Raw genomic sequence first — 72,089 nt, forward strand, 5'->3', positions numbered from 1 at the left:
TGCCGTTTTGTGCGATCCGCGCTGGCCTGTTTCTGCAACTGTCTGCTTATGTTCTGCAATTCATTATGCACATATATCCCACTGCTTCAATTGATACTAACAAAGTTAGATGCTGTGTTTGCAGATAATGGTTAAACAACGAGGGGGAAGAGGATGAAAACAACCCGGGAGAGGTGAATCCTCCTGGGGAGGAAAGCAGAAGATGATAAAACTCACTCCCCAAGTTCGGGAGAGTACAAAAGGTTGAGAAAAGCAATAAAAGCAGCTGACAGAGCTGCTGATAAATCGGGGAGTGAGTACGAGCCTTCACAGGATGTTTCCTCAGATTCCATTCCCACTCATATCCCTGACTGGCCCGGGAGATTTAGACTGACTGATGACATTCCTCCACCATCACCCACTATCCGCAGGCCAGTCAATGTCGTTTCTGAGTCGTCTGAGGACTCAGCAGCTGGTAGTGGGGACGACTCCACCTCCCCCACAGCTTCATTATCTGGGGAGAGTGCAGACAGAGATGAGGAGGAGGTGCAGAGAGCTGGGGGTGGTGAGCCTCAGTTGGGAGGCATTGCCCGAACTAGGAAGCTCGATGAATGGGAGGACAGATTTGTGAGCCAAGTGGCATATCATAAGTTTAGGGAGTGGTGGCCGATGAGGCTTTCTATACCGGAGAGGAGTTTTATTGACAAAGACTTACTACCCCACAACCCTGACGTGCAAAGGCAATTTAGAACTAGACCGGGCTGGGAAATATTTATGGAGAAATGTATAGATGCAAATGAACATATGGTCAAGGAATTTTATTGTAATGTGGCCCACATCGTCAAGGGTTCCAAAGTGACCAAGGTTCGAGACAAAAAGGTGTTGTTCGACGGGCAATCTCTGAATGATTATTTGGGGTTCAATGAAGAGGACGAGACTCTATATCTGGCAAAGTTGGAGATGGGCGAGGGGGTCCGTCCATGGTTAGCTCAGTACCTGGCAATCCCAGGTACCGTTCCTGAGTGGTTGACTGCGGGGGTAAAAATACTGAGGACCCTAAACTTTGAGGCTAGGGGTTGGTTGACTTTTGTGTGTAGTCGGTTGGACCCTACTACCCATGAGCAGACCATTTCTCTCCACCGGGCTATATTGGTTGCTTCCATCATGGCGGGATACCCCATCAATGTGGGGAATGTGATGACTCGCATTATCTCCTTAGTGGGTGCAGATCACGGCCGGAACTACCCTTACCCCAACACCCTCTCTATGTATTTCCGGGACTTGGAGGTGGAAAAGAAGTCCTATGATGTCAAGGCCAAACTAGTAGTTCCACTTTCATGGTATAGTTTGAAGGGGCCAGACAACCCCAAGGACAAGAACTACAAGGCCCCTGCTTTCGCCCCAACTGGTCAGTCTGAAGAGCCAGTTGTGGTAGAGGCCTCCACTGAGCATGCCTCCACGGTTGCTGATATGCCTCCCAGACCTTCCACTACTACTGACTTGCCTCCAGGTCCTTCTACCTCAACTGGCCCGGAGATTCCATCTTTCCGGGCCCATCCTATCACTGCCCACCGGTTGAGCCAGACACTTCAGAGCATGAACAACTGGATGTATACTTCTTCATCCAAGTTATCTACCTTGACCTCTACCATTGAGGCTCAGTCGGCACCACAGCCAGCACAGGTCCCACAGTCCATTGAGGATGCATTGAAGAAGATTCTAGAAAACCTGGAGAAGATCCTTAGTACCCAGGCTGCCTTGGCTATGGCAGTGGATTCACATGGCAAGGCTCTAAAGGAGCTTGCCAAGGAGCACAAGAAGCTGCGCAAGACACGGGCCTCCAGGGAGTCCGTGAAGGAGTTGAGGGCGGATGTGGATAGACTGAAGGCAGACCAGCTGCCTTTAGACTTATTATTTGAGGACCCAGCTCCAGCAGCAGTTCCAGTAGCAGCCACAAACCTAGAGCAGATACAGAGGCCTCCAAAGAAGAGGAGGAAGATCCCTAGTGCAGATGATGCCATCATCCAGTTGGCGGACCCACCGATGGCTTCCTCCAGTCAGCCACAGGATGTATCAGTACCAGAGCCAGTACAGGTCCAGGCCCAGGTCCCAGAAGCTGAGCAGCAAAATACTGGGAACCAGTCTGAGGTTCCCGAGCATACCGAGGACCCAGGGACCACTCATGATCCTATGCAGACGGACGAGGCTTAGGGAGTCTTCATATCCTTTACTTATATGTGTTGGTGCTTATTTTGTTAGTTGGCATTAGGGACAATGCCAGCTTTTATTTGAGGGGGTGCGCCCTGTATATTTTGTTTGGATGACTGGATATATGGATCACTTTTATGATTTCTTGATTTTTCATTTGGTCTGTATATAATCTTACATTTAGTTACTTTTATCGTACTTTTTATCTTTCCTTTGGTTTGTATATAAAGTTACATCATTGTATATTTTCATTCGCCGTTGTATATTTACTCCCCTATTGTACATATTCATTCTATTTTCTATTTTTGCAAAAATATTTCATTTTTAGCTTCTTATATAGGCTCGTAGCCTTTGTTTTGTTTTGGATGTTTTAATAAGGCTTTGGTTTTCTTAATGCCACGGTTCTTTCCAAAGGTGGAGTATTGTGTAAACTGGGTGGCTCTTCCCAATGATAGATGGCGTGACAACCTTCTTAAGGGTTTGAGTCCATTTTTGTTTTTGTTTTTGGTAGTTTATAGTTAAGGGTACCTCAAGCAAAGTTTCACTTGGGCGTAGCACATTTGCCTTTGATCCCATGGTCAAAGACAAAATGTTGTGTTTAGGATGGTGAAAGTTGTGGCCTTGAGACTCTTGCGTTGGCCGATAATCATCAAGTGGTTTTTCGGGACCATTGTGTGCTCAAATCGTATCTAAGGTCGTTGTGGGCCCCCGACTCTATGTCTTTAGCAATCCTTTAGCTTGTGTGGTGAGAAATCGAATTGCGAGTCCTAGTCCCGAGCCATTAGTCTAGAACTTGCCCTGAATGTTTGTTGAGGCGAAATCTTAAGTGAAATTTGACTTGAGAAGTGATTATAGGCTCTCCTTGATCCAAATGATAATTGAATAAATTCCATAGCCTACCAATGATATGATCCCTAGTTAACCCCTTTGAGCCTTAGACCTTCTTCTTTCAAGAACCATGTTACAAGCCTATACCCGTTCTGAAAGATACCCTCTCTTGGCACCCGATCTTTCCTTGAGCATATGGCAAAAGTATAAGTTTGGGGGGAGAGACGAGGATGACAACAAAGTGGTATAAGGCACAAAAATAAAGAAAAGGAAAGACAATGAAAAAGGAAGAAAAGCAAAAAGACAAAAAAAATGCTCAATGTGAGAAAGAATAAAAAAGGGATTTAAGAAAAGTAAAAGAAAGAAAGGTGTGGAAAGTTGAAAAAGGAGAAAAGAATTGAAATGCATAAGAAAGAGTGACAATGTGTCTCTCTAACCTCTTAGAAAGAGGTGAAATGACTCAAAGAGTCAAGTGAATTGTGCCAAATGAATCAAAAGAAGTGCTTAAGGGAAGATTGAACCCACTTGAACAAAAACATGACCTACCCTAACCCAAAGGCCTTCACAATGACTCCACAAAAGCCCTATATGATCTTGAGTTGAATGAAGCTTACATTAGTGGATACTTACATAAGGGGCAAGCATATGGTGCCTAGAGCCGGACTTGTGACCTTTTCTTGAGAGAGATGAGTGAATTCCCATTAACCTCGATTTGTATGTCAATATTCTAAAAGGTGAGGTTTGCTTAAGGAAAGTTGAGGATGTGTGAGTCTGAGTTCCACAATGACTAACGTAATTGAAAGAGTTCTTTGATGTGTTGAGTCAACTCTTGATGCTCTTGTGTTACACTTGATCCATAGTTTTTCAAAGGTTAAATGTTGTTAATGATGCATTCGTATTGAGGGCAATTGTTAGTCCTAATTGATGCTTGTTAAGGTTACTTTAGGATAGCTGAAAATTCTTGGATTTTCCCTTAAGGGGTGGGTCTTATTTTGTTTGCTTGAGGACAAGCAAAAGCTTAAGTTTGGGGGAGTTGATAACTAGGGATTTTGACGTGTTTTATGCCCCTCTTGCTTACGCTTTGATTATAAATTGTTACAAAATAGTCCCAAAAGGCTCATAAGTTGTGCTTGATTGCAGGTTTGATCGACAAAGTGACGAAATGTCAAAGAACGGCTCAAAAGGAGTGAAACATGCACAAGTATAAAAGACAAGGCAAAACTCAGGAGAACAAGCCTAGTGCGGCCGCACTACACTTTCTGCGGTCCGCACTAGGGAGATTCAGAGAAAAGATAGTAAGGCATAAAACCTAGTGCGGCCGCAGTCCATTTTGTGCGGTCCGCACTAGGTAGATTTAGAGAATGGCAAAACCAAGCTTCAAGCAACGCGGTCGTAGTACACATTGTGCGATCCACGGTGAAAGCAGTGCGGTCCGCGGAAGAGAACTTCAGAGAGTTGAAATTGCCAAGGTTCAAAGCCATGCGGTCCGCGGTCATGTTTGTGCGGACCGCGCTAGCTGCCTCCGCGGCCACGGTCCACTCTGCGCGGTCCGCGAAGCCCAAGTTCAGAGAGCCAGGATTTGAAGTCTAAGAGCCTAGTGCGGCCGCAGTCAGGGGCATTTTTGTCTAGTTTTTCCAGCTTAGTATAAATAGAACCTTTTCCATTTTTAGGGTATCAATTATTTTATTTGAGCAGCTGCGCTCGTGAGAACATCATCTGTAGCCATTTTTGGCACCTTAGCTTACTTTTAACGATAGATTCTTGTATTTTACGTTAGTGTTTAATTAATATGTCTTCTTTTTCATCTAGTTCTCTATTTTCTTGTTCAAGCATGAGTAGCTAAACCCATTAACTAGGATTGTGGCTCAACCCTAGTGTGGGTAATTGATGGGTGTTGTGATTTAAGGTCAAATTAACTATGGGTGTTTGTATTTTGGTCAATTTTATGGTTTAATTTATGAATTGGTGGTTGCAAACACTGGTTTGTGCTAAGTTGACTTGGCTCTTCTTGAGAGAGAGAGCCTAAGTCTCCAAAATTGACCCCACAAGGAATAGGGATGGACTCAAGAGAATTGATAGTCCCAATTAAAGGGTTAAATCTCGAGAGAGTAATTACCCGACTTGAACCCTAGTTGCTTGAGCTAATTTGCCTACCCATTTGGTCTCGAGAGAGTCAATTGGGCAAAATCACTCTCTCTACCGAGAGGTGTGAGAGTGGTTAAAATTGTGCAACGGTGATACATATTTCCCCAATCATGTAAATCAAGCCTTAGAAGCAATTACCCGTCAATTAGCCACCTAGGTGAAAGTCACTACCCTAGTGCCCCTTAATCCATTAGATACAACTCTTAGCAATTATCTCTTAGCGTAATCTAGTTTCAATTCTAATTAGTAGTTTTATAATAGTAGTTTATAAAAGAGAACCCAAAAATGTTGGAAGTGACATTTGGAACAATTACACGATTCTAGACTAAATAGATACATCAACTCCCTTTCTAGCTCCCTGAGGAATTCGATCCCGACCCTCATATCGGGTAAAAGCTATTGCGACCCTCTCTTCCTACTTTGTTTTAGTGTGGAGTTGGTAGCGATCAGGGGTCCTGCTCAGCATCACACAAAGTGGCCTCCGTGACGGGTTGGGATGAAGCCTTAATAAGAAAATTATAAAGTTATTTATGGCGAATCAATGAGAGAAAAACAAATTAAAATTTAATAGTAATACAAACTTACCTCCGCCTGTGAAAGATCCACAGCACCCATCGACGATGAGCCAAAACTCAGCCGGCGCCCACCATCCACATCTCGGGTCGGCTGATCCTCAGCAATGGTCGATGGGCCTGAAAAGAACCGTTCCCAATCTCCGATAATGCTCGTGCCCGTGATCAACAATGGATCTGACGGGGTCACCTGCGATGCTACTGAAGTCAGCGCCAGCTGAAGGCTGTACGACGTCATGCTGCTGGGATGCTCGTCTGGCTGAAACAGGTAACCCGGCAGATCAGCTCCAACATCCTCATCAGGTGCCTCAATAGGTGTTTCAACTCCCCCTTGTTGGGGACCACCTCCTCGCCGGCCCCCATGACCCCATGGGGCACCCCTACCTTGTGGGACAGCTCTGCCACGTCGTCCCCTTGCGCGTGGGACATGCCTACCCTATGGTAGTGCTCTGGCACCATATAAGCAGGGACTTGATCTAAGCGCTCGTCCTCTCTGGCTTAATGCAGTGTCCGGGCAGCCAGCTCTGTAACCTACCAGCCGTACTCCTGCAAAGCGACCGTAGGATCGCCGGCATGCTGGTGCATCTGCAGTCCCAACTGGTGGACTAAATGTAGACCAATAGCCTGCACAACATGTAAAATATAAATTACAGAATAGTATATCACAGTTATAAGTAAGAATACCAAATAACATACCAGTGCCTCGTGCCTCCCGGCGTATGGAACGTACCGACCGCTAGCTCGATGATTGGGGTTCCCGATGAAAAGTCGGGTAACGCCGCAGTTCCAGGGCATATAATCATGCTCAGTATCCTGCCGACTCGGTGAAGGGGGGGCGGAATCAGCTCCAATCGCTGGTTCCAAGTAAATATTTGATCTTGTAGCCATGCCAAATATTGGTGGTCCACCCTGGTACGATCATCCCGCTGGTAATGTGTGGTCTCCCAGGTGGGCGGTGTCAGTATGAGCTGCGGCCTACCAAACTGGCGAAGTACCCGCTTGATGGCATGATGCTCCACAATATCAAGGCAGAACAACGAGACGAAAGAGCCCCACATAAGTCAGCCGGCCGAGCGATAATCGGGCAAGCCAGCTATCAGCACGTTGCTGTATGGCATCAAGATGAACTATTAAGGAAGAACAGAAAACGTCAGTATACGCAACTTGTGTTTGACGCAATGACAAGTAAACTTAGATATACATTTACCTGTGCGCCATCCAGCAAATCCAATATATCCCTGCACAAGGAGAGATTATGCCGAGCCTCGTACTCGCGCGTATGTCCCCGTCGGAGTGCCCACCTCCTAGATAGAGGGAATAACTCCGATGGTACATCCGGATTGTGGCTGCAACTGCAGAAACTACTCCCAGGCCCAAACCTAACATAAAAAGTTGACGTCAAATTTAAGATATATTTTTACTAGGTATGTTAAAATGAATAGAGTATTCGAATATGTTGTCACCTGTAGTAGAGGCAAGAATCCAGCAACCTCATGCTGGCTGCCCATGCTCGCCCGTCACATGCATCTGTACAAGTAGGCGAGAACAGCAGAGCCCCAGCTGTACTGGGGTAAATCATCTAGCCGCTCAAGATGATGAAGAAATCTCAAGCTGACTAGGTTCCCCGAAGTGTTCGGGAACAAGACCTTTCCAAACAACAAGAGTAGCAGTAACCTCGTATACCGGTTAACATGATAATCCGGTGTATCGCCATCGATCTGAGGATGCAATACCTCCAACCACAGTCGAATAGTCATCAACGAAAAATGATTGGTCCCATTCAGCACAGTCTCATCCTCTGGCCGGAAAGCATTGAGCCGCTGTAGTATGTCCAGGTGCTGCACACGTGTCATCTCTCTCATGCCAGGCGGTAGTGAAATGGGCAATCTATCAACGGGCAGCCCATATAAAACATCCACGTCCTGCAGTGTGACGGTGGCCTCGCCAATGGGAAGGTGGAATGTATGCGTCTCCGGTCTCCACCGCTCTATCAGGGTCGTGATTAAAGACCAATCGAGCTGCAGCCGCCCGATCTTAATCATCCTGTAGAAACCCGTGTCCCGCAGGCGCGCGACTACACGGGCATGGAGAACTCTGTCATGCAGAAAGTCCCACATGTCGTCCACTCTCCTGGCGTGGAGAGTCTGGGTCAGTAACTCACCCTCCCATATGTGGGCGGACCTATGATCGCCCTGTAATGAGAGTAGCTCTTCGTTGGAAGGTCCGGGATGCATAGGCGGCACCTCCATGTCGTCTACTGTAAATTAAACAACATTAATTACATGTTATTTTCATAATTTTGTATGTTTTTTTGTTAATTAAATAATTAAATTTTTATAAATAAATATTCACATATGGGTTGCAGGCTCGATATTTGGAGCCCAGTAGCATCAATTTTTGCTGAATTCTTCTATGTGTTAGTTTTATAATTTTATATGTTGGTTTGTAAATTAAATACTAAATTTTTATAAATAAATATACACATATGGTTTCCAGATTCGATATTTGGAGCCCAGTGGCACCAATTTATTCTAATTTCTTCTATGTGTTAGTTTTATTATTTTACATGTTAGTTTGTAAATTAAATAATTATTTTTTATAAATAAATATTCACATATGGGTTCCAGGCTCCATATTTGGAGCCCAGTAGCACCAATTTATCCTGAGTTCTTCTATTTGTTAGTTTTATTATAATTTTATATGTTAGTTTGTAAATTACAAAATTAATTTTTATAATTAAATATTCACAAATGGGTTCCAGGCTCGATATTTGGAGCCTAGTAGCACCAATTTATCCTAAATTCTTCTATTTGTTAGTTTTATTATTTACATGTTAGTTTTATAATTTTATATGTTTGTTTGAAAATTAAATAATTGATTTACTTAGTAAATATTCATATATGGGTTCCGGGCTCGATATTTGCGGCCTAGTAGCACCTAATATATGTTCACTATAATTGGACAGAGTTTGTGTTTGATCTATCATTTATTTTGACGTATTTTTGAGTATACGAGATACTTAAACTACAGGGAAACTACGCTAAAAGATACTACATTTTTATATATATACAATATTTAATTATGATGTATTCACATAAGGGTTCCAGGCTCGATATTTGAGGCATAGTAGCACCAAGATATCCTAAATTCTTCTATGTGTTAGTTTTATGATAATTTTATATGTTAGTTTGTAAATTAAATAATTAATTTTTATAAATAAACATTCACATATGGTTCTAGGCTCGATATTTGGAGCCTAGCAGCACCAATTTATCCTGAATTCTTCTATGTGTTAGTTTTATTATTTTACATGTTAGCTTATTGTATATGTTTGTTTGTAAATTAAATAATTAATTTACTTATTAAATATTTATATATGGGTTCCAAGCTCGATATTTGCGGCCTAGTAGCACCAAATATATGTTCACAATAAGTGGACAGATTTTGTGTTTGATCTATCAGTTATTTTGACGTATTTTTGAGTATAAGAGATACTTAAACTACAGGGAAACTACGCTAAAAGGCACTACATTTTACTACGCTAAAAGGCACTACATTATACGAGTTTGGACATAAACTAAATCGGAATACCTCAAAATTATATTTTTCGAAAAGTTGAAGATTTAAAAAATTGACTCCGAAACAAGCAACCCACTACAATAGAAGGCTTGGCTAGGATGTGGGACCAACTTTGATTAGTTTTTGTGAAACGGGTAGGGTCCACTCGAGTTTTTTATCGAGTTAATGGGGGAGGGGAGGGGGGCGTTGTCGTTTTTTTAATAAAACTGGAGGTTCTATCCAGAAGTGGGGGAAAGGGAAGGGGAACATCTACTTATATAGGCAAAGCGCGGTTTATAACCGCGTTTTATATAAAACGCTTTAATGAACCGCGCTTTATTAAAACGCGGTACATTACAACGTTTTATATAAAATGCGGTCACGAACCGCGCTTTACCTTAACGTCCCAAACGGCCATTAAGATAAAACGCGATTCATAATTGCGTTTTATATATAATGGTAACTTTTTTTTTTACACTCAAAAAAGTATTTTGAGTCCAAAAGAATCACATTTCGGTTCTGGACTCGTCTGAACAGAAGATGATTTATGACTCAAATGTATATCAGACAACATTGACATGGTGATTCTAGAATAAAAAGAAGTGAACTCATAACATGAATTAGACCGTCCCATCAATATATGGTCATAGGACTTTGATCGAAAAAATCAACTTAAACATTTTATTAGAAATTATTACCTTGATAAGTTGCATATATCCTGCTTCTGGTTTCACGTGCACTCAATGAAAAAAAATATACTAGGGTGAGTTGTTGATGTTCAGTTGCATTTGCTCGCTATTGAACAAGCACGTAGCATTATGAAAAGATTAAACACATCCAGAAGCTACTTACTTGTTCTATCTCCAAGTTGAATGAAAATGTACATCCTACCATCTAACAAGGCATCTGAAAATAACACGCGAAACAAGGCAAATGAATGATGGATCCCTTTTTATGAATATAACAAATCGACTAATAAAAAGTAACTATAATATTTATGTAGTGTAGTAAGTTGTTGATAGTTTATTTTTTTTTATCTCAGGTTCCTCTTTGGGTAGTTACTGGACAATAAGCTGAAAGGTAAAAAAAAATACATGACAAAACATTAGTGCATTACTGACCTTTCCGAATTTTGTTCATAGAGCCTTTCTCTATTTTCATTGTGTTCTTAATACCATTGACTGCTAAGGAATTGAGTAATATAGTTAATAAATATATGCATATGTAAAATTAGTCCACAATACCTTTCAGTAAATTTAATTTTTTTTTTACTGTGGGGATCAACTAAGATAGAGGACGACGGAGAAGAGGGCAAAATCCCCAAAGAACACCCTAGTACAGCCTCTCAAATCTCCAAAAAGTTACCACCTGTCAGAGATTGTACTTTGAGGTTATTTGGACAGAGCAAGAAATTTGACACAAAATATTAAAAAGACAACATGTGTTGAATAATTAAGTTAAGAAACGAACCGAAGGCATAGATAATTCTACAACATCAGAAAATTCTGTACCTTCTAGAGTCTGAGATGCTGGGGCGGATCAATATAGAGGATGAAATTTTTTGTGTGTTTATATATATCACGGGCCCAATAGCTGTATAATGTGATGCGAGATTATTTTGGTAAAGTTTCACAATATATCCATCTGTAAGATTTACTTTTATGATATATCCAAGTTCTAAAATTACAATAAATATCCCAAAAGCATTACACGCTATACCTCCAAATCTTTCCATTTAACACATGCCATTACAACTTTCATAATCTTTTTGTATTCATTATTAATCTAGAAAAATGAAATATTCATATTTAATACTCCACTCATTTGGCATTCTTTTATTATAGATCGTCTAAAAATACTAACATCTTGTTATAGCATTAAAAAAAATTGCTTTTCTTTTTACACTTCTAAGTATCTATATTCATAAATTTGGTAACAGGGAGAAGTGTACCATTAGCTACTTTTAAGACTGTCCTTGAAAATTAGTATAGATGTAATCACTTCCTAATTTAAAGCAAAGGTCCACTTAATTTGCATATTTTTGGGAGGGTTTTAAACCTCAAATTCTAAAGATGATATGATGACTTCCTCCTTCAGGTAGACTGAAGCTTAATTAACACGGATTGGAGTAGTGAAATTATAGATAGAGTATGTGTAATGGGTATTATTAGGGATATAGCATATGCCAAGACTCTTCACTTGTGCACTAACAACATAGCTCAAACATAAGCTGCACTTTTAGATATTGAGTAGATTGCTTTCAATAGAATCCACAATATAATTTTAAAAATAGACTCTTTATTACCTAACTAAATTTTGAAAACTGATTAGAAAATAATCTATCAAGCTAGAACATTTTCTTGCTTAGTAGCAAAAATACCCTAATAATCATAAAAAATCAGAAAGCTTAATACATAACATGGGTAGCAGCTATGAGTTAGAGTTATAATTGAGGAATGGACACATGATTTACAGCTGTAAAATATAAGTAGTAAATAAAAATTAGTTTAAATATTAGTAAGATATTTTGTATGGTTATTTTTTCTATTCAAAATCCTCTGTCCTAAAAACAAAAAAATAGAAAAGAAAATTCCTCTGTTGTTGTCCCGGCCCAATTTCTCCTATAGGCCGTGATGGCGCCTAACGTCGCTGCTAGGCAAGCCAACAATGAATTAGTCATGTATCTATTCTTTTTAATAATTTCAAAGTAGTTGGTTTTTATTTTATTAAGTAAATGAGAAGTGAAAAATTTAGTAAAGTAAAGCAAAAACTAATGAAAGAGCAAAAACAGTAAAATAAATGTTCAAAAGCCATAAAGAGTCCACTAGCATGTTTCCAAGACCTGGTGTCACAAGTGTATGAGCAACTAGTAGAATATACAAAACACTAAGCTACTGTTTGAAATAGGGTAGACAAAAAGTAAATACAAAAGAGAGACTGCGGGTGCTGCAGAACGACCTCAGAGAGCAGCTCACCACTAAGCCTCGGGGAAATGGGGATGCGCGCCTGACTGACTGCTGGATGCGCCTGCCTCAAATCATGCACGATTAGTGAGAAGTGTAACGTGAGTACATAAACAACATGTACCCAGTAAGTATCCAGTCTAACATCGAAGAACTAGTGACGAGGGGTCGATATCGACACTTACTACGAGCCAATAATAAAAATACAGAAATTCTAGATAAGCATGGGATACATGAGCAGTAATAATAACACAATGACCAACAAAGAATCAATGGTTCTTTAACTGATAGTCAACTTAAAAGCCTCCCATTTGATACATATTAAATTCAACTATTTCAGGCCATTAAATAAACTACAACCTCTCAAGTCATGGAAATAATATCAAGTGTATTTGTCAAGCATTATCACGCACGATTTATGTCGAGGTTGTACGGTCCGATCCAGAATAATGTGTACACTGCCGATGGTCAAGCGGCACGAACCATATATGCATCTATTATACTGTCGAGGCGTTTGTACCGATCCACAAGAAGAGAGAATACTCTATGAATATCCGATTTAAGAGCCACCAAAATACTAATACACAAGGAAGCACAATTTCTATTAACGGTCAAGTAATCCACCAAAACTCAGAGTAAATAAAGTTCGGTCTTTACGTATTCTTTATCAAATTTTAATATAATTTAGGCTCTTAAATTAACAAGTATAGTGCAAACAATACAAGTATTTAAATTACCTATGGGGTAAATTCCCGCTTACAAGGTTAGGCAAGAGCCTTACCTCATCTCTAAGCTCACTTTTCGGCCCACAAATTTATCCTAAAGCCTCAACTTTGTGCCGAACAACCCGAAACTAGCCAAATATTATATAAATTAATCAATATACACTCACAAGTTCATAATTTAGCCATTAGAGAAATTATTTAACCCGAATTGAAAGATTCCTAAAATTCACCTCCGGGTCCACATGCCCGGATTCCAGAAATTTTTGAAGACAAATGTTACCCACAACCCCACAAACTCAAATATACAATTTTTACCCAATTTTATAATCATTATCGTGGTCAAATCTCATTTTTATCAAAACCTAGGTTTTCAACTAAACTCATAATTTCCAAATTTTTATATGTTAAGATCTACCCACAATCTATGTATTAAAGTTACATTGGGTAGGAATTACTTGCTTTCAATAGCTAGGTGAAAATCCCTCTTCAAGGAGCTCAAAAATCGCCCAAGAGATGAAAGAAATGAACCCAAATAGCCTTAGTCCCGACATTAAATGAGCCTCATTGCCCCAACAATTTTCGCTTCTTTAGGTCCTGGGGCGCACCTGTGACGCTACACCTGCGGAATATCCATCGCAGATGCGGTCCTAGCCCAGGCTGCCTCCTATCGCTTCGGCGGAAGATCTGTCACACCTGCGACCCAGGCTTGGCCGGCCTCCATTTCACATATGCGGCCCTATCATCGCATAAGTGAGGCTGCTTCTGCGGAACTCCCTTCGCTTCTACGGACCACTGACCGCCTAAACCCAGGCCGCATAAGCGATCAAAAGCTCGCACCTGCGGCCAAAATCACGCAGGTGCGGACGCACCAGAACTGGCGCACCAGTAGTTCCTCATGCAATTTTTGAGTCCAATTCCAATCCATTTCTTATCCGAGGCCCTCGGGACCCCATCCAATAACACTCACACATCCAACAACACAGTACGGACCTGCTCGCGCAATCGAACCATCAAAATAACATCTAGAATATGAATCAGTCCCCCAAACACATGAATCGAATTATGAAACTCAAAAACTTCTAGAAACACTTTCGGGCGTCCGATTCCTACCAAATCAACTTGGAATGACGCCAAATTTTGCGTGCAAGTCACAAATCACTACACAGAGCTATTCCCAGGCTCGAAATCCCAAACAGACCCTGATAACACCAAAACCTACTCCATACCAAACTTAAAGAACTTGAAAAACCTTCAATGCGCCAACTTTCAATATTAAGCGTCAAAACGCTCTCGGGGTCATCCGAAACCTGATTCGCACATACTCTCAAGTCCAAAATCATCATACGAACCTATTGGGACCACCAAAATCTCGGTTCCGAGGTCGTTTACTCAAAATGTTAACTCAAGTCAGACTTAACCATTTTAAGTCAATATTCCGATTTCAACCTGAACCCTTCCAAACCCGAGCTAACCATTCCCACAAGTCATAAAACACTAGAAACACATACGGGGAGTCTCAATTGAGGAAACGGGGATCTAGAAAGCAAAACAACCGGTCGGGTCGTTACAGTTGTCTTGTAAATATCCTTTGTTACAGAAGCGCTTGTAGTTTTGGAGGGCCAAAGTCCGTTGTATCTTGCACTTTTAGTTAGCCCAGCTATATAAATGTTTTCTGGGTTTTTTATTTGCTAAATGCCATTGGTGGATATACCCCTACTGTTAATAAAGTTTCAACTTTTGCTCCTAATCCTAATAAAAACTCCCTTTCCCCAAGTCAATATCTTATTTATTTTCTATATTTTTCATAATATAAAAGAAATAAGCAAACCCATTAAGTTGAAGTCTTTTATTGAAAATTTAGAAAAAAAAACGAAAGGCTACATAAACTTAAGATTTATTACACTATCCCTTTTTTTTTCTAATTTTAAAAAATTCAATAATCTTTAGGAAAAATACTTTATTTATGCAAAAATGCCTAATTCGTAAATAGAAAATGCTTCTTAACAGCTACATTATGTGTCTAACATGACACCAATACTTTTCATACTATACCAAGCTCCAAAGTATGAGCTTCTTCCTAGACCAATGAGAGGAGAAGTTTGGAAGGAATTCTTATCGTTCCACATCTTGCTCTTCTCTTCCTACAGGCAGCAAGGACTGTTATTTTGGAAAATATGTAGTGACTGATGATGATATAATCAAAGAGTGATTTTGTCTAGACACACAAAAATATATGCATGAGCTATAGTAAGATGCCTTTTTAATCAATCACTATGTTGTGAACGCAATAAGTGACTCGGTGAAGGACATATTTAGAGATTTGGAAAATTATGTGTGGGACCCATTTTGAGTGTAGGCAGGTGCTCACTGCGTGAAGTGCAACCTGGGAAAATGAGTTATAAATACAATAAAAAGCGTAGTCCATTTTAGGCTGAAATTGTCAAGTGTTAAGCTCTCTCATCTCTGTTCTCCTTCTATACTTCTCATTTCTGTTGCTGTATCAGTCTAATACTCATCACCTTTCTTCTTAGGTTTCTGCTGTCCTATCCTTACTTTCGTTAGCATATCTCTTGTAATCACAATTAGTGTTGAGCTAATATAGTCAGTTGGTTTGGTGTGATATCCAGTTTGTTACATTGGTGCTTTCATCGATTCGGACTCCACTCACAATGGTGATACTGGATAAATTCGGTAATGGAAACCCAGAGGGATGGGTTTATCGGGCAGAGCGTTACTTCAAATTCCTTGGTTTTTCCAAGGAAGACTGGTTACCTCTTCCATATTTTTACCTTGAAGGTGACGCTCTCGCTTGGTTTGATTGGCTATTTCGCAACAATCAATTATGTGATTGGAGTCATTTCAAGGAGAAGTTTTTTCTGCATTTTCAAAATCCGACAATTGCTGATTTGCAATGTATTTCGACTTTCTATTGGCTTGAATCTGCTTTCGGACCAGCCAACAAGACGAAACAAACATTCGATACACTGTCTATTGAAGTTTTCCCTGATGAAAAGGTTAGTAGTTCTTTGGTTCCAGCAGCAAATTCCAAAATTCATCCTCCTCGCTCCTTAGGTTCATTCACAAACCTTCAAGTACCTGATATACATGATCCCCGCTCTGGTTTAACTGGTGGAGAGAAGTGCACACCAGTTGAAGACAAGGTGTTCGACGAAATTTCCCAGAGTGACGAACCTAATCTGCATTGCCATTTTACATGCGATGAAGCACTCCTCGTTCCTCTTGTTGAACGAGATCCGCTTGTGCCCTGTGCGATTGCTCAATTTCCTTTTACTAAGATTTTATGTGTTAAATCTAAGAAGCTTTTGGCTGCACCAACCCTTCCATCTGAGATGCAACCAGATTTAGAGGATAGCGAATCTGAGGAGGTCCAGGTGTTCGATGAAATGTTAAATAGCTGCTGCCCAATAGTATTTCCGAAGGCACAATCAGCTGCCTCAATTGAAATGATCGTTGAAGAAGCTACATGTGCTGAAAGCAGCAAAGCCCAATTGTTTGCTAAAAGTCCCCGAAGAGATATGCTAGTGAGGTATGTTACTGCACCTGCCTTTGGTCACGGCCAACGAAAAATTGAGTTTGAAACTTTTGAAGTCATGTATCTTACTAAATTTCGCCTGGAGCCTGCGAATATTGAGAACCTACGTCTTGAGAAATTTTTTATGGAGAATGAGGACGACATTCCAAGAAGTGACATGTTTTTGGATGAACTGTTGTCTGATGATGAGCATGGGGAATCTACTGGGAGATTCCATGATCACCATATTTTGAATCGATTTCCATTTGATCCTGGTGCTAATTTCTTATGTGTCACCATAACCTTAAGTGCAGCGAATCTTTGTGTATGGGATCTAGAACTTAATTCCGAGTTCATGCCTCTAACAAGTTCTACTGAGAAAGAGGAGGCACATACATTGTTTGACGAAATTAGAAACAAAAGGCGCTACTTATTTGCAAAGTTATATGATTGGGAGCCTGTGGGTGGAGTCGAAACGGGTGTTGAATGCAGTTGTAATTTTCAAAATTCTTGTACATCATACAAGCTATTGGGTGATTCTATAGCACATTCCTTTTTGTATTCCTTTGATGGTGCTCCTACTCACCTTGAGGAGCAGTCCATAATTACTCAGTTGAGGAATTTCAGGAGTGGGATAATATGTTATCACTGTGAGATTGCTTATAGGGGTTGTAACAACTATAGGGGTATCAAATTACTAATCCACACCATGAAAGTCTGGGAGCGGGTGGTTGAGGCGAGGGTGAGGGAGATGACGTCTATATCCGTGAACCAGTTCGGTTTCATGCCGGGCCGCTCCACTACAGAAGCTATCCACCTTGTCAGGAGATTGGTGGAACACTTCAGGGATAAGAAGAAGGACCTGCACATGGTGTTTATCGACTTGGAGAAGGCGTACGACAAGGTCCCAAGGGAGGTGCTATGGAGGTGTCTGGAGGCGAAGAGCGTGCCGGAAGCCTATATCAGAGTGATTAAGGACATGTACGATGGAGCTAAGACTAGGGTTAGGATGGTGGGTGGCGACTCAGACCATTTCCCGGTGGTAATGGGGCTTCATCAAGGATCTGCACTTAGCCCTCTCTTATTTGCTTTGGTGATGGATGCTATAACACGCCATATTCAAGGGGATGTGCCATGGTGTATGATATTTGCTGATGACATAGTCCTGATAGACGAGACGAGGGTTGGTGTTAACGAGAGGTTGNATATTTATATTCATTGAAATATGAACACACACAACGCGCGTATCCTAAGACTAATTACTATTAAAAGAAAGGAGGGAAGGGTAACTTGCACCTACACTCCCTTTGGCTGCAAATACAATATTACAAAACCTGTTCTACCCCTAGTGGATTAGGTTTAATTTCCTAAAATATAGGTTCCTTTTTGAAAAGAAATAATCACTAGTATTAGGAGTAGGCAAGGGAAAAGGAGAGTGAAATATCACATGATGAAGGTGTGAAAAAATAAAGTTAATTTTTGGAAGAGTAAAAATTGTAATTAGAAGAAGTTTCTAGAAAGTAATGGAGTAATATCTTGGGTATTTGTTGTACTTAAGAAATATTTAGATATTCTAGAGTCTTGGATATTTAAGGAACATATTAGTAGAAGGTTGGCGCGAGTAGATGAGAGGGAAGCGAGGCTCAGGTGGTACGGGCATGTGCGGAGGAGAAGCCCCGATGCCCCGGTGAGGAGTTGTGAGCGGCTGGCGGTGGTTGGCGCGAGTCGAGGCAGAGGGAGGCCCAAGAGGTATTGGGGAGAGGTGATTAGGCAGGACATGGCTAGAATGCGGATTTCCGAGGACATGGCCCTGGATAGGAAAGTCTGGAGGTCTAGTATCAGGATTGCAGGATAGGGGCGTCTAAAATTTTTCGTACTTCTGTCCCGGGGCGTAGGGGAGGGGGGGTTTGGTAGGGCTCTTCATAGATGATCTGTGTATTGTATTGTGCCCCCTTATGGTAGTTACTGGTCGATATATTTGCATGCCATTTTATTTATGGTTTATGTTTAGATAATTATTTATGTGATTTCTGCTGGAGTTACTAATGCTCTTTTGCTTTTTGTTTTTTGTTTTTGTTTTCCTTTTTCTTTTCCTGAGCCGAGGGTCGATTGGAAACAGCCTCTCTGCCTTTCGGGTAGGGGTAAGGCCTGTGTACGTATTACCCTCCCCAGACCCCACCTTGTGGGACTATACTGGGTAGTTGTTGTTGTTGTTGTTGTTTGTGAGATTGCTTATCTAATTATTGTGATGCATTGGTTACTAATGGAGCTCATTCATTATGAAGAAGACATCACTCGCTACAGCCCCGTATACAAAATTTTAATGATGCTTTCCTGCTGGGTTGGAGTTCCTAATTCTAAAGTTCTACAGTTGCATCAACCTAGTAAGGTCTTGGCTCTGTTTGCTGATAACGAAGGATGGAAGAGCAAAGCGCCAACACATTTCTTAAAGGTTGACAAAGGACTGCATTGTCTCAACTTAATGGATCAGTCTAAGCTTGAACATTATTCATCTTCCACATCAGATTTGGTTGTTTATCTCAAGTTTGATAGCCTTCCCCTTGATCCCGATACACTATGGGGTGATTGGATTTATAGTAAGGGGAAGTCAACATCACGTGTTGTTTTTACTGTTGCAATGTGTACGGACGCAGGACTAGTTGGGCAGCTTGTTGCGAGCCAAAGCTTCGACCTTTACCCCTATGATCCAGGAATCCAGGTTCTGCTACCTACCTCCTATGGTCCTGTATGTAGGAAGGAGGTTGTTGCCAATGTTCTGCTTGGTGATGTTTGTACATATTATTCTGTGAAGTTGGTACCTCGACCCAAAGAGCTAGTGCAGCTGCTGCAAATATTATTGAGGCCCTTGAAGATGTTGGTTGGATGACCTCAGATCATCGTTACATAAACAAAAGGGTGCAATATTCCTTCAATCATTTTATCCCTAGTGTCAGATGGCGAGATCTATTTTCCATGGCTATAATCTCTGTAAGGAAGCTAAAACTCTGTGAAATGCCTTACCCAATGTTACCACTAGGGATGGGAAAAGGAATTGTTCCCATTGAGATTAGACTAATTTGTGTTGCCCTTTCTTGTGCATTTCTTTGCACTGATGCAAGAATAGTGAGCCAATATGTTAAGCTTGTTGCTGATGCTTTGTTGGGTACCTTAAGGTGTGACATAAGATTGCTTTCATTGATGGCAGATGTTGATTTCCGTCACTATATTATTACGCCTCGTACCAGATGTGAAGATGTTGCTGTGACTTGCTTGTTTGCTGTTGACAGTGTCAAGCGGATATTGTTGCAATTTTTGCTTCACTCGAACCTTGCGGACAAGGTTCTTTTTGAGGCGGGAGGTATTGTTGTGAACGCAATAAGTGACTCGGTGAAGGACATATTTGGAGATTTGGAAAATTATGTATGGTATCCATTTTGAGTGTAGGCAGGTGCTCACTGCATGAAGTGCAACCTGAGAAAATGAGTTATAAATACAGTAAAAAGCGTAGTCCATTTAGGCTGAAGTTGTCAAGTGTTAAGCTCTCTCATCTCTGTTCTACTTCTATACTTCTCATCTCTGTTGCTGTATCAGTCTAATACTCATCACCTTTCTTCTTAGATTTCTGTTGTCCTATCCTTACTTTCGTTAGCATATGTCTTGTAATCACAATTATTGTTGAGCTAATACAGTCAGTTGGTTTGGTGTGATATCCAGTTTGTTACACACTATGTTCCATTTTAGCTTAAATGACCATACTACCATTTAAATCCTAAGCAGTCATGTTGACCTATTGCCTACTTAATCACTCTTATTAAATATATTAGAAAATATTGATATTTTACAAAGAAATTGCTATATACTAAAAGTATGGCACCCAGAGTAATATGTCAACTCTAGGTGTCGTGGTTCAAAGCCAGCATCCCAGATGCTAGATGCTAGATGCAAGATTGAATCCCTGCTTTTCCCCATTCTTACTTTACTTTCTTCTTCTTTTCTTAATTTCTTGTATTTCTTCATCTTTTGATTTCCTCTAGCTATATACTGCCTAGAGGGACAGCTTGTCATAGTTCTGTATATGTTCATAAAATGAGGCTTAGAGATTGGCTAAGAGATGGAGGAAAAGGGGGAGAAGAGTCGTTAGGCGCTCATACAAGAACACAGTCGTACATACTGCATGACATAAGGTAGATAAGGCTCCGATGTTGGAAGAATTCCGACCACATGTCATGGCGTGACAAAGAGGCCTAATAGATTTATTCACAAAACAGTTGCTTAGATGGCAAGATGAGCATTAAAGTATTCGTAAGAGCCATAGTTTATGAAACTGATAAGCGCATCAGTCAACATTCGAGGACGAATGTTCCAAAGGGGGGAATGATGTTACACCCCAAGTTTTCATACGTGAGAGTACGTCGTAAGTCATTGATGTAAGCTCAAAAATGAGATTATATTTGGAAGCAAATAAAGTAAGTTAATCATGTTACCTTGGAGGTTAAAAATATTTAAGATCATGAATAACAGTACAAAGGTGGAAAGCTTAGTACGCTAAACGAATTGAAGTAAAATAAGTTTACGTACAAAAATCGACAAAAGTTTGGAAAATGTAATAACTATAAGTATTTTAGGGTGTAAATACTAAGGGTGAAGTTTAACAATTAGTAGAGTAGGTTAATTAAAGTGTAGTTAATTATTGTTATAGACATATTATTTTGGGGTGATACTAGGGTGATTAACATTATGAGGAGGTTAATTTATGAGTTATTATAGTCGTATGATAGTCGTGTGTTATGTTTTTAAGTCTAACGAGTTATGGAACAAAAGTTAGCAAAGGTCATCACAAGTTGCATTCATAATGTGCTGAAATTTAGGTCAAATGTAGATGCACTTTTCTCCCAATATACTTGGAATCAATGGATGATCTACATATCAAATTGAAGATCTACGAGTCTAATTTCCAACGCATTAAACCGTTCTTCAATATGACATCGGAGTAGAGAGATATTCGTGTTTTCGCGAGATCGCGCAAGCAGCTCCCAATGGGACCCACTTAGGCGGCGGTTGACCTACTTCAATTTATAAACGATTTGGACGCCTATTTTTCACTTATTTTCAACTCAACTTCGTCTCCAAACTTCTCCTAACCCTTCTAAACAGATTCCACAAGGGTTTGAAGTGATTCCAAAGTGATTACACCATATTTCAACATCAAAACTTAGTTCTAGTCAAGAACAACACCTCTTTGAGGTTGTGTTGTCATTGAGGAGTTGTGGGCTGTATTTGGATGAAATTCCAAGTTGTTGCTGCTGTCTAAGGTGAGTATAACAGACTACTAATTGTGCTTAAGCTTGCTTGTATGTTGGTTAAGTTGTTAGGATGATAAACTACAAGATAGTACTTGGATTAGCTTAAGTCACTTCTATGGTTTTGTATTGCTATTGAGGGTTGTTGTGAGCTGAATATAACTTGGATTTCGACTTGAAGTTACTATAGGAATTGTGTGTATTGTGTTCTTGCATGTGCTTAAGGTTATCTTGATGTTGATTAAGTTAAATGGATGGAGTAGACATGTGAATGACTTCATTATCATGTTAATGTATAGTTTTAAATTAATGTAAGAAGTCTATAAGGGGTGATATGGGTTATACGGATTCCAATCGGAGCTTGCCGCTCGTCGTGAAGTAGTTGTGACTTGTTGTTGTTATATGGTGTCTTGTTATTGATATTTATAGGTTGCTGGACTTCCCTGGCAGTTGTTGTTGGTATATGGTATTGGAGGAGGCCCTTGTTACAAGGGAGATGCTGCCCGAATTTACGTAGACGAGCTACTAGCTTAAGTTACAGACTTAGCCTTTGTTCAACACTGATTTTGAATCTCCTTATGCTATGATAGATCGAGTTGACTTGTTTGAAGAGTTGCTTGGAAGGTATTAAGGTCTCAACATGTTTAAGGTATGTTAAGGCTCTTCCTTCATTCTTTTGGCATGATCTAAAGTGAAGCGAACATAAACGATACGCTATTTCATAATGAATCTACTCCTAGCAACTAAGGTTGTCCATGTTATTCTTCCCTTACAAAGTTATTCCAAGAAAGTATATATGATCCTTGAGTCCTAGTGAAGTTCATATTGATGGTATGATGTCCATAATGTTAATCGATGGTGCAATGACCTTATGTCACTCCAAAAGGTTTAGAACGTGATTCCATGATTCCAGCATGCATTATATATGTATCTACTTTACTCTACCGAGCCGCGCTATAGTCGGCCGGGTATGGCACCTATTGTGCAACCACTGATCAGTTGGGTTTACCGAGCTCCACGTGGCCGGGTACAATTCTACCGAGCCTTATGATGGCCGGGTACGTTTTTACCGAGTCCTCTTTGAGGCCGGGTATGATATGATGATGATGATGTCCACAGAGGCGTATGTTTTTAAAAGCTTATGTATATATATGTATTATGCATTTCATGTCAGTAGCCCCCAGAGGCACTCAGATGTTACAGGTTGTATCTCCTCTATCTCTCTTTACGTTACTGATCTTGTTTATACTTTCTTGCCTTACATACTCGGTACTTTATTCGTACTGACGTCCCTTTTGCCTGGGGACGCTGCGTTTCATGCCCGAAGGTCCCGATAGACAGGTTGACATTCCTCCTAGTAGGCTATTAGCTTAGCGAAGGTGTTGGTGTACTCCACTTGCTCCGGAGTTGCCTATTTGGTCAGTATGCTTTGGATATGTATTGATTGGTATGGCGGGGCCCTGTCCCTACCTTTATGATTTTATGTACTCTTAGAGGCTTGTAGACAGATGTCAGGTGTATGGATACTTGTATGGCCTTGTCGGCCTATGTCTTGAGTTTACAAATGGTCATATCGGCCTTATAGGCCCGTATGTCACATGTATAAGTTTGTATATCATGTTCGGTCATCATATGTTGAGTATTCCCTTATGTTTTATTCTTGTTATCTCATGACATGTTTTCTATCTCATTTATCCTTGATAGTATGATAAGAAAGATATGTTACGTTGGTACTCGGTTGAGTAAGGCACCGGGTGCCCGTCGCGGCCCTTCGGTTTGGGTCGTGACATATTATTTATTCAATAATATATTTTTTTCGTAGATCTTCAATATTTTATTTGAATGTGAATTTTCTCTTTTTTTCTATATAATTTTATTGTTTTCATAATTTCTAATTTCTTTTTATAATGTTGGCATCAATAGACATATAAGGGATGGATTTGCTAATTTAAAATTTTATTTTAATTTCATGCATCTAATTACATCATTCAATAGAGCTAGAGATGTCACAACCCAATTTCACTTCAGGTCGTGATGGCGCCCAAAACTGTTGTCAGGCAAGCCAACACGGAATTTTTAATAAGATCTAGTTTTATTTTTTTCCAAAACAGTTATCACAACTCTAAGTTAAGTTTAAAGCAGGAAAATAATTTGTATCAGACCGAAATAGTTTTACAAATCCCAAAAAAAATAGTCTACTAATGTGTGTGACCTGGTGTCACAAGTATATGGGCATCTAGTAGAATATACAAAAAGAGAATAATCTACCCTACTATCAGAACTAGGATAGACAGCAAAAGAAATCACAGAAAGACTCCATCACGCTGCTGGTCGGCATAGGAAATTAGCAGCTCACCGTGGAATCTTGGACTACAATCAAGCGTGCGCACCAGACTGATAACCAGATGCACCTTCCTCGGAACCTGTACAATTAAGTAAAAAAGCATAGTATGAGTACATAAACAATATGCACCCAGTAAGTATCCCGTCTAATCTCGAAGAAGTAGAGACGAGAGGTCGACTTGACACTTACTAGGGTCATTTAATATAATAATTGTTTTACTATGCATAAATATCACAATTTATATAGCAATTTATGGCATGAAACGACAAGTCATTTTCTAGGAAATTCCATAATTAGCCATTTACATTTCAGGACATTCAATAAGACAAGTCATGAATATGAATTCACATACATATCATGCGCACATTATGCCGAGGTCGTACGGCCCGATCCAACGTAAAAGAAATGTGCACTGCCAGAGGGTCGAATGGCGCGAACCGTAGATGCATCTATTTCTACGAGGCGATCGGCCCGATCCACAATATAAATCATCATCAAGAGGGCTCATAAGGCAGAATCATAGTCAAATAAATTCACACGAGTTATCAAATGAGTACAGGCGTTCTTATACATTGTTCCAATTTCTAACAAGTCATAGGTGATTTCATTAACATGAAAGGATATAGACATATACAAACATAGCATGATACGGGTCCTAAACACCCGGACAATTAATATAATTGTATCTACGCACGGACTCTCGTCACCTCGTGCGTACGTAGCCCCCACAATTAGCATACATGATTTAATTAACTCACCTATGGGGACAATTCCCTCTTACAAGGTTAGAAAGGAGACTCACCTCGCTGCACAACGTGCTTCCAATACCAAGAACGTGCTCAAACCCTCAGTTTGGAGCCGAACGATCCCAAAACTAATTAAACGAGATAGGAACTAGTCAATACAAGCTCAAGAGATCGCTTCTTAATTATTAAAGTAATTTCCCGGCCTTAAACACATGTTTCCTAAAATCCAACCCCGGGACCACGTGCTCGGATTCTGAAATTTTTCGAAGAAAGTTGTTCTCTATAACCTAAGAATCAATAATATATGATTACTACTTCATTCCATCACAAAATTCGTGGTAAAATCTAAGTTTTATCAAAACGCTAGGTTTTGCTCTAACCCCATGATTTCACCTAAATCTTAGTCTGTTAATCTACCTAAGACACAAGTATTAAACTAGGAATAGGTAGAATAAACTTACCTCAAGATGCTAAGTGGTAGGTCTCTCTCAAAAGCTCCAAAATCGCCAATGGAGGAGTGAAAAATATCAAAAATGACTTAGAACCCGTATTAAATGAAGCTCACTGCTTCAGCGATTTCCGCATCTACGGTCAGGGGACCGCATCTGCGAGAAATAGGCCAAGCGGGCTGGGACCGCTTCTGCGGTCTTGAAGCCGCTTCTACGCAGCTGCTTCTGCGGTTTTGGGCTTGGCCTGCCTGGGCCGCATCTGCGGTAGGACGACCGCTTCTGCGGTCTCGCACCTGCAGCTGACCAACCGTAGGTGCGGTTATGACAGAAACCAGATGCTCTAGCCCTTTTCAATTTTTCCAACTTCACTCGAGCCTCGTCCGATTGACGCTCGGGGCTCCGGGGCCCCGTCCGAACATACCCGCAAGTCTAAAATCATGAAACGGACCTACTCGAAACTTTGGAACACCCAAAACAACGCTAAATCTAAGAATCACCCCCTAAAACCAATTGAATCAAACTTATGAACTTCAAGTTGTTAATTCTCCTCTAACGAGCCAAAACGCACTTAAACTACTCGGATTGACACCCAATTTTGTGGGAAAGTCTTAACTGATATATTGGACCGTTACTAGGCTTCGGAACCAACCTACGAGCCCGATACCAAGGTGATCACTCATTATTTAGTTTCTTTAAATCCTTAGAATTTCCAGTTTAACTATTTCTAACAAAAATTTATTACTCGGGCTAGGTACCTCGGAGTTCGATTCCGGGCATACGCCCAGGTCCCATATTTTCCTACGGACCCTCCGGGACCGTCAAATCACGAGTCCGGATCCGTTTACTAAAAATGTTGACCGAAGTCAAACTTAGCCTTTTAAGAAAATCTTATAGAATCAAGTGAACCTATTTCAACCCAAACTCTTCCAAAACCCGAACCAACCATCCCCGCGGGTCGTAAATCAGTTAGAGCAAGCGTAGGAAGTTTTATTTGGGGGAACGGGGTTCTAAAAAGCAAAACGGCCGGTCGGATCGTTACAAGAGAATAGATTGAATTGGACAAAATTATTTGGTTTGATGGTCATATATTTTTTTATGCACCAAAAATCTTGCAAATCAAATCGAATTAATTCAAAATAGATCGAACCGAACCGAATTAGTTCAAAATAGATCAAACCAATAAGTGACACCCGTAACCATCAAATTTTGGATTCGCCTCTACTGTGATATCATGACAAATATTGTATTATCAACGGTCGTCTTCTCTAGTCTTGATTTGGTGTCAAGAGCTATAGTGTAAACAACTTGGGCTTTGAAACCATTCAAATGGAAGTATAGCACTAAGAACAAGAAGTCTAGATGAAGGAGCTCAATTCCATCAAGAACCCTCGAATAACCAGAAAAAAAAACAGGAAAAAAATCAATAGCCCACTATATGCCGTTTTAATTCCAAACCTAAAGGGAGAAAACAAAGGGGAACATAGATCTCTAAGCCAGGGGGAATCTAACGAGAGAGAGAGAAGAGAGAGATGGGTAGACTGAAGACAGCAGTCGGCACACATGTGTTGATCCAAAGTAATGTACAACCACAACACTCAGATGCAAATTACCAAAAATAACCCCAAAGCAAGATGCCAGATTTAAAAAATAACCCCGAAGCAGGATGACGAAGAGCCCCAACTCTCGCTTCTAAATAGTAGGAATTCATTGGCCCGTGCTAGCACGAGCCTAATGATTATTTTAAAATAAAAAGGAAAGAATTTTATTTCATGTCATGCGTTTTAAAAGGGAAAATTTTTAAAACAAAATATGGAACTTTAGTTATTACAAATTAATTTAATAATTTTTTATAAGTAATATATTGATTAACCTACTTTTTGAAACTCTGAACAGGCCCTACCACAATTGACAGTATTTTATATCTTCTCATCTTCCCTTTCCTTTTTCGTCTTCTTTGTAATGAAAAAAAAATAGTATAACATTTTCTATCGCATATGCTTTATTTTATACCGATACTCTATTTTCTTAGTTTTGCATTAAAAAAAAACACAGTTTTATTGCTCTTTTTTACAACTATATAATGGGAAAAAAGTTATTTTCTGTCCTCTTTTATTTTATTTACATGATACTCTTTATTTTTGGTTTCTTTCAAAAATAATGATATCTTTTTATCTTAGAGAATACTTTTCAGCTTATCATTGGTGACATGCTCTTATAACCATAGAAATGTCATATTTGTTACTTATAGAATATGCAACCCCAAATTCTTAGGGTGCTATTGGTATGTGCAATAGTATTCCTTTCTTTATTAAAAATCATGCTCATTCAAACATCGTCACATAAAATGTTACCGAGGGAGTAATAAGAAAGATTTCCCATAATCGATATAAAATATTCAAAAGTTGAATAAAATCAATTTATTAATCTTTTTTTTGTAGATAAAAGATTTTTTATTACAAATTGAGATATGTACAATGATAATAATTTAGAAGAGAAGGATTAATGTTTTAATGGCCCTTCTTTAAATTTTTAAACTTTAATTTCTATTCAAACAAATATATGAAGATAATATAATTTCTCTCTCTTATTTAACCATAGCTTTTATAACGAATATTATTCAACAAATTTCATGAAATCTAAACTAAATTTACCATATTAGTGATTGTTTAACAACTTTTTGGAACAGACTCAAATAATGTTTTAACCTCTTTTTTTGGTAACTATAAACTTTTATTAATTACCAAGTAAAATATTTACAAATCCATCTAGACTCTATAACTCAGTCCGTTGATCAGATATCAAACTAAGAAAAACTCACTAATGTGTCTTTCCTTTACTCACTGGAAAGGGAATTTATATGTAATGACCCGGTCGATCGTTTGAGTATTTTAGCCCTGATTTTCTATATATTGCGTCTTTTACATTATATTGTGGCTTCGGGATTTTTCGGGGTGTTTGGTTTTAGTTTCGGAGTGAAATAGGACACATAGTCCCTAAGTTAAAGGTTTAAATTGTGAGAGTTGACCGTAGTTTGACTTTTGTGTAGACGACCCCGGAATGAAGTTTTGATGATTTCAATAGCTCCGTATGGTGATTTTTGACTTAGGAGCGTGTCCGAATTTTAATTTGGAGGTCCGTCGCTCATTTAGGTCTTTTTGACAAAAATTGAAAAAATATTGAAATTTTAGAGATTTTGAGCTTCGATCGTAGGTCGATTCTGTGTTATGGAGGTCGGATTCCGATTTCAAAAGTTACAGTAGCTCCATTATATGATTTAGAACTTGTGTGCAGAATTTGGATTCAATTTGAGGTATCTAAGTACGTTTTCCGTTAGTTTTGGTTTATGGAGCGTTCTTCATTTTGTTAGGCTTGAATATGAGTGCAATTCATATTTTTGATGTTATTAGAGAAAATTTGAGGCTTCGAGCAAGTTCGTATCATGTTTTGGGACTTGTTAGTATATTTAGTTGGGGTCCCATGGGGCTCAGGTGAGTTTCGGATGGATTTGGATTGTGCCGCGCTCTTATGTAATGTTTCGACGTCGTTTCTTTTGGTATAAAGGATACCACATTGTGCAAACAATTTTTGAGGGAACAGACTGTATCTCAGAACCATAGCAACAAAAATCGTCTCATTCCGAGATAGTATGAGAGAGTTATGCTCATTTCTGTATCGGAAAAGACTGTTATTTTTCTGGTGTTTGAGGGAACAGAGGCAAATCGCAGGTCTCAAATGCGATTTATAGGTCTTAGGTATCAAATGCGACTTACCTGGAGAGGTTTTTAAAAACGGGGGTTTCACCATTTTTAACATAATTAGAGTTGGGAGCTCGGTTTAGGCGATTCTCAGAGGAAAACTTCACAAATTAGAGTACGGTAATTAATCTTAACTTGATTTGGTCCGTTATTCATGAATCAAACACTATTTTCAGCACATATTTTTGTGATTTGGGGGATTAGAATAGAAATTTTCCCAAATTTGATTTGAGGTTTTTAACATCGGTTCGGAGTCGGATTTAAGTAGTTTTGGTACGGTTGGACTTGTCGTTGAATGTGAGTCCGGATTGTGTAACTTTTGTGAATTTCGAGGCGTGGGCACCGCATTGACTTTTCGGGTTGACTTTTTATTTCTTTGCATATATAATAAATTTTATTGCTCAAATTAGTTTCCTATGGTTATATTTATAGTATGAAATTGTTTTGGCTAGATTCGAGCCACTCAGAGTTGGATATCAAGGGAAAGGCCTACTAGTGGATTGAGTTAGCACGATTTGAGGTAAGTGACTTGCCTAACCTTGTGTGGGGGAAATTTCCGTTAGGATTGCTGTTGTTGTGGTAATTGTGATGTGTGAAAGCCGTGTACGCAAGGTGACGAGTATGTACATAGGCTAAATATGAAAATTTCCGGATTTAACTATGCAGATTCTTGTCATGCACTAATTGAGTTATCGTATCATGTTATATTCATCATCATTAGTCTATTTTCACATGTTCTATTTTCCTTACCTCTTACGTGCTAATTGCTCTACCTAGTTGAAGTTCTTGTTCCCTTTATTCCGTGTTCATTATTTGACTGTTGAACTCTTTACTTAAAGTTATCATCCTTGGAATATCTTGTTGTTGAAGAAGACAATGAATTATCAGGGCCGCGATTTCCATTGAGGTAAAGTGCTAAATTGTGAAATACGATACTGTTGAGTTATTCACTTCTGGTTGTTTTTGTTGAGACTTGTGTATATTGTGGTTGAGCCGCGAGCTCCTAATTGTGAAAAATACTGTTATTGTTGATTTCTTTGGCAAATTATGATATTTGGGCACTTGAGGTACGATTTGTGATATGTTGTGATATTCATAAGCCGGCGGTGGTATAGGTTTGGGTTGAAACGCATGCGATGGGATAAGGCGGGATTGATACGCGTGGCTAGTAGGGGAACTATGTCACGACCCGAATTTCCCACCGCCGAGATCATGATGGTGCCTAACATTGTACTCGCTAGGCAAGCCAACGTTACAGATTATTTCACCTTTTTCCTTTACCTTTTAACAAATAAAAATTTACTAAAACAAGTCAGTGGAATTAAATGCGGAAGAACACACTTTAAAAGATCATCCTTATAGTAATAACATAACGTAATAAATTCCATCCAGAACTGGTGTCACAACTCACGAACAGTCTACGAATACTACAAATAATGGTCTGAACAAAAAGTTTACATCTGTCTTAGAAATAGATAAAACAGAAAATAAAATAGGACGAAAGGGGACGCCAGGGCCTGCGGACGCCTGCAGGACTACCTTGGGTCTCCGGGAAGCAGTGATAGCAACCAACCTCGCGATCAGCCACTAGCTCCAAAATCTGCATAGAAAGTGCAGAGTGCAGTATCAGTACAACCGACCCCATGTACTGGTAAGTGCCGAGCCTAACCTCGACGAAGTAGTGACGAGGCTACGGCGGGGCATACAGCATATACAACCTATAACAGTTTATACTAAACAGAAAGGAAATACAGAAAGTAATAAAGCAATAACTGGCATTTAAATAAACTCGGAACCCAACTGTTCTACTTGTATTCAGCTATAACCAATCCTTAAGGTGTTTCAACATCACAGTAATGGGCCTTGACAGAAATGAGAACATAATAACAACTGATGCGGCGCGCATCCCGATCCCAACATATAAACAACAACAGTATCAATATTCACCCTTATTCCTCCTTGTTGCGGCGTGCAACCCAATCTCACTTGTCCATCCTTATTACTCCTCAACACATATCACCCTTATTCCTCCTGTTACGGCACGCAACCCGATCCCACCTTTCCACCCTTATTACTCCTTGTTGCGGCATGCAACCCGATCCCACCAGACAATCACATTTCACCCTTATTCCTCCTGTTGCGGCGTGCAACCCGATCCCAATATATATATCAGCACCAAACACAAAAGAATAAAGACAAGAATTTCACAAGCTAACTCAAATTCCCCACATTACTTAGACCTCAATCCACACAATGGAATATCACTAAGATTATGAAACTTCACCAATGGAGCCTACTCAGCGAGACCAACCAAGGTGCACCATAAGGCACCAATAAATCAATATAAGCCAACAACGTAATAAAATGAAGCTACAAAACCAATAATACTTCAACGGGAACATCAACAGTTAACATGAAGCAATTAAATAATTCAATAAAGAGGACAACAGTTAACATGAAGCAATTAGACATGGAAACATCTATGAGCAAGTAGCAATTATGGCAGGAAAGCAAGATATAGGGAAACGGGGAAAGGAAACGGGCTAAACAAGTAATTTGGTGACGCATAGGTACTCGTCACCACACCTATACGCCACACACATGATATTTCACATAGCAAGCAAGTCGGGGATCCCTAGTCCCTCAAGTCAAGGTTAGACCAAACACTTACCTCAAGCTAACGGGTATTTCAAAGCTCAACCACCGCTTTACCTCTCGATTCCACCACCAATTCACTCGTATCTAGCCAATATTAACTTAAGAATATCAATAAACGCTAAAGAAACCAATTTCAATACACAATTATAGATTTTCCAACATTTTTCCCAAAAAGTCAAAAATCGACCCCCGGGCCCGCTTGGTCAAAACTCGGAGTTCGGACCAAAACCCGATCACCCATTCACTCCCGAGCCCGGATATACAATTGGTTTCGGAATCCGCCTCAAATTGAGGTCCAAATCCCCCAAATTCGAAATTCCTAAATTCTACCCAAGAACATCCAAATTTCCCATGAAAAATCCTAGATTTTGAGATGAATTCATGTAAAAAGATGAAATAGATTGAAGAAAATGAGTTAGAAATCACTTACCTATAATTTGGAGAAGTTTGAGTTTTTGAAAAATCGCCTAGGGAGGTTTAGGGTTCGAAAATTTGAGAAATGAGTTCAAAATTCCGACTAAGTTATGTTTTACACAATTGCAGGTATCGCATTTACGATCACAGGTTCGCAAATGCGAACTCGCAAATGCGAAGCTTAGCTTGGCCTGCTACCTTCGCAAATGCGAACCATTTGATCGCAATTACGAAACTCCCCTAGCCATATCTTCTTTGCAAATGCGAAGAGTTGTTCGCAATTGCGAACACTGGCCTCCACAGCTACTCTTCGCAATTGCGATGAGTAGGTCGCAAATGCGAACCCAACAATGGTCGCAAATGCGAGGCTTGATCTCACAATTGCGAGATCAGAGGCTCTGTAACAGAACTGAACCCGCAACAATTTTTACCAGGTCTAAAATACTCCGAAGCCTATCTAAAACTCATCCGAGCCCTCGGGGCTCTAAACCAAACATGCATACAAGCTTAAAAACATCATACGGACTTGCTCGTGCGGTCAAATCGCCAAAATAACATCTTAAATCACGAATTTAACACCAAAACTCATGAAATTTCAAAATTGCTAACTTTTCAACCAATGGTCCGAATTACATCAAATCACCTCCGTTTTTTACCAAATTTCACAGACACGACTTAAATATTATATCAAACTTGTACCGGGCTCCGTAACTAAAATACGGTCCCGGTTCCAACAAGATCACACACTATTTCATTTCTAAAAATCCTTATATTTTTCAGCAAACAATTTTCTTTAAAAATTCATTTCTCGGGCTAGGGACCTCAGAATTCGATTCCGGGCATACGCCCTAGTCCCATATTTTCTACGGACCCTCCGGGACCGTCGGAACATGGGTCTGTTTGCCTGAAATGTTGATCGAAGTCAACTAAAATCATATTTTTAAGCCAAAAATCATTATTTCTTAGATTTTTCACAAAAAAGCTTTCCGGTACCGCGCCCAGACTGCGCACGCAAATCGAGAAGAGATAAAAGGAGGTTTTCAAGGCCTCAGAATACGAAAACGGAATTTAAAATAAAAAATTACCTTTTGGGTCATCACAAACTACTAGAAGCCATGCGGTGTGATAAGGCGGGCTAAAACGCGAGATGCTATTTCGAAAAAATAATTTTTATAACTAAATGTAAAGGCTCCCGCGGTGAGATAAGGAAAGATTGTGAATTGATTTATGATCTGAGGCTACGAGGCGGTACCTTGGTAGTGACTCTTGTTGATACTTTCTATTTCTTCACTTGTATTTTAGTTGTTTTATTCAGTGTCATAACATCTTTGTCTTCTTCCGTGATATATTATTTGTCTTTATTCTGGTGTAGCTAAATTGTGGCATACTCCTTACTTGTTTCATTTTTATAGTCATTATTATTATATTATTAAATCTTTCGTCCTGTTTCTTATTGTTTCTAGTAGGGCCTTTCACCTGACCTCGTTACTACTCTACCGAGGTTAGGCTTGGCACTTACTGGGTACCGCTGTAGTCTACTCATACTACGCTTCTGCACATCTTTTTGTACAGATCCAGGTACCTCCTACCAGCCCAGATATTAGCGAGAGCTCAGCTGCGGAGACTTCAAGACATACTTGCTGACGTCCGCAGGCCTCGGAGTCCCTCCCCCCTCTACCTAGATTATTTTATTTCCTCATCCTTTATTACACTCTGATGTATAGAGATATTCAGTATCACTTCATAGAGCTTGTGACTTGTGTTTCGCCAGGTTTTGGGCAAATTGCATATGTACTGAGTTGTAGAGATTTTTTTTCTTTTATATCAGTTGTAAGTTTTGAGACTTCAAATTATTATTTTCAGTTATTTCTGCATGTTGTTAGGCTTACCTAGTCTTAGAAACTAGGTGTCGTCACGATATCCTACGGAAAGAAATTGGGGTCGTGGCATTATAGTTTTGAAGAGATATCCTAATATTGTCATTAGCTCTAACATGGTAAATATATGCTATTTCTTTAGCTATAACCTCACTTGATCTCTCTTTCTATACAGAAATTTTGCTACTTCTCTCAATCCATATTGCATAAATGAATTATGTATAAACCAGCTTCACAATTCTTGCGTGATTTTTTTTCCCTTTTGTATTACCCTATCTAGTGTTACATTTGCCCCTAGGAATTAATTGTCGGCCAAGCAATTTGCAGCCAATCATTAGTTTTTCCCATATTTGTCTGCCAACTTCACATTCAACAAACAAATGGTCCCTATTTTCCTATGATACTTTGCAAATGACACACTTTGTAGCAACTTCCATTCCCCAATTTTTCAGCCTTGTTGATGTGAGTAGTTTGTCCTGAAGTTGGAGCCATACTATGAAGACTGCTTTTGGTCGTGCTGCATTCACATTTCACACACATGAGGTTCGTCCAGGTAAATCTTGGCAGATCGCAAGCATTTTGTTGTAGATATTTCTGATCATACTCTTACTGCTAGGTGCACCATGTTGCACATTACACAAGTCCTCTCTCTTGACTTGAGTATTTTTCTAGCCATCCAACTTGCTTGCTGACATTGACTTCTATAAGCTTTTAGCAAAGGAGATTCTGGTTTGCTTTGTTGTGCACTCATCTGCATACTTGGGGACACCAATAGCACTTGCTATCCTGCTCAGTGGGTCTCGACTCCAGCAGCTCATGTGCAAGCTTGGAAACTTAACCCATAGAGGTAGTTATGTGAGGAACTCATCATTTAAGTCGAATTCTGGAGTCCATTGCTTTAAGATGAGAGGTTTGTTGTTAAGCCTGCATATTGAATATCATTCAAATCTGCGATGGATTGAAATTTAACAACATAATAACCCTCCTCATGACACTGGACTTCATGTTCTACAACAATAATCCAATCTTGACTCCCATACTTCTTCATATATGTATAGCCCGGTGTTTCTCTTATCACATATACTATTGGTCCAGGTTTCCATTTATTAATCTCCTTATCTGTTTCTTCCTTATCAAGCTTTACCATAATATTTCGTTCAAACTTCGGAGGTATATAATCGAGAGACATACCATTTGTTGCTGCTCGATTCGAGTGAATAATCCGGTCCAAGTTGGATCTGGAACTTGTTCTTTCATTGCTGGCTCAGAATTCCTCGTTGCTAGTAGCTTAGCTTTTGGTGCATTTACATTCGTGCCTCTTTCTGCCCTTCAATTCATGTCAATTTCAACTTTGGCTCTCCACTGAAGTTTAATTTCTTAATTCCAGTGGTCAATTTAGACGCTGACGCCGGGGGAAAGAGACGGAAATTGTGTTACTAATGGTGTTACAACTATAACTCTCTGTTCATTGCCATTTTCTAGGGTTTCCGCTATTACCCTAGCACTGACTGAGCTACAATTGTTTCCCACTGTTACAATTACTTGCTTTTTCGGTTGACCTCGCCCTTTTGACCGTGACAACCACCGTCCGCATAGGTTAGCTTAACGTGCGCCAAAAGCCCTAGGCTAGAGGAACTCTCCTCGTTGAGTGATGGCAATGGAGATTCTTCAACCTTTTTTTTTTGTCATTAAGCAATTAGCAATGCCAGAAAAAAAAAAAAATTACCAATGGACTTGACCTATAAATAAAGTCGACCTTGAAAAAATGCATGCAATGAAATGAATATTCATTTCTTTTTTCTTGTTTTAATTGAAACTTGTTATCTTAATTTACTTTTTGATAAATTTTTCAAATCTAAACGGAGCTTGAATGAATTAATTTAACCAAGTCTTCTATAAAATGAGTAACACATCACATAACCCTTTTTTCATTGCAAAAAAGTGTTTCAATATTTAAGAAATATGAAAAAAGAGTAGTTATTTTTTATGATCCTAAAATCTGAGTTAACTGATTAGTAAAAATAGTGTTAAATAAAAAATATAAAGACTCTTACACTATGAAATAACATTTGAAATATTATATTAACTAACTTTATAGCGGATGAAACTATTTGCTTTCCAACTTATAAACGCACACAATTTATCAGTGTGTTCAAGTTTGACACTATAACAAGTAACAAAAATAATATTATCAAAATTATAACTCGAATAGCAGAAATTACACTATAACAAGTAATAAAAACAATATTATAAGAATTATAACTTGAATTAACAGTAATTTATTACAAGGAACCAATTCCTTTCACACTTATAAAGTGTCCGCAAATTTTCTTGCACGTGGCAAGTGCAAGTTTCATTCTTCTCTTATTTTCTTTCAGGGGAAAAAATCTGCAAAAAATCTTTTTAGAGTAATTTCATTTTCCTTAATCTTTAAGGGTTGAAAAGCAATATTCTTTTACTTTTTTTGCCGAGTAAGATTTGATAACTCCTTTGTGTAATAATTTTCTGTGATTTTTCTTTTTTAAAAAAATTAACGAAACTAACCGTTCAAGCCTTCACTCTTCAATATAATAAAAAGGCCGCTCTTTATTTTTTTTTTCAATTCAACTTCAAATACCGTTTACTTGGTAAGTACACATACAAGTCCTTAATATAACTAAATTCATCAATGGAATAAATTAGAAAATAGATAAATATTTCTTTTTGAAAAAAGGAAAAAGAAAATGTGCGACAAAAGTTGATAAAAAACTGTAGGTATGCAAACAATTTCTTTTGTGACAAGATGCCGTTTGCCTTTACCCGTGCTAGTACGTGCCCAACAATTTGTGTTACATTAGTTTATTTGATAAAAAATTAACGTGGTGATTATTTTAAATTCTGTTATTTAAGTTAAATTTAATTTTTTTAAAGTTGTGTTTGTACTTAAACTTTACTCAATGAGAAATAATTTTCAAATAAATTTTTAATTAATTCTCTATTTCAATATTTGAAGTTGAAATAACGAACCAAAATTTAATACATACATTATTTTGAAATAATTATCAAGTTGAAATATTATATATCAAAATTAACTGAACTTCTAAATATTATTTTGGATAAATAAATTTCTCTATTCAGAATTCCTAAAGAGTCTATCAAAGATCTGAAAAGCGTCAAACATGACAATTATTCATTTGTCTCTTTTTAATCAATTCGAATTAACTTAGATAAATGTAGTACACGAAAAGGAAAGGCCCATCCGCGTGTATTTTGGCGTTTGCAAAGTATTTTTTTCGACTTGATTAAATTAAATAAATCACAAATTAGTACTCGTGTGCTTTACTATATAGAGTATTATTTTAATATTACGCGTGTTAATGTGTGAAATTATTCAAGATCTTGTTTCCTTTTTCTTTTAGATTTTTTTTTCGAAAAAAAAAATGTTCATTAAAAATGTCGAAATAATTAAAAGAAAAGCAATATAACTACCAAGGCCTATTTCTGTCATTTCCTCTGTCTAACTTTTGTGAGTCTTTGATCCTTTAAGTACTGTTAAGTGTTTTATTTTGGTTTAAATTGTTAAGTGTTTTGATTGGTCCAACTAAGCAAATTTCTGGGCATGCATATCAGTTTTTACTGCACAGATACTTCTGCGCATACCTATCGTGTAACTTTTCAACTCACACTATTTTTGGAAGATATTTATACCCGTGAGCTAACTCTTTATCACATTAGATGTCATTGGTATTATGTAATTTTGGTAAACTTTGAGAACTTTTATAATATTCTACATTTATCTGATGTCATGTTATTTAAGATTTAAATTTTAATCCTACTTGATATTATCTAAAGTTTGCCTTGGAGCACAAAAAGTATTAGCTTTTCCTAATGATAAACTCAATAAGAAAAACTAAATTGTCACGACCCAAACTCAACCGTCGTGATGGCGCCTATCGTGGAACTAGGCCAGCCTCACTCAACAAAATTCAACACAACAGCAATAAGTTTGAAAACATTAACGGAAGCATTTAACATAAAGAAAACTGTTTGAAACATAAGAAAATCCCAAAGTGATACAATCCAGCCCAAAACCTGGGTGTCACTGAGTACATGAGCGTCTACTCGAAATACAAACCACTACAAGGTCTAAAAGGAAAATAACTGAAAGTACATCAAATGATAAAAGAGGAGAGTCAAGGCCCGTGAACGCATTGCAGCTACCTCGATAGTCTCAAAACTCTGGAAATGCTCGATCAGCAACTGCCACCGTGAACAGAGTCGCCCGGATCTGCACACGAGGTGCAAGGGGTAACGTGAGTACACCAACTCGGTAGAAAAAGTAACAAGTCCAAACTTTGGACTGAAAGGTAGTGACGAACTCAACCTCAACATATATAACAGATTAATGTGCAGAAACATAGGCATGCTTTCAAGTAAAATAGACAGCTCAAAGCAATAAGGTAAATACAGATCTGAACAGTGTAAAGAATGCAGCTCCGCTATCCTTACACGCCAATGCACAAACTGTATGTATGCACCGTGTGCTCCCACTCTCAAGTGCTCAACCACTCGATACTGTATATGGCCATCCGGCCCAGGAAAATCCATCTCGGAACATATACAACACTTACTGTAAGTCACCCAGTACCGAGGACAAAAGGGAGATCCAACCCTATGGAGAAATCCATCTCCAGGTATCAACTACTTCGGACAAATCCATGTCCAGGGAAATCCGTCCCTCAATAATATCATCCGCGCTCACTGGGGGTGTGTTACAGACTCCGGAGGGGCTCCTGCAGCCCAAGCGCTATCATAATCATCAATATAACCCCTACGGCGTGCAGCCCGTGTTAGGTGTTTGCCATAATTTTCTTACCATATTTGATTTTTCTATCTCTTGAAGGAAAAGGGCAATATAATTACCTTAACTGGGTTTTCCTTTTTGTAAAAGGAAATTATAAATCTCCAATATTTGGCTAGTCCTTTTTCTTGTAGGAAAAGATTTGAACTTCTATAAATTGAGGATACTTCCTTCTCATTCAGTAGCATCCACAATGTAGCCATAGGGGGCTTGAGAGTCGTGTCTAGGAGGAGAACTTTACGGGACAAGTGTCAGTGTGTCACTTGTGTTTGCCTCTTCGTGAGGTTGTTCTCTCGATATTTTGTACTCTCTTTTTATTATAGTGGATTGCTCATCTCCGTTCTGGATGTAGGTCAGTTGACCGAACCACGTTATATGTTTGTGTCTCTTTTGGTAGATTTCTCTTTTGTTATGTGTGGTTTATCGTCGTTCAAGGTTTGTTTTGATAGCTTCCGCATGACACCTGACTTTTTTCGGTCCTAACAGCTCGATCCCATAAGTGTCACTCATAAACAGGCTCTCGGCCTCACTCAGTCATCAACCTCTCCAGTCTCACCACGGGCTCACAATGTCATGAAAACAGCCCGGATCAATGATATGATGAATCAATAAATAACTGAGGTTGAGATATGATATAAAAATGCATGATCAAGACTGAGTATTGAATGTTAAATGAAACTAGTGAGATGACAACAATAAACAACCACTAAGGGCCGAAACAATACCGGCACAAAGCCTAAACATGATATCTAGCATGGTTTACAGCTCAACTACTTTATTACACGAAGAAAACATGGATATCAACAGGATAGAGTCACTAATCGGTGTCATGGAATCACCCAGGTCACAATTCTCACGGTGCACGCCCGCACGCCCTTCACTTGGCATGTGCATCACCTCAATACTAATCACATAACACGTAGTTTGGGGTTTCGAACCCTCAGAACCAAGTTTGGAAGAGTTACTTAACTCAAACTAATTAAAAATCCTACTCCGTGATGCCTTTGCCTCCCAAATCGGCCTCCAAGCGTCCCGAATCTAGCCACGAGTAACACAATACGATCAATAGTGAGCAGTGTAAAAGTGCGAGCTAGCATAATTCGAGAGAATATGACTAGTATATTATTGTAGTTTCTCGAGAGAGAATTATGATAAGCGAGTGCTCATGATCAGTAGAGAATAATTAGGCAAAATTATAGAAGACATAGCAGGAAGGACTCCGATAATTGGGGAAATCATAACTCTAGACCTCCTTAATTTAGTCTCCAACCCTTAGTTTCTTTAGTTGATAAATTTCTATTGCTTTTTTGATAATTATTAGTTAATTAGTTTAAGTAATTTAAAAGTTATTCGAGCTTGTCTTCTTAGTGATATCAAACAGCTATAGCTAAGCCTTAGTTCTCTGTGGGATTCGACTCCGGACTTATAGACCGGATTATATTTGCAGCGACCGCTTATCCTTTTTAGGAATAGAGTTGGGCGTGATCAAATTTTGGCGTCGTTGCCACGGAACTAACGGTGTAGTTGTAGCTGTATATATTGCTAGGTTTCAAGTTTGAACTTTTATTTTGTTTTATTTCTTTTATTTGTTATTATAACTATTGATTTGAGAAACATGACATCTTGGAATTATGGGAATTTAGGTGTAGATAATTCTACTATTGATCCTCATACATATAGTGAAGGAACCACCCATATCAAAATTATCAAAATATTCCCGAGAGCGAGTTATGTGCACCAACTCAATCTTATTTGTGGAATGTGTGTGATGTGTGTGGTGGTAAAAATAGTCACTTTTATGGTTATTCTTATATTTCTTATCTTCCCCCAACCCCTTAGTATGATGGTTCTACCTTTTCTTGTGAAGGTAACGGGAACAAAGAACCTGGGGATGCAGACCTGAAGGAGATCAAGGATATGTTAAAGTGCCTTCTGGAACAAAATAATGAAAAACAATTGCAGATAGAAAGGCAAGAGGAAACTATTCGCAACTTGGAGGCTCAAGTGAGTCAAGTGGTTGAAGCTTTTAATGCTCAGCAAGCCAATTTTGGGGATATAAGCCAAGAAGAGCATGAATTTGAGGTGCTAATTGAGGAGGTCAGAGTAGAACATCAACAACCTATCCAACTACAATTTGAGGAAGTCGATGTTGAAGAAGTGAGACTAGAGTCAACCAAGGACATTGAGGATATAAATTTTGTTCACTCTAGTATCATTGATGTTGAGGAAGTTGAAAGTGCTGAAATTCATGTGTTTGTGCGCATTGAGCCTCACTCCAAACATTTTTCTACATTGTGCTTGGATGATGATATGGAAATAGAGTCATCCGAGCCGATTGAGAAGTCAAGGAATGAGGAACAAGGTGCCTACATTCTGGAATTTTTCTTACCAGAAAGACATGACTACATACCTCATCTAAAAGCCAAGAAGTGTAGAATAGTACAATGGTTGCTTGGGCCAATTAGATTTGTTCCTCCACCCCTGGAGCATAGCCAAAAACTTGATGCCAAATTGGGGGTTCAATTCATAAGCTCGAGGTGTATGCAAAAAGTGATTCGTGCCGTGCCGCGATGTTAAATCAAGCGCTTGTTGGGAAGTAACCCAGCTTTACTGTTTTCTTTTTTTAATTGTATTATTTTTGTAGTGTCAATTTTTTATTTTCTAGGAGCATGAAAAGAAAAGCTATTGGAAGGATGCAACAGCAAACCAGATGGTTGGAACTAAGTGTGAGGCACCCGCACGAAGGACCAAGCCTGGGAGAAGTCTGAGTACCCCATGAGCTGCTAGTGCTACGGCCTTTGGCCTACCAGGGAGTTTATTTTATCCTCTTATTCGTTATGATGTGCATTGGAGACAATGCACAATTTTAAATGTGGGGTGAGGAGATTGTCTGGGTAACTTTCTATGCTACTTTAGCTGTGTTAGTTTAATTGAATAATATTTTTTTTTAAAAGATTGGATTTTTCCCGACGATGGATCTATTAGACAGTTTTCTTGAGGGATTTAAGTCTAAAGAAAAAGGACAAAAAGATTTTATTTATAGATAGTGTAGCAACCCCCCTTGGGTTTTCTTTGTGTCGCGGTTCTTTTCCAAGGTTTTTGTTTGAACCAGGTGTAGTTAGTTTTATTTTTTTTAAGGAGTAGGAGTCATTTTATTGTGTTTTGAAGTGAAGCATTATCTCTTGATATTGTTATGCCTTGAGAATAGTGAGTACTTTGGTTGTGACGCTTAGACTCACTTTTTGACTCTTGTAGAAGTACCTTAAATTGTATGATCTTAACTTTGCTTAACTGCTTTGACTAAAGTGTCTTGATGAGTCCAATCCTGAGTGAGTTATGTGTCATGTGTGTGTAAGGTTTTGTGTTATTCTATGCATTGCATTTGATGTCTAGAACTTGCCCGTATGTTACAAAGCGAAATAGTAATTTTGTTCAGTCATGGAGCTGATATAGGCGTTTCTTTGTTGAGCCAGATATGTATATTTTACCCGCCTAATTGTTATGTATCGTAGTTAACCCCTTTGAGCCTGTAATCATGTTTCTTAGGCAACCACATTACAAGCCTTACCCATTTGATTGAATTAACCATCTATTTGAACCTTTTAACCTCTCATGAGCACTTGAATTGGTATGAACTTTATAAAAGTTAAAGTGTGGGGTGGTTGGTTTGGCTTTTGAGTGGAACTAATGAGATAGGAGAAAGGTGCACGGTTTTGAAAAAGGAAGATCCACTTGAATTGGAAAAGAAAAAGAAAAGAAAGAAAAAAAATAGTTGTATTGTTACGAAAAAATATTCCTTGATAAGTGGTGGTTCTTGATGTAATTGTGCTTAAAGAAGTATGGGGTAATATACATTAATGTGAAGGTGGAGTTTTGGTTTGACATAAGTGGGGTTTTGAATGTTAAAGTATATATATTAAAGTACTTAGGGAGGTGTAGTCACTCTTATATCTAAATGCATCCTACCCGTCCCGCAGCCTACATTACAACCAAATAAAGTCCTACTTAATCCTAGACTGAATGAGCTCGATTAGTAGAGTAGTACACTACGGGCAAGCCTATGGTACATCTTTTGTGGCGTATGAATGTTATTTATGAGAGTGAGCGAATTCTTTCTATCTTGAGTTCCTAAGTGTTCTTAAATTTTATTGTGTGGAACTACTCTTTTTTGTTGTGTGAGGGCACTTGATCCATGAAGGAAAGGTAATGTCAGCGACCTCTATGTTAGAGTAAGTGGGTGAGTTGTGAATAACGCGTGGTACTTGTAAGTCAAATCTTGAGGTGAAGATATTACGCTTTTGTGCTTATTCTATTTTTAAGTATTCTTGGTGTGATGAGTTAGGAGAATTGTTTAAAAAGGTCGTGTCTATATAAAGTGTAGTTTGATTGCTCGAGGACGAGCAATGGTTTAAGTGTGGGGTGTTGATGATAGGCTATAATTACGTATATTAGTCGCTTATTACACTCTAATTTACTGCACTTTATTTGAGTTTGAGCTTTAATCGCTAGTGTTTTGCATTAATTCTGTGTTTTATGCCTTGTAGGAGTGATTCCGATCTATGTACATGTTATGGAATGAATTCAAGTTATTATGGAGCTTTGAAGTCTGAGTAAAAGCCCAAGAATTAAGCCGGGATCGTGTTTAGGGGATCAACGGATGATAGTTAATAACGAACGAAGAATCGAGTAGGCATATCGCGCACTATCTAGTATAATGCAAATAACTTTAAGTGAGGAACTCTATTTGGGATCCACAATATATGGTTGGAAAGTTAATTCAAAGGGCTGCAACTTTCATATTTTACGTTTTTCCAAATCCCCAACAGATCAGGGAGAAAAGTGCACGGCAAGTGCGCGGTCACGCACTGACCGTGCAAATGGGGCAGAAAGTGTGAAATGTGCGCGGCCAAGTGCGCGACCACGCACGTCCTGTCTGGGAAAAGTATCTTTTTTCTCGTAGGAGAAGGTATAATTGTTTGGGCCCGACCCTACTTGGTATATATACATGGAAAAACGGTATTTTGAGAACTATTGACATAATTTAGACCTAAGGAGACACTACTTTAGGGTTACACAACACCTTTGGAGGCAAGAATACACGAGGAGCAAGGAGGAAGATTCAACCATGAGTTTTTCCTTTCTTCTTCTTGTTTTCTATTGTTGGTTATGAACTTTAGTATTGTATTTTCACATACTTTTATGAATAGCTAATTTATTATCTAGAGTTTTGATGGAACCTTTTGGAGGATGAATTCTTGTTATGTTTTAATATAATTTAGCCTTTGGATTTATCTACTTGTTCAAGTACGTGCTTATTTCAGTTGGTTGAATGGCCATCGATTGACTTTGCCTATTTAGTATGTATTGCTTGAAGAAAGGATATATATTTAGGTGGTTGTTGAACAACGTCACTCCTAAGGTATATGAGAGATCAATACGGCAGGTTTAAAAGCGGGATTAGAGATAACGAAGCTTTGACGTGATCATAGTGAGCGGTGTAAAAGTGCGAGCTAACGTAATTCGAGAGAATATGACTAGTACATTATTGTAGTTGCTCGAGAGAGAATTACGATAAGTCGAGTGCTCATGATCAGTAGAGAATAATTAGGCGAAATTATAGAAGACATAGCAGGAAAGACTCCAAAAATTGGGGAAATCATAACTCTAGACCTCCTTAATTTAGTCTCCAACCCTTAGTTTCTTTAGTTGATAAATTTCTATTGCTTTTTGATAATTATTAGTTAATTAGTTTAAGTAACTTAAAAGTTATTCGAGTTTGTCTTCTTATTGATATCAAACAGCTATAGCTAAGCCTTAGTTCTCTGTGGGATTCGGCTCCGGACTTTTAGATCGGATTATATTTGCAGCGACCGCTAATCCTTTTTAGGACTAGAGTTGGGCGTGATCACGCTCCTAAGTCCAAAACCACCTAACAAAGCTAACGGAACCATCAAAATTCAAATCCAAGGTCGTTTACACATAAGTCAACTTCCGGTCAACTTTTTCCAACTTAAGCTTCCAATTAAAAGACTATGTGTCTCAATTCACTCTGAAACCACTCCGAACCCGAACCAACTAATCTGGTATATCATAATATATTTGTAGAACACAAAAGAAGCAGGAAATGGGGGAACGAGGCCATAACTCCCGAAGCGACCGGCCCGGTCGTTACACACACTTATTAGTATTATTCGAGATGCTAAAATATATACTCTCTTTGTTCACTTCTACTTGTCCACTATGAACTTTATACACCTCTTAAAAAAATAAAGTGTATAATTTACCATGATACCCATATTAAGTGATGCATAATTTTAATAGATTTGAGAAAATAATTTGAAGTGAGTAATTAATATTGTGGGTATAACAGAAAAAAAAAATTATCTTATCTTGATATGCTAAAAATGACACGTAAAAGTGAAAATCTATTTTTAAAATAATGTGTCCTATCCAAAATATTTTGTTAAAGATTTTGAAAACCTATGTATTGAAATGTCCTATATCTCGCAAAACTTTTAGCACTTCTGGTCCGATTTTAAAATATGTGCATTATGGTTTATACGTAATCTTTACATTTCTAAATTTTATGTTTAAGATAATTATAGAAAAGCAAAAAGTTGTCAGCTTAGTAATTGAGATGGCAAGTACCGTGGGGACCACATGACCAGCGAAGTACTACAACTAGCGGCGTTCATAAAAACCAAAATACCGAACCAAATGCCCAAAAAATCGATACCTTTTAGGTTTGGTTTGGTTTTATTTTTTAAATTTTAAAAACCGATCAAATTTGATTTGGTTTTGGTTTTGATAAAAAAAAAATAACCAAAAAAAAAGCGAACCAAACCGACTATAAAAGTAGCTATTAAAATTTATTATCACACCTATATATATTTTAAAATTTTATGGTACATATTAGTCGTTTGTATTTTTTGTCTAGTTCTTTGCTATTATAATTATCTAATTCTTTGCCTTTATATTCTTGTTTGATTGGTAGTTTTCTTTTGCTAAGTACAATAATTTATTTCATGTTAAAAATAATCAATTTTTAATTGAGTATTTAAATTATTCATTACCGTTTGATTCAATTGTCATCAATATATCTTGGTAAATGATAGATTTCTCAAAGAGCAATTGGTTTTATATTGTTCGTTAAAAATATAGTCGCCGGAATATACATTTGGTAGTGTATGTCTCATATTTAAGAAAAATCTCACAAATAACCGAAAAAACAAAAAAAAAAAATCACAAAAACCGAATCGATAAAAAACCGACTTAATTAATTTGATTTGGTATAAATATTTAAAAAACCAACTTATTTGATTTGGTTACTTTTTAGGAAAAAACCAACTCTTACCGAACCATGAACACCCCTAACTACGATACTTAATTTTATGTGTTATTTAATAAATTTAAGCGTGTCCCATATATTTCATAGGAAAACGGTGATGTCAAGTTGTTTGGGTGAAAATTATCGTATAATCCTATTCTGAGCGGATGAGTTAACAATATAATACAGCTGTTACTCAAGACTCATAGTGTCTTTCCTCAGTCATTACCGCCACGTTTCAAGACAAATAAAGGCCCACGTTTACTTTTACGAGTCTCTCTGTCAGTCAACTTTGGAGCATTGGTAAATGCAGATGCCCGTAGGTTGAATCTTCTGCATCTAGCTACCTCTACAATTGTTTCAGATTTGTACTCTTCTGACATTTTTAACCTCCATTTCAAGTTTAACCGTCACTAAACTGAACGTAAAACGTTCGTCATGTGATTTAAACTTTGCCATGCTCTTCTCTGTGACCGTGAGTACTCAGTTAACCGCTTCTTTCACTGAGGAAATTAAATAATCAAAATTCCAATTTCAACATAGCGCAGCTCCGATCATCGGAAAGATGAATCAGTTATTGGCAAGATCGGTGATGAGGCGGTTGGTTAATTCTGGCAGTAACTGTAAACGTTGCATATCGTCCTTGTCATCGCCGTCGTCTCTGCCGTCGTCGTCGGCGGCGGCGGCGGCGGCGGTAGTGTGTAAAGAAGTCCATAAGCCGAGTAGTGAGTCAGTTGTGATGCTGAGTGGCAAGCGGCTGGGATTTTCCGGTCAGCGGTGGAGGATGATGAGCTCCACTAGTGAACCGCCAACGAAGAAGTCAACGTCGTCGTCCACTGCGGTGAGGAAGGAGGATGAGAAAGACGAGAAAACGAGTGGTGCTGCTGTGGAGAAGATGGAAAGGAAAAACGATGAAGTTGTTATTTCCAGCTATTGGGGCGTCTCGAGACGAAAGATTACTAGAGAAGATGGCTCTGTGTGGCCTTGGAATTGCTTCATGGTATGTGATAATAAGTGTACGACTTGTTACTTCTAAATATTTCTTCAGTCAATTAATTTTCAAACACATAGTAACAGGCAAAGTTGATCAACTGCTGCTTACTTTCTTTCCTAATTTCCATGTCTGTTAATTACTCTGTTTCAATTACTGGTTTATGTCTTTGTGGATACATTACAAGTTGACGATTCATAATTCTTGATTTTGGAAGTTGGAAGTTTGATATTGGTATTTGAAGTAGCTGAGAAAAGAAATTATCATTCGTCTCAACAGTTAGAAATATAAATTACTAACACGTTCTTATAATGTCCATGATATGAGGTTTCTGGAGATAGAGTGCATATGTTTGAAATGACCATCGTGCTCGATCACTTTGTTGGCTAAATTTTTTTAGTCTAATCAATTTTAGTACATTCAATGAACTTGCAAAAGATTTTTCATGTATGAGAAGCATTAGCTGATATGTTCCCAAAATATAAGATGAAACAGAAGATAAGTCAATTAAATATAGATAAAAATGGTACAGAATAGTTCCTTAAGTTTGGGCATTGATTCAAAATCATCCCTCAAATATAAGGTGGAGCATAGATAGTCCTCCAAGTATTCAAAGTTGGTGCACATGTAGTCTATGTAACACAAATCTGAACGGATGAAGTATTTCTTTATAGATAAACAATCTTATAACTTGCATCTAAAGAAGTCAGCTGTAATGCTCTATCCTTGCGTAAAGGTCCCCTGGTTGTGACACTAGCAGGGGTGTCACGTTTAACCTGCTTGATGATAACCTGATCCACCTAAATTTAGTGGGCGTTTCGACATGAGAATCGTAAAATTTCGAAAAAAAAGTGGAAAAAAAAATTTAAGTGAAAATGGTATTTGAAAATTCGAGTTGTTTTTGGACATGAATATAATTTTGGGTTGTTTTTGAATTTTTGTGAGTGATCTGAGTGAAAATTTTGAACAACAACCTTTTGGAGTTTTTCAAATTTTTGAAAAATTTCAAAATTCATCTTCAAGTGAAATTGAAAAATTTATTGTCAAACATTGATTTCGAAAAAAGTGAAATTTTTTTGAAAAGAAGTGAAAAAAATTTCATGAACGGGCTCTTAGACAGGTTGAGTTAAAAATAAATTACTTATTGTTCAAAGAGCATAATGCCACAAGTCTTAGAGCCCTTTGGATTAGCTGATTGTAAATAGCTGATAAGCTTGTAGTGCTGAAAAGTTTTTTTAAAGTGCTGAAACTGATTTTTAAAATAAGTATTTACGTGTTTGGATAGAAGTGCTGAAGCTGATAATAAGCAGTTGATGTGTTTGATTAAAAAGTTTTGATAAGCTATTCTTTTGTTAAAATGACTAAAATACCCTTGATTTTTTTTCAAAAGATTATAAATTAAAAATTTCTTTGTAAAGAAAAGAATTAATAACGAATATGGAATGAAGAGAAAGTCAAAAAATATAATTGGGAAAAGTATTTTGTGAATTAGAAAATATTATTAAGGATAAACTAGTAAAAGTGTTGGTCAAACTAAAAGTGCTTATAAGCTAAAAAGCCATAAGTTGGGGGTAACCAGCTTGTGACTTATGGCTGATCTTAGTTTCTAAGCACTTGGCTTATAAGCACTTTGAGTGTTTACCAAACGCGTAGATAAGTCAAAAGGTGTTTATAAGCCAGTTTGACCAGCTTATAAGTTTAGCCAAACACCCTCTTACCTTATGAAAATTAGTAACAATAAAAAGATAATTTTTTGTTGGTTTGGTTTGTGTTTATCGTTGTTCTTTCTATAAAGGAAAAAAAAAATTGTTTTTAGTTTGATTTGATAAATAAACAATTTATTGAAACGCAAACAAATGAAAATATAGTTTTTATTAGTAGTTGCTTAGGTTATGACTCATTGTTTGGTCCAGATTTGACGCGGGGCAAAATGACTAGAGCAAACTTTGGGCTGGTTGGAACATGACTCCTTCATCGACTGAAGCCTTTTAGGACCCGTTTGGCCATAGATTTTGCCAAAATTTATTTAGGTTTTTTTTGGCAAATATATGTTTATTCATAAATTTTATCCATATTCAAATTCCCAAAACACGTCTTCTCGGTCATTTGATAGTGTATTATGTAGTTCATTATAAAAATGATAATTTTGTACCAAATTTATTTATGTTCAGGACTATGGTTTGTGATAATATAATGAATGTTATTGATGAAGATACTATTGGATATTTGTGATAGTTTTTAGAACTTGTGGGTATAAGTCATGTTTCATGTATTTTTTTTAAAAAAAAGTGAAATTTGTTTTGAAAAATGATGTCCAAACACATTTTTATGAACAAACCAAATTTCACCTAAATCAAAATTTTCAAAATAAATTTGGGAATGTATAGCCAAACGCTAGCTTAAAATTTTGAAATTTTACTCAAACCACCTATATTTGACACTCCTAGAGGCTAGACACGGATTTAAGTAAATCTTTCGCTGAAAATCTTATCAGCATTTATCTCAGAGTACAAAACAATTACAGTCTAATTGCCTCGCCGATCAGCTTCCAATAATATGCAGAAGGAAATGATTCCCGTGATGGGTGGTTAAACTTTTCATTATTTTCTTTTGCTAGGTTTTGTCGTCAATATAATCTCTGTTTTAGCATCTCCTCACTTTCTGAGGGTTTGTGGAGTGAGATATTCGATGTTATTATCGAATGATGTTTCAGCAGTACATCACTGTTGTACAAAACATTTGAAGCTGTTTCATTCTTCTTCTATTTTCTCTGATTTTTTAGTATATACTCCGTATTATATGTTATGTAGGAATCGTGTACATGTTTTAATTTAGACTTGTGATATTTTCCTTTGTCCCTGGGACAAGATGACATGTAATGCGTTAAATCAGAAATTGTCATGTTTTATAGTGCTCAGGAAAAAAAAATCTTGCCTTTAATTTATTCTAATTTTCCAGTTTCATTTGTAGCCATGGGAGACATATCAAGCTGACTTGTCGATTGATATAAGCAAGCACCATGTACCCAAGACATTCCTTGATAAGGTTGCTTATTGGACAGTGAAAATTCTCAGGATACCAACAGATATATTTTTTAAGGTTTGTTTTCAGCAACTTTGGCAGGAATGTAGATGACTGCTTTGTGTTTAATTCTTTGAAAACCAATTGCTCTGATGCCACGCTGAGCAGAGATGTCAAAGAGATGAGCTCTTTGCTTCATCCTTTTGTAGTAGGAGTACATGTTTCTTGCAAAAGGAAACACATGCCAAATTCACAACATATTGATGGACTATCTAATAAGTAGTACCTTTCTGTAAAAAAAAAAAAGAAAGGGAAACATTAGTAATTCTAAGAGTTGCGTTTACATCAATAAGCTTCTCGTTACCATTGATTCTAGTCTTTGATTTGTATTGCAGAAAAAATACGGTTGCCGTGCAATGATGTTGGAAACAGTGGCTGGTGTGCCCGGAATGGTAGGAGGTATGCTGTTACATCTGAGGTCGTTGCGCAAGTTTGAGCAAAGTGGTGGTTGGATAAAAGCATTACTAGAAGAAGCCGAGAATGAGAGGATGCATCTGATGACTATGGTGGAGCTAGTGCAACCCAAATGGTATGAGAGGCTTCTAGTTCTTGCGGTGCAGGGAGTCTTTTTCAATTTTTACTTGGTGCTTTACGTGCTGTCCCCCAAGCTTGCACATAGAATTGTTGGGTATCTGGAAGAGGAGGCTATACACTCGTATACTTTATATCTGAATGATATTGATCGTGGTGAAATTGAAAATATTCCTGCTCCTGCCATTGCAATTGACTACTGGAGACTGCCTAAGGATGCAACTCTAAAGGATGTTATTACTGTCATTCGCGCTGATGAAGCTCATCATAGAGATGTTAACCATTTTGCATCTGTAAGTGTCTATCTTCAGTTTGGTGGTGTATGGAGTCGATGCTCATTTTCTCATATTTCTATAGTAAATAAATATATAAACTTTATTCCTATTTGTTACATGTCATACTGCTTAGTCCTTTGTCAGCGAGACAGCGAGTGTGTTCTTTCTAGTTGCCCTGCCGATAGTAATTCATTCTGTTTCTAGATCAAACTTAAACATCACTGAGACTTTACACGTTTGTAGCTGGCAATTTTATCTCCAGTTGGCATTGTCTGCGAAAATCAATGTGCAACTGATTTAGGTATTGCACTTGCTTTGCAGGATATCCATTATCAAGGAAAGAAATTGCAGGAAGCAGCTGCTCCTATAGGTTACCATTAAATCCACATACTATTCTCTCTTGCGTGGTTGTTCTGCTTTCCATGTTTTGTTGTAGATCATGGGTCCATTCTGAAGATTGGTAATGAGATATCTAGGAGTAGCAGATGTAAATATGTAATGTATGGATTAAACTGCTGCTCTGTTCCTGCATAGTGGTATGATAAAAATTACAGTATTGCTCTTTGAAGAGACGCGAGATGTTTGTATTTAACTGAAAAACCTGGGGAAAGTATGAAAGACACTGTGATACCACTGACAAAATTTTATTAAATGAACCTTTTTGATTGAACTCATGCTTGGAAATCTTTCATCTCCAGAATTCTCCGGTGTTTTACGCATAAAACACGAAGTTCTACCAAGGCAAGAGAGTCCTATTGAAATAAGCTAGCAATAGAACTAATAAGGAAGCAAAATTTATCGTCTGATCATCGAGATAAATCTTGGTTGGTGGATATGCATATGAAAGGGTGCGTATGTTGAATTTTCACATGACTGCAGGAGGTTTTTCTCACTCCAATTTGTATTAGCCTAATCTTTCAGGACCAGAATTTGGAGTCACAAATTTATGTACATAGATTCTTTTACAAGTGTTTCACAGAAATATTCATCCTAGAGCCATCAGTTTCCACCCAAAGATGAATGAATTAACATAAAAAGAATGTCACACTTGACTGAAAAGTAGGTCATTCAGGTAACTTGCGTGTATGAGCTATATGGTCCAGTGTGTGTCTTAAACCATACCTTTCAACTGCCCATTTTGCTTCTCTAAATCCATGACCATATGCCTCAGAATAGCTTTTCTCTATTCCATCTCTCAAAAACTCTTTCAAATTTCTCAAAAACTGAGCTGTTTCACTTGCACCATTCATAAAGTCATCACCAGTGAAAGATTGCCATTCTAGCCACTTGTGAGCAATAACTTCACAAATACCTTCTGCGATGTTCAGGGCCAGCCCTCTATAGCCTATTAAATATCAGAGGAAAATTGAAAAAAGTAGATTCATGAGGTATGTGTTTATTTTCCTGCTAGTTTATTTTCCTTTATTTTTGGTTGAAATTAGGCAAAAACAACTAGAGATCATAGTAAAAAGCTGGAAACCACCTTGAATCTGCATCCAGGCGTGCATCATTTCATGAGCCAAAGTTGCTCCCAAAGCCAACCTGTTTAGTGTTTACAATGACCATTGATGCATACCATAAAATAAAAGTAGGGGATTCATTGCACATCCTCTTGTTTACCAACTATACTAGGATATGTTTACTCAAAATAGCATTTTAACTATATCGTTGGACAACATACCTCGACGGGGAGTCTTGGAGCAACGGTAAAGTTGTCTCCATGTGACCTATAAGTCACGGGTTCGAGCCGTGGAATCAGTCACTGATGCTTTGCATCAGGGTAGGCTGCCTATAACACACCCTCTTGGGGTGCGGCCCTTCCCAGATCCTGCGTAAATGCGGGATGTTTCGTGCACCGGCTGCCCCCGTTGGACAGCATACCTAATTGCAGTTAATAAGAATATGAATATTGCTTATCTGCTTATCCTAATTAGATGAAGAGCATGAGATATATTTCCTCTTTACTCTCCTTGAAGTTACTAGGTGAAAACTGCTTGGAGTTCAATACTGAATCCATCAGAAGACCATTTATGTGAAAGTATAGAAGTTTGGAAGAAGATTACTTTGGAAAGCCATATAAAAGCAGCATTGCTTTCACTTTGCGGCCTGGAACCAGGTGCTCTACTTCTTTCACCACTTCAATATTTTCACCCTTTTGTATTGACCTTGACACCTAGCATGAGTGAATTGAATGCAAAATGAGAGAGTACATCACTTCGTACCATAGATAGCGAGGTGTATCCACTCATTATATACTTTACTGAACTTTACTCATTATAACAGAAGGCATCGACTCATCTAACAGAAGTCTATAATAGAAACAGATTTGTACTCACATAAGTTACGGCGTCCAATTTAGATTTCTCATAAACCGTCAAGCCAAGTGAGCTCTGTGAAAAAAACCAAATACTATTACTACTAGAAAATATGATGGAGGTAATAGAATTCCTCTTGCTAATGTAAACACCTGCTCTGCCCACCTTGCCATCGTTGCAGATCATCTCTTTTTGATCAACTAAAAGAATTGGAATGTAATATCTGACTTTCATGTTTAATCCTTTGAAAAATCTGTGGACTTCATCAAGAAGGGGCTTACAGTCTTCAGGATCCAGCACTGCTGTGTTACGACAGTCAGGGCAAAGTTTTCGACCATCATTCAGAGTGATATACTTCATATCTCCAATCTACAAATAGATGAGTAAGTTCTCAGTTAACATGTTATAAGGTTAAGTAATTGTTAGTATATATTTAGCTTGAGATTTATCATCATTGAACGTAAAGCCAGTGTTGCAGCTAGAAAGGTCATTATGTATGTTAGCTACTCAGAAATCATCATGCAATTGCTAGTGATTGATTCATTAAAAAGATTACTTAGCATTTCATTTTTAATAATTCTCAAACTAATCGAGAGGTTAGTATTCATCCAGTTTCTGAAACATGCTAAGGGCTATAGTGAACTAATTACTAGTGCTAATTATCAACTGAATCCCTGTCTGTGGATTATCAAACTCCAATTATATATGCATTATATGATGGGATTAAACTCTGAAAGGTTAAGAAAACAGGATTGTCTAGTTAAGTGCCTCATGAGGCTTAACTGAGCTCTGCTCATATTGACCTCACTCCATTTTAATGAATATAGATTCAATGAGGAACATCTTCTGTTTAATAATATAGAAGGGTGATTAAAAACCTTAAATCTTGAACAGCTACAGCACTGAGGAGTTCCATCAGATGTATGTTTTTTACAGAAAACCTGGCCCCAGTAGGTACACCTTAGCCACACCGAGCTCTGTTAAAGGCAGTAATCAAACATAGTAGAAGCATCAGGTAACACATTCCGATATTTTGAGGAAAGGCAAGGACATTTGAGAAAAGAGAAGACAAACTTGTTCTTCACAAACATCACAAACAAGAATATTGCACGGTTTGCTACTCTTTCTCCACCAAGAATTGCCCCTACAATATCACAAAAACATGCCAGTTTGGTTAAGATTTTATGCAAAATACAAACACTTGAATTGTGCTATACTTACTTTGATGTATGGACAAAGGGATTTAACTCCTTGAAAAGTTTCCACCATTTCAGTTCTCTGCCTCCAGTACTAGTGCTGTAATAATGTAAACCTTTAGTAAGCAAATATCTGAACTTAAACTTAATCAGCTTGCAACCAGTGGCGGAGGCAGGATCTCTACAAAGGGGGTTCAAAAAAAATCTTTTGTAGCTAGTGGGAATTGAACCCATGACCTTATGTAGATTTGGAACACCCATGACCACTAAACCACACTTTTGAATTGTGTTAAGGGTGTTCAAAACTTAATATATAGAGGTAAAACATAGATTTTGCCTTATATATACGGTGTAATTTTTCGGCGAAGGGTATTTGGGTGAACACTCTTGCGCCCCCCTAAATCTGCCCCTGCTTGCAACAAAGGGGACGTAAATAGGACAACTACAGAAATATGCAACATAAGGAAATGGTGGATGGAAATATTCATTTCCCATGTAACGGTTAAATCTGAAGGCATATGCGGATGCAGTGTGGTAGTTATGGATTTAAAAATTCATAACTTTCGACGCTGAGTAGAAATTGAACCCATAACTTTCGACGCTGAGTAGAAATTTATGTTTAAAAGTTCATTAAAATTGCAAAAAATAATAGATTTGAACCCATGACTTTAAAAATATAATGGATTCAATGTTAAAAATCATAAAAGTTGAACTCATAGAGTTTAAATCTTGGATCCGCCTCTGTCTGAAGGGGAACCTTGGCATAACTGGTAAAGTTGCTGCCATGTGACAAGGAGGTCACGGGTTCGAGCCGTGGAAACAGCCTCGTGCACCCTTGCGGTCCCGCCCTTCCCTTGGACCCCGCGCAAGCAGAAGCTTAGTGCATCAGACTGCCATATAAAGGTTAAATCTAACTAAAATGATGGAATGGATACTGTAAGAACCAGGGAATGAGAGGTTGATGCCATATTTACCTCAAGTCTGTAGAAGATAATGTGCTTTCTTCCAACGCTTGTGCAAGTTCTTCTACTTCATCAATCTGAGGAAACTCCATATCTGAAAAAAAGTGACCAAATCTATATATAAACTACTTGCATAAATTTTTTTTATGGAAACGAACTAAACATACCAACTTCTTACTAAAGGCGAGATGAAAAGGCTACACGATTAATTGGCCCTTACCACTCGTGTATATTTCTTTTCCCTTTGATTCTTGAAGCGAGAGTTCAACAGCACGAACCATATCATCATTCTCATCTTCTGATAACTGGCCGTGCATTCAAATTTTCCAATAGATTTAACCGATAAATTGATAATAATGATGATGATGATAATAACGACGAAAGACAGAGAAGTAAGAAACACAAAACCTCATAAGAAGGACCTTCATCCAAGAATCTATTAGCTGACATTTTTCAAGGTTAAAAATCCACTGAGTTTAATGTAATATAACAGTACTGCTGCAAAACATGAAATGTTTTAATAAGAAATATCCATGGTGAAGAAAACGAAATAAAACAACAAATATTCTGCAAGTAGCCCTCAAAGAACTTGCAACTCAATTGGTGTGGTAGTTTCGTCTTGTCATCAGAAATAATATAATATAACAATTAATTAATCATTTCCGAAGACCTTGACCATGTCGTACTCAAGTCTTCATGAAAGTTATAAACAAAGTGCGCTTCATGTTACTAGCAGTTAAGCTTCTAATCACTTTACCCTTTTCATATTTCTGATTCCTTTTTCTCATTAAAAGAGAATAGAAAAAGTTACTAATACCTTTTTAAAATCTCAAGGAGAAGTAAAGAAAGAAAACACAAACATGCATGCATGAGACTAGAGGGGTATTCAAATCAAATCGGAAAACCACACCAAATTGAGAAGTTAAATCAAGGAAAACTTACACAAATGTCCCAAATAGATCTCAACTTACCAACCTCTAGCCATTAGTCATAGACTTACTAAAACTAGCCAACAAAAATTAAAAAACCAAATAATAGAATTCTTTCTCTCAAAGAATCACATGCAAAAATCATCTTCCATATTTTTAAGCGTGATTAGCAACATTAGATACAAGACGGAAAGGAAATTTCATGGACGGGATAGCAAATAAGGTGATGAAATACAAAAATCTATACAATATTCCAAAAATCTAAACAAAAAGGGATCTTTTTCAATGGGTATAGTTGAAATTCATTGAAAATATATAGATAAGTCAATATACAAAATTTGAGGAAGATTGGAGGTGATTTGGACTGGTTTTGTATCAAAATTCGTAATTAAATCGAGTTCAAAAAAGTCTTCTGCGACACATGTATCAAACATGTATCACACACACAGGTATACATGGATATACATGTGATACACAATTGATACATATGTGATACACATCATTTTTTTTCATGTTCAGCTTTTACTTCGAATTTTCAATTCAAACCACCTCAAAACTTCACCAAATCATCCCAAAACTGAGATTCAAGCTCCTTAAGTTGTGCCCAATCTATTCTAATAACACCCACTCAAAACAAAGCAAAAATTTGATATTTTTTGCTACAAATAGCTAATTGGCTAATTTGGCTAATATTAGTAATATTTTATCAATTGGCCAATTTTTGTAATGAGCTACTTATAAATGGACATAGCTGGTAATTTCCCTTAAATCAACCGATTAAATTAGGTTGTTTTATTTTAGTTTGGTAATGAGTAAACCAAATCGACATATAAATATATAATTTTTATATATACTTTTAAGACTTTATATAGTAGAATTTTATTTAAACAATGTCTAGAAATATTTACGATCTTCTCATGGGATATAATATTTAATAGAATTATGAAGTTCATTCAATTTTATTTACCTTAAATAATTAGGTTGTATCACTTCCTTATCAAGTGTTATTGTAATACGTCAACCATCTCTTTGTTCTTCCATATTCATATGTCAAGATTTCTTATATCTTTTTTGAATTTGAAATGGTATCTCGATAATCTAAAATTAAATGGAACATATCATTATTTAGGTATCATATTGATTTTATGTTTAATTATTAAATTTGATTAACCTTGAAAGCGTACATCAATGAAAAGTTATTGTTAGATGACTGAGAAAATAATTATCGTGTGTTACTAAAGAAAATCTCCCATAAGAATATTTAATAGATCATATGTTTTTTTTTTTTTACATATATTTACTTATCAAGACTTTATCTATAATCTTACTAAAATAAGATACAAATGATATTCATGTAACAAAAAGAAAAATCCGGATAAAACCAAACCAATCAAAACTGATATAGTCCATGCATACCCATATGATGAGACAAAACCTTAAAAGTGTCTTTTGTGCATGTAAAAGTTTATTCTGTAGTTTTTTTCTTACCTTTACTACATTACTCGTGTACCATTTGTGATATCTCCCTTGTTTGCAAAATTTTTAATTGGTATAACTCGCCTTGTACCTGTGGAGAGAGCTATCGGGCCAAATGAAATACCTGTAGAATTTTAGAAGAATGCGGGTAAGGCAGGTTTGGAGTGGCTCACTAAGCTGTTCAATGTCATTTTTAGGACGAAGAAGATGCCCGATAAATAGAGGTGGAGTACGAGATTCCTCTGTATAAAAACAAGGGCGATATCCAAAGTTGCAATAATTATAGGGGGATTAAGCTGCTAAGTTATACTATGAAAGTTTGGGAGAGGGTGGTTGAAGTGAGGGTGAGGACCAGTGTGTCCATTTTTGAGAACCAGCTTGGTTTGCATGCTGGGGCGTTCGACTATGGAAGTCATTCACGTTATGAGGAGATTGGTGGAGCGGTATAGGGAGATGAAGAAGGACTTGCACATGGTGTTCATTGACCTAGAGAAAGCATATGACAAAGTCCCGACAGAGGTGCTCTAACGATGCTTGGAGGCTAAAGGGGTCTCAGTAGCCTACATTAGGGTGATTAAGGACATGTATGATGAAGCTAAGACTCGGGTTAGGGCAGCGGAAGGAGACTCGGAACACTTTCCGGTTATGATGGGGTTGCACCAGGGATCAGCTCTTAGTCCATTCCTATTTTTCTTGGCGATGGGCGCATTGACGAGACACATTCAAGGTGAGGTGCCATGGTGTATGTTATTTGCGGATAACATAGTTTTAATTGACGAGACGCGGGGTGGTGTTAACGAGAGGCTGGAGGTTTGGAGGCAGACCCTAGAGTCTAAGGGTTTCAAGTTGAGCAGGACCAAGACAGAATACATGGAGTGCAAGTTCAGCAACGGTACTCGAGAAGGGGATATGGAGGTGAGGCTTGATACGCAAGTCGTCCCCAAGAGAGGTAGTTTCAAGTATCTTGGATCTATAATACAAGGTAATGGGGAGATTGATGAAGATGTCACGCATCGTATCGGAGCAGGATGGATGAGGTGGGGGCTCACTTCCGGTGTCTTGTGTGATAAGAATGTGCCGCTGAGACTTGAAGGTAAGTTCTACAAGGTTGTAGTTAGACCAACTATGTTGTATACAGCAGAGTGTTGGCCAGTCAAGAACTCTCATACCCAAAAGCTAAAAGTAGCTGAGATAAGGATGTTGAGATGGATGTGTAGGCATACCTGGTTGGATAAGATTAGGAATGAAGTTATTCGGGAAAAGGTGAGAGTGTCCCCTGTGGAGGATAAGATGCGGGAGGCGAGGTTGAGATGGTTCGGGCATGTTAAGAGGAGAAGTATAGAAGCCCCAGTTAGAAGGTGCGAGCGGTTAACCTCGGTGGGCAGCAGGAGGGGTAGAGGTAGGCCTAAGAAGTCTTGGGGAGAGGTTATTAGGCGGTACATGGCACGACTGGAGCTGACTGAGGACATGGCCCTAAACAGGAGTGTATGGAGGTCAAAGATTAGGGTAGAAGGTTCGTAGGTAGTCGAGCGTTCATCTTTGTCTTACGCAGTTCGCTAGCATTAGTGTTAGGATGATATCTTTTATTCATAGATGACTATTATTACCTAGAGTTTGACTGCATCTTGAATTCGATCTTATTTCATCTTGCTTTTATTCCTACTTGTTGCAATTACTTTTTCTTTTTCAGTCGTTCTCTAGCCGATGGTCTATCGAAAACAGCCTATCTTCCCTTCCAGGAGTAAGGGTAAGGCTGCGTACATCTTACCCTCCACAGACCCTACTCGTGAGAAACACTGGGTTTGTTGTTGTTGTTGTTGTTGGTATAACTCTCCTTACTTATATTTGAGGTTATTTTATTACTCCATACAGACATTATGCAGCCTAGGTGATATAAGGAAACAAAAAAGCTCTTATTTTCTCTCCATCTGGTCTACAGCAAGAAAGAATAATTGGAATCCGACAAATAATCAAAGTTTCTCCGAATTGCTTGTACAGCCAAAAGTCAATGTGATCGTGAAGTATCTAATGGAGATATCATCATATTTCCAGAAAGTAAAGGGTACGTTGGGATAAAAAATAAAGTGTCTTTGAAAAAAGCAAGGTAACAGCCAAATGGAAGAAAAAAAAACTCGGTTTTTGGTTGACTGGTAGAAGTTAGAGGAGTTTTTGGCAAATATTATCCCTTATCTTTGATGATAGGTCTATTTTGGTCCCTCAAATATAACCCTGAGCATATTTAGTCCCTTAAGTATACTAAAGTGGAGCACATTTAGTCTCAATGACAGAATCTGTCCAAGATCAATTACGGGGTTGAAACTTTTACTTTTAAAAATAGTACATAGCTGATAAATTTAAAAATTTTAACGTTGAAACTTGTACTTTTAAAAATTTCAGTTGATTTTTCCAAAAAGAAGAGTTAAAATTTGAGAAAAATAGAGCTACTAAGATCCCTCTAGGCATACTATTGAAGCAAAACGAATAAGTAGATTGTATTACCACTTTTAACCCGCGCCAGAAACTATATATTTATATGTGGTAGCCGAAAAGTATATAATTTTTGTATATTAACATACAATATATATATATATATATATATATATATATATATATATACACACACACAAAATAATATACAAATTTTATATTTTTTTCGGCTATTATTTTCACGCCGGCTATACGGTATCATTTTCTTATTGAAAACTGACACAAAAGGGATATTTTCAAGGTCAAAATTTTAGAAGACATTATTATCTAAAAATGAGGAATTAAAGTGATAATTTGCATTATCCTATAAAAGGAGAGAAAACGATTTGCTTTAGAACAAAAGATTTGCTTCATGAATGAGTTGGTTAACGCCATTAGTTTTTGAACACATTCTATCAGTGAGACTAAAGGTGCTCCACTTTAGCATACTTAAGAGACTAAATATGCTCAGGGTTATATTTGAGGGACCAAAATAAACCTACTCTCAAAAATAAGGAACAATGACATTATCGCGGAAAGACAAAAGTCACTCTCGCTAATGAAAGACAATGAAAACTTAACAAAAACTAAAGGAAAAATAAATGAAGATATATGTGTTTGTTACGGAAGTTATTTTCCCCGAAAAATGTGTTTTCCCTAAAAATAAAAAATATTTTCTTGTGTTTGATTGGGTAAGTGTAAAGCATTTTTTTGGAAAAGAATATATATTAAAATAACATTAACAAATTAGAGTGTTATTTGATGAAAATTTTGAGTACTAAAAGATTAATGTAATGTCTAAGCTTTATCAAGTATCGTGAAGTTAAAGCTCAAGATAATTTTAAGATAATTAACTTACGTACGCAAGGGAGAGAAGTCATTTTTTTTCATTTTGGTGAAAAAGGTTTTCCTTGGTTTAAACTAAAACATCATTGCATTCAGAACTAAGAATCAATTATGGGTGAAAACTTAAACATCATTGCATTGCATGACCTCAATTTGGAGTTAAAAAGGTACATAATTTTTTTTATAGGTTCGACAAAAAATATATTGATGAATAAATTAACACAAAGATTAACAACATCACCTAATTAAGAAGTAAGTTATTCAGGTAACTTTCGTGTACGAGCTATATGCTCCAGTGTGTATCTTAAACCATAACGTTCAACTGCCCATTTCGCTTCTCTAAATCCATGACCATATGCCTCAGAATGTCTTTTTTCTATACCATATTTCAGAAACTCTTTCAGATTTCTCAAGAACTGAGCTTTATCGCTTGTACCTTTCATGTTGTCATCACCAGCAAAAGATTGCCATTCTAGCCACTTGTGAGCCATAACTTGGGAAAGACCTTCTTCGATGGGTAGGGACAGTCCTGGATAACCTGTGAATATGAGAGGAAAATTGTTTAAAAAGAGTGATAAAATTTCTTTTCAATAGGAGGGAAGGTAGGGGAGAAGGACATTTCTGCTTTTCTTCTCTCTTTTGCTGAACTAAAAAGGTAGATTCATGAGGATTGTGGTTTTCCACAAGCTGCTTTTCTTTACTTTAGTTAGATTTAAGTTATATATACTGTAAATTTTTTTACTTTATTTAGCCGGCTATAACAGCTTGTTACTCTATTTTCCGGTTACCAAATCAGGTTTGTTATAAAGAGTTATTTATTGTTGTAGGTCAACTTAACTGTTTGCTCAAAAGTTATCACATATCTTATGAGTATAAAACAATATAAATAAATCACGGAAAAATCATAGCAAACCGTAATAATCCGTTGGACCACATGAAGGAAACGAAAATAAGTACTCAGGATTAGGGGGAGAAACATTAGAAGCCTTTATTGATAATATTGGTTTGGTCTGCCTCTCCATGAAGAGGTTCAGAGCCTTACAATGGTGTTCCTCTTGCCCATAATATGGGTCTCGTTATCTCTTTTTTCTCTCGTCAATAGTGAAGAAGAAGAAGTCCCCCTTTCTAGGATTTCCTCTCTTGGTATTTATAGCTGTGAGCTTCGTGAGCTGGCAATAAGTGGCCGTGACCACGTTGAGATTTCGCCTTCATGGTGGCGGATGGGCCATGGCCTTGCTGATCGAATCAGATGCGGGTTGAATATCGTTAATTCTGAGTGGTCGTGCCACTAATTAATCATGAATTAGCTTAAGACGGGATTAGCTTCGTTAATTATCGTGGGGTCGGATTCTGACCCATACATTAACCTAATGGTGTAAGAATTCTACAGATTATCTATGCATAAAATTCAAACTCTTTTTAGTTTAAATAGACAAAAGCAACAAGCTTAATTTAATAGTAAAGAGCTGGAAACCACCTTGAACCCGCATCCAAGCGTGCATCAGTTCATGAGCCAAAGTTGCTCCCAAGGCTATCCTGCTTACAAAGACCATTGCATAACATGATATTAAATTAGAGAACTCGTTATGAAACTGGAAGCTAATTATTTCTGGGAAAAAAAAAGGTACGTATATCTTTACTAACTTCGATCTAAGTCAAGAAAACCAAACCACTAATGGATAGAATATGGACAGCAACATCTGAAACCCCTGCTGATAGCCATTCAATATTTCTTAGTTGTCACAATTTTGGTGACTTCATGGGAAGAGTAGTGTGTAAGAACCTACCCTTGGGTGAAAACAATAGCTGGAAATGGCTGTTAGTGTTCCAAATATATTTCGTCTTTAAAAACGAATAAGTATGTTGCGCGGACTCTCCAAAATGAAGGGCGCACCCGTGTCGGATCCTCCAAAATTTGGAGGATCCGACACACACCCGGCAACATTTTCGGAGAGTCCGAGCAACATAGCGAATAACATCTCTACTACTCTAGATCAGTTTCTCTTCTTCAGCTGGCGATACTTACTATTCTAGGATATGTTATCAAAACTAGAATTTTGTGATTGTTCATTAATTAGAATACGATAATGCACATTCATTTTAAAATGCAAATGTTTCTAGATAAACGAATTGGGCAGCATATCTCATTGCATAGAAATAAGACCGTGAACAGTTCAAAACTGAAATCGCTTGTTTGTTTATCCTAACTAGATAAAGAGCATGGGATATATTTCCTATTTACTTTCTCAGAAATATTAGATGAAAATTGATTGGAGTTCTAAACTGAATCCATCATAAGACCATCTATGTGAAAATATAGAAGTTTAGAAGAAGATTACTTTGGAAAGCCATATAAAATCAGCACTGCTTTCACTTTGCGTCCTGGAGGCAGTTGTTCTACTTCTTTCACCACTTTAATATTTTCACCCCTTTGTGTTGACCTTGTCACCTACCATGAGTGAATGAATGCAAAATGAAAGAGTGGATAACTGTGTACAGAGTCAGATGCAATATATAATCAACAGGTTCAACTAAACTCAACATTTTTTACACGGAGCATATATATATAAATCAATGAAGTTTCTTTAGATATTTAAAATCTAAACTCATAATTGCAAAAAATGTAGTGTTCAATAGTGAGAACATAAAATTAAAACCCATTAAGTTTAAATTTTGGATCTGCCTCTAATTGCGTACCATAAAAATTGTATAAACTTTCATTCCGTTGCAAAAGACATCAACCCATCTAACAGATGTTTATAATAGAAAGGGATGTACTCACATAATTTACGGCGTCCAATTGAAAATTCTCATAAAGCGTCGAGCCAAGTATGCTCTGTGAAACCAATCAAATGCTATTATTACTAAAAGATGTGATGGAAGTAATAGAATTCCTCTTGATAATGTTGACACATTTTCTACTCACCTTTTTATGGATTCTGATAAGCTCGTCGTTATCTACTAACAGAATTGGAATATAATATTTGATTTTCATGTTCAATCCTTTGAAAAATCTGTGCACTTCATCGAGAAGGGGCATACAGTCTTCAGGATCCATCACTGCTGTATGACGACAATCAGGGCAAAGTTTTCGACCATCACTCAGAGTGATAAACTTCATATCTCCTATCTGCAAATATGTAAGTTCTCAGTTAACATGTTATAAGTTGAGCGACCGTAAAATAAATTTAAAGGAGGTATATATTTAACTTGACATCTGTTATTATTGCATAAAGCCGGTCTCGCAACTAGAAAGCTTGTCGTGTATTTTGCTGTTCAGGAATATTCATCATGCAATATATGTGCATGTCTATAAATCTCTCTATATGATGGGATAAAATCTGAAAGGTTGAGTCAGAAGATACTCAAGGGAAAATGGGGTTGTCCATGACAAGTTACTTTAGTGCTTCAGGCTCAACAAAGCTCAGCTCATTATTGACATTCATTTTGTTAATGAACATAGATTCAGTCAGGAGCATCTTCAATCTAATAATATAGAAGGTGTTTAAAAACCTTAAATCTCGAACAGGCACAGCAGTAAGGGGTTCCATCAGATGTATGTTTTTGACAGAAAGTCTGGCCCCAGTAGGTACACCTTAACCACGCCGAGCAAATCTGTACCAATACTTATGTTAAAAGGCAATAATCGAACATAATAGAAGCATCAGTTAACTTATTCAGAAACTTTGTAATCATCTTCACATTTTACAAGTATAAATTACTTCAATAAAGAATGAATACAAACTGCAAAAAAGGGAAAGACGTTTGAGGAAAGGGAACACAAACTTGCTCCTCACAAACATCACAAACAAGAGTATTGCGCTGCTTGCTACTCTTTCTCCACCAAGAAGTGCCCCTTCAAAATCAGAAAAGAAAGCCAACGCCAATTTGATTAAATGGAATAATTAAGGTAAATATACTGCAGAATGACACTATGTTAATGAAACCTGGAAAGCTAAGGATAAACATAAGAAAATGTATTTATTAATCATGAACTGCTTTACTTTCTTATATTGTTTGCTATTATTTCCAAAATTGAGGATTAACAACCTTCTCAAGAATTTAGTTCCCAGAAGAACTAGTTTTACAACAAATAGAAGCGTGATTTTATTCTCTTCGCATGGATAACTAAATACCTAATTGTAAATATTTCTGTTACAAGCACTTGAATTGGGTTGCACTTACTTTGATGTAGGGACAGATGGATTAAACTCCTTAAAAAGTTTCCACCATTCCAGTTCTATGCCTCCAGTACTGGCGCTGTAATGATGTAAAGCTTTAGTAAACAGATATCTGATCTTAATCAGATTGCGGCAAGATGGAGGTGGTAGGAAAATTACATAAACGTGACATGCGAAACAGTTATAGTAGCTTTGCTTCCATAAATTTAGAAGGATAACTATGTTACAATTACAAAGATGAACTAATCTATGAAGCAGTAAATTTATTTTTCACTATGTTAAAAAGATGAACTAGGCTATGAAACAGTAATTCTATTTTCGGGCCATGTGCTCATAGAAACATGATCCCCCAACATCCTAAAGGGAAATAGACAATATATCATGAATTTAATTGAATATTGCATGTTTTCAACAAGTAGAAGAGCATGGAACTAGTGAAATCTGTAAAAAAAGTGTTCAACCAAAACTTGTCATGAGTTGGGTAGTCTGTTGGTTGTGCATAGTAAATGTGCAAGGATCAGGATTATGAATTATTTCTGCAGCCACTGCTTTATATTCAAATCTTGATCACTTCCTTGATAAGACTCACATCCTCAGAGGTTAATTCGTTATCCTTAACAGCAGATTTACTGAAGTAGCCGAGGAGTAGCACGCTGGTTGATGAAGATTAAAATTCACATAAACGTCTCATTATCTACACGATTTTGTCGAATCTATGGCAGATAAACAATTCGGTCTGAAGCCTAATCTCGTCTTCATAAAGAGTAAATCTAATTAAAAATGAAGGAATGATACTGCAATAACAAGGGAATGAGAGGTTGATCCACATGCCATATTTACCTTAAATATATAGAAGATAATGTGCTTTCTTCCAACTCTTGTGCAAGTTCTTCTACTTCATCAATCTGGGGAAACTCAATGTCTGACAAAAATTGACCAAACTTATATATGAGACTACTTGCCTAGTAAGAAACCTCTGTTGAGCATTTATAGTTCTGGAAAAATAACAAGTGAAGCTCCAAATTTGTGAAAATTATGGGTTGAGCTAAATATACTATAACTTCTTACTGGGACAGAATTTAGCTTTAAAAAGTGAGATGAAAAGGCTACATGATTACCACCCATGTTTATTTCCTTTGTCTGCGATTCTTGAAGAGAGAGTTCAATAGCACGAACCACATCCTCATTCTCATCTTCTGAGAATTGGACCTGTGTTGAAGTTCTTCAAATGGGTTAATTGTGCGTTAAGAGATGAATGACAATAACTTTAAAAATCTCCATTTTCTTTGCAACTTTTAATTGCACAGATCTTCTAAAATACTACAAATTACCCCTAGCTTTAGAAATCAAGAAGAAGTTGATATTATCATGTACTATGACCGAATAGCTGCTTATTGAAAGGCTAAAGAACAGATCTTTAGTCAGATTTTGATGTAGCTAAGACCAGATGGCAAAACTAATGAAATCACTAAGTTGTTAACTGTTAATTAAGAAAGTGCGACTAGCGTAGTTAACAGCATCATGATCATGGTCCCTGCGCTTATCTGTATCGGTTGTTAGACAATTATCATGTTACTGAATCAAAAGAAAACAACCACTATCAATTAAGATAAATCAAAGGCCACTTTCAGATAAATTGGAAGATATGTAATCCTCACTAAGATATAAAGCTACATTACATGGACTTACGATCAAAACTTTCTTACAGACTTATTAACATCAGAAACACTAATCAAATGATAGTAATAATAATGATGATTATGCTAATAACAAAACTTTTGTTACAAAAGACAGAGAATTAAACACGATACCTCATAAGAAGGACCTTCATCTAGGAATCGATAAGCTGACATTTTTCAACGTTAAATCCTCTTGAGTTTAAAGCAATATAACAATAATACAGCTGCAAAAACATGAAAATGGATTAATAGGAAACATCAATGGTGGAGAAAATGGCAAATTTACCAAAAAAAATACAACGGACTGGACGTAGAATCATGATCACTAACCAGAGAACGGAACCCCAAGCTTCTGCCAGATGCTTGAAATGACATAGGCTATTTGTTCAGTCATGAGCAAGAAAAACCAGCAGATTAACATGCATACAAAATTAATTTTTAAAACATGGTTTACCAAGAAATAAATTTTTAATAAATATTCGGTTGGTCGTACTTACCAAAAACAACAAATATTGGGCTGGTAGCACATAAAGAACAAGCAAATCAACCCAAGTGGTAGTTTGGTGTTCTGTTTCTTGTCATCAGAAATAGTATAATATAACAATTGATTAATCATTTTCGTAGACTTTGACCTTGTCAAGTCTTCTTGAATGTTTACAGGCCCGCTTCTAAAATCTAATCACTCAACATTTTTCCCTCATTCAAAGAGTCATAAAAAGGGTTACCATTTAAAATCTTAAGGAGAAGAACGAAAGCAAAATAAATCGTTTCTGCAAGCAACAGTTGGGTACCTTCCAATTTTCCCCTTTACTACATTACTCGTATTCGGCTTTACCATTTGCAATTACATACTTTACTAGTTTGTATAATGCATACAACTTAAACTTTTAAAACTCCCAAGTTGTTGAATATGTATAGAATGAGAATCAACACTCTGGTGTTGACTATACTGGGAAGGCGGAAAGAAAACCCTTGAAAAAGGAGGAAACTAAAATCCAAGTGAACTTTCATTAGCGACTTTTAGAGGGAAGAAATAGAGGAAGTCGTAGTCATCAAGCAAATCACAACCTTATATAAAGATTATTATGACCCTTTCTGTAGGGGAGAAAAAAAGACCATCATTTCGTGTCTATTGAGTCAAGAACTCAAAATGCATGTGTAACTTAGAGTTACGGGTGTCAAAATGATGTTGGGCGCGTTAAAATAGGCTGAGTCAATAAATAGGCGGATTAAAGTTACTCGGATGAAATGGGCTTTGTCAAGATCGGGTAAATTTTTGGAAATTTTTTACTTATCTATACTAATTTTGAAACTTATTTACCATCACTATTGAGGTTTTAACTTAATTACCAATTTTATAGGTATTAGATTTTAATCTTCCATACTTTCTCTCACGCCAAGACTAAAATTATAAATTAACAGAAGAATATTTGGCCTCTTTCTCCTTAATTTCACCCATATCTTTACGAGAACAAAGAGATTTTGCATCAAGCAATTCTATGATGTTTTTTCTTTCTTTATATCTTTTGTTTCTTTTACTACGCTAAACAATGAACGAATTATCACTTTTAAATAAGGGAAGATCATTAATTTCTTTTAGCTTACGGAATCAATAAAAGAATAGTATTAATCAAAAGCGAGCATATTGGATTGAAAAATATGTTAATCCATTAGAAAGCTTATAATCATTGAACTAGAAAATCGAAATTTGCAAAATTATTTTTTGTTTGGATTGGGGTTGTTGTAAATGATTGGGAATATCCTTTGGAGTTTATATCTCAATTTTGAGACATTTTGGTGAAGATCCGAAGTAATTTTGGTTGAAATTTCATATTGAAACTCAAAAAAAAAGACATAAACAAATTGTATATATTTTGTATGTCGAGTATCAAAACGGTAAGTAAAATATCTACAACTTACATAATTGTATATAAGATGTGTATAAATTATATGTAACTTGTAGCTTTTGACCGAATTTTTTGTACAAAAATGTGTATTTAAATTGTAGATAAATTATAGATTTCGACCGAATTTCTATATATTTTGTAAAAAATTTAGTTACTTTCTGTAAATATGAAAAGTTAGACAAAATCGGGTAAATAAGTTTAAAATCTCTATATACGAAAAACTCCTAATTTTGGGTCAGAGTCCAACCCGTCCAACACTCTAACTCTTATCAAGCTTTAATTAATGTGTATTATTTTCTTATGAATTATTTAATTATCAAAAAAAACTTTTTTTCTTTTATTATAGTCGTATATAACATATCAAATAAGAAAGAATTATTTAAAGAAATTTTAGCAAAGTTATTCATAGATCAATTTGGACTAAAATCAGCCAAACTTTAGAGGAATTGATATGGGTTAAGTTCAACAAATGAACATGTCAATGACTAATCCAACCTTAGGTGAGCTGGGCAGGATAAATGGCCTTGGGCTCAAATTATCACTCCTACGTAGAGTCAAACCCCCACATAAGGTGGGCGAAGTGAAGCAATAGCCATTTTAAACCCGCTATTTAAAATATATCTACAATTTACAAGCCGATTCATCCAAATTTCAGGTCTAAGTAACCTGAATTTGAAAATTCAGAACTTGGTGTCCTGAATTTTTTAGCTGCTAATTTTAAATTTAGGACTAAGTGTCCTGAATTTCTGAATTACAATTCACCCAAACTTCAGGACTAAGTATCCTGAATTTGGAAATTCAAGACTTAGTGTCCTAAATTTTTGAGTTGCTAATTTAAAAATTCAAGACTAAGTGTCCAACTACAATTCACCAAAACTTCAGGACTAAGAATCATGAATTTGAAAATTCAGGACTTAGTGTCCTGCATTTTTGAGCTACTAATTTCAAATTCAGAACTAAGTGTCCTGAATTTCTGAACTACTAGTTTAAAATTCAGGACATAAGATTCGAACTTCTGGATATGATTTTCGAACTTTAGGACACGATGTCCTGAAGTTTGAACTTTGAAGTTTAAACTCTAGGACGTTGTGTCCTGAAGTTTGAGCGAAATTGGCTATTCTTTAAATAATTATAAATTGTGAATATATTTAAATAACATGCTTAAAAGTGACTACCTAGTGTCATTTCCACACATAATGTATCTTTTTCTTTTTGTGCATGCACTTAGGTTGCCTAATCCAGTCTCAAAGAGCCATTACTAGCTTAAATTTTATCCTTACTGAACATCGACTAAAAGTTATATCTATATATCTTAAACAAAAAAAGTTATATTGTATAAAATTAAGGGGTCGTCTGGTAGGGTGTATAAGAATAGTGTTGAATAAGGTGTATTAGTAATACAGGAGTTATTAATGCAAGCATTAGTTATGCAGTGATTATTTCTTATACATTGTTTGGTGCGGTGTATTAAAAATTAAAATATATTGCGTAACTTTTAGAAAACATTAGTTGTTTATAAAAATACCCTTCATATTCTTTAACTTTAAGGAATTTCAAGGATAATTTTATCTTTAACCATGCTAATGCATGCATTAATAGTATTTGTATTGCTAATACCATAGTTTGCTATGTATTAGTTATACATAAGATAATACCAAATAATATGTATAACTAATACTTGCATTAGTAATATATAGGTTGAAAAAGTATACCGGACAAGGGATTAATAACACCAAAAGCTAATGCATGCATTATTTTCTCTAATGCATCCTACCAACGACGTCTTTTCAATTGGATGGTGGTAATCATGAGACATTATAATTCAAATGTGTAACATAACGATTTATGACTTATTGACCATTGAATTATCATTTAAAAGAACTTCAAGGAAAAAAAATACATAAGCCCGTTTGGATTGGCTTAAAAAATGGCTTTTAAGTAAAAATAGCTTTTAAGTCAAAAAACAATAAGTTGGTGTTGTCCACCTTATTATTTTTGGCTTATTTTAAGAAGTTTTTAACTTATTTTAAGCACTTTTTGACTTTACCAAATATTAAAAAAAAGCTAAAGAGAGCTTAAAAACTGATTTGACCAGCTTAAATGCCAATCTAAACCCCCTCATATTCAAAACAAACATATATTATGTAAGAGGTGTTAGAAGAAACTCAGCTTCTCTTACTTTTCTTGCATAATAACATTGTCATTCATTCTTCTTCATATTGTGTCCTTTCTATATGAAAGAAACAGTAGTAATAGAAAATAACTATTAAAATTAATGACATTTTTCTTATCCATATATATTTTTAGATATTATTGTATAGGGCAAAATATGTTCATCTTAAATATTCGCATAATAGAGCGTCACGTGGAACCAGAGACAGATGGAAAGCAAGGCAAATGAAAATCAAGCCCGGGAGCAGCAATCTCGATTGTCCCTAAAGGGAATGTTGCTCATACAGATAAATAAAGGCTTGCTATTGGGGAACATTCAATGCAGAATATTCTATAGCATTAAGTACGTAGTATGTTACAGAGAATATGACATTCATAGCATGTTGTTACACATTTTTCAATGGCCCATACAATTGTCATTTAAGAGGGACTTGATCCTAGGACCTTGTCCTCTATGTGCAAGTATAAATAGTGAGTTCAACAACCATTGTAAGACGACGGATGATCTGACATACTTATGCTACAAAATGTTGAAAGCTCAATAAAAAATATATTTTCTTGCTTATTAATATTGTTATTACTGCCTTCGGAAGTTCTGCTCCCTGAACCAAGCTTTCTATTGTCTTATCTCGATTTCAACGCTAAGTATTTCATTTTAATTTAATTTATTTATCATTTCATAATCAAATTGATTCACTGTCTACAAACCACGTATAAATTTAATTGTACCGTTTTACGGATAAACGGTTTGGCGCCGACCGTGGGGCTTAGATAGTTGCGCAATTGAGTTGATCTTTGCATCTATTACTAACCTGTTTGATTTTTTGTTCATAGCAAAAATCATAAAAATGGTAGATAACGA

At 37.2% G+C, this 72,089-nt stretch overlaps 3 protein-coding genes across 6 annotated transcripts; 1 reads left to right on the forward strand and 2 right to left on the reverse strand.

Moving 5' to 3' along the window:
• On the forward strand, positions 46,444-51,768 carry LOC109225642 (ubiquinol oxidase, mitochondrial-like). The gene is made up of 4 exons (XM_019390387.1): positions 46,444-47,220; positions 50,182-50,310; positions 50,628-51,116; positions 51,420-51,768. The coding sequence occupies exons 1-4, from the start codon at positions 46,786-46,788 to the stop codon at positions 51,477-51,479; spliced, it is 1,113 nt and encodes a 370-aa protein (XP_019245932.1). The 5' UTR covers positions 46,444-46,785; the 3' UTR covers positions 51,480-51,768.
• LOC109225640 (protein DA1-related 1-like) lies at positions 51,866-56,169 on the reverse strand. The gene is made up of 11 exons (XM_019390386.1): positions 55,980-56,169; positions 55,792-55,876; positions 55,584-55,665; positions 54,635-54,709; positions 54,488-54,557; positions 54,292-54,390; positions 53,579-53,782; positions 53,435-53,488; positions 53,162-53,271; positions 52,582-52,640; positions 51,866-52,443 (listed from the first exon to the last, which is right to left on the reverse strand). The coding sequence occupies exons 1-11, from the start codon at positions 56,019-56,021 to the stop codon at positions 52,163-52,165; spliced, it is 1,161 nt and encodes a 386-aa protein (XP_019245931.1). The 5' UTR covers positions 56,022-56,169; the 3' UTR covers positions 51,866-52,162.
• Positions 61,405-68,195, reverse strand: LOC109225639 (protein DA1-related 1-like). 4 transcript variants are annotated; one of them, XM_019390383.1, is made up of 13 exons: positions 67,646-68,195; positions 67,479-67,526; positions 67,281-67,372; positions 66,588-66,678; positions 66,310-66,391; positions 65,474-65,548; positions 65,075-65,144; positions 64,802-64,903; positions 64,215-64,418; positions 64,071-64,124; positions 63,628-63,737; positions 62,766-62,827; positions 61,405-61,826 (listed from the first exon to the last, which is right to left on the reverse strand). In XM_019390383.1, the coding sequence occupies exons 3-13, from the start codon at positions 67,320-67,322 to the stop codon at positions 61,546-61,548; spliced, it is 1,173 nt and encodes a 390-aa protein (XP_019245928.1). In that variant the 5' UTR covers positions 67,323-67,372; positions 67,479-67,526; positions 67,646-68,195; the 3' UTR covers positions 61,405-61,545. The 4 variants fall into 4 exon arrangements, with proteins under 4 accessions (XP_019245928.1, XP_019245930.1, XP_019245927.1 ...); XM_019390385.1 differs by lacking the exon at positions 67,646-68,195 and having other exon boundaries at positions 66,591-66,678; positions 67,479-67,588; XM_019390382.1 differs by lacking the exon at positions 67,646-68,195 and having other exon boundaries at positions 67,479-67,586.

The sequence above is a fragment of the Nicotiana attenuata genome, chromosome 5, assembly GCF_001879085.1.
Source record: "Nicotiana attenuata strain UT chromosome 5, NIATTr2, whole genome shotgun sequence".
NCBI classification, from domain to species: domain Eukaryota; kingdom Viridiplantae; phylum Streptophyta; class Magnoliopsida; order Solanales; family Solanaceae; genus Nicotiana; species Nicotiana attenuata.

Excerpts from the sequence above, each read along its gene's own strand:
- LOC109225639 (XM_019390383.1), bottom strand. The coding sequence starts at position 67,322 with ATGTCAGCTTATCGATTCCTAGATGAAGGTCCTTCTTATGAG. Across the intron at positions 66,392-66,587 it reads AAAGGAAATAAACATGGGTG|ACATTGAGTTTCCCCAGATT; the intron begins GTAATCATGTAG and ends AATTTTTGTCAG. Across the intron at positions 62,828-63,627 it reads ATTTTATATGGCTTTCCAAA|CAGGATAGCCTTGGGAGCAA; the intron begins GTAATCTTCTTC and ends GGTCTTTGTAAG.
- LOC109225642 (XM_019390387.1), top strand. The coding sequence starts at position 46,786 with ATGAATCAGTTATTGGCAAGATCGGTGATGAGGCGGTTGGTTAATTCT. Across the intron at positions 47,221-50,181 it reads GGCCTTGGAATTGCTTCATG|CCATGGGAGACATATCAAGC; the intron begins GTATGTGATAAT and ends TTTCATTTGTAG. Across the intron at positions 50,311-50,627 it reads CAACAGATATATTTTTTAAG|AAAAAATACGGTTGCCGTGC; the intron begins GTTTGTTTTCAG and ends TTTGTATTGCAG.
- LOC109225640 (XM_019390386.1), bottom strand. The coding sequence starts at position 56,021 with ATGTCAGCTAATAGATTCTTGGATGAAGGTCCTTCTTATGAG. Across the intron at positions 55,666-55,791 it reads AAAAGAAATATACACGAGTG|ATATGGAGTTTCCTCAGATT; the intron begins GTAAGGGCCAAT and ends ACTTTTTTTCAG. Across the intron at positions 52,641-53,161 it reads CTTTTATATGGCTTTCCAAA|GTTGGCTTTGGGAGCAACTT; the intron begins GTAATCTTCTTC and ends AACACTAAACAG.